The sequence below is a fragment of the Ailuropoda melanoleuca genome, chromosome 15 (genome assembly GCF_002007445.2).
Source record: "Ailuropoda melanoleuca isolate Jingjing chromosome 15, ASM200744v2, whole genome shotgun sequence".
In the NCBI taxonomy this organism is placed as follows: domain Eukaryota; kingdom Metazoa; phylum Chordata; class Mammalia; order Carnivora; family Ursidae; genus Ailuropoda; species Ailuropoda melanoleuca.
The window spans coordinates 20908364-20965613 of NC_048232.1; the positions used below are offsets into that span (position 1 = coordinate 20908364).

Sequence of the window (57250 nt, forward strand, 5' to 3'; positions counted from 1 at the left end):
CCTGATGGGGCTCGATCCCAGAACTCTGGGATCACGCCCTGAGCCGAAGGCAGACGCTTAACCGCTGTGCCACCCAGGCGCCCCGGGAGAGAGATTCTTAAGCAAGCTCCATGCCCAATGCAGAGGCTGACTCAGGACTCGATCTCCCAACCCTGAGATCAGGGCCCGAGAGGAAATCAGCAGTTGGACTCTCAGCTAACAGAGCCACCCAGGCACCCCCATGGGCTTTATTTATACATGAGGGTGAGCCTAGGGTTTTGCAGAGTGATGGCCACATTGTCCTTGAGTTTCAAGACTGTAAGTGTCATGGTCTAGTGAGATTACGAAGTACAGGGCACTGCTCTTCAGCACTGAGAGCAGGAAGAAGAAAGAAGGAATCTTAGGATTCCAGGAAGGAGGAGAAGGGAGCCCTGGGCTAGGCCTTCTCACTGAGCACAGACTGGGCGGGAACTGGGACCTGGGGTAGGAACTGGGAGCAGACGAATGGCAAGGCAAGGGAATTAGCAGACAAGGCAGCTGTATGACCAGGGGGTTCCTTCCCCACATCGGTCGGTTATTTGGAAAGCCCAGACTTACACCTGCTCCCAGTGGGAATTTCCTCAGTATTGAAGACAAAGAACCCTGCTTCCCATAGGAACTTGAAGAACTTGAATCCATCTCTCGGCAGCTACATACGACAGCCCTGTGCTCACGGCGCTCCATAAAAAACAGTTGTTATAATGAAATGTTTGTCAGGAACGGATGCTTGAATGCTTTGCAACGGCCCTGTATACACAGCTGGTTACTCACCCAAGCAGAGGTAAAAAGATGGATCTAGTTAGGTCTCATTTTGTAGAATGATAGCTCTGCCTCCGGAGCCCGAAAGCTGTCAAATGTCACATATTTTCTTTTTGTTGTCGTTGTTTATATATTTATATCCCACCTTGTTCTACCAATAATTTGATAAGGCTTATAATATGCATGCCACTTTAAAATAAGAAAAGGTGAATTACAAGTCAGGGTGAGGGGCTATATGGGTGGAATGGGAAGATGGGACCAGAAGGTCCCATGCAATTTCCAAAATTGGAGACCAGGCCAGGAATTAGACCCTGGGCTTTTCAGCAGCCAAAGAAAAATAGGAGAAATGCAAAATTCATGTTGTCTAGCAAAGGAAAATATACCAATTCATCAGAGGAAAGGCTTTCCCCAATGTTTAGGTTGGAAGAAGTTTCCTGCACATATATTCCTATGGGAGATGGCCTGGCCATGTTGGGGTCACTTCATCCTTCCACTCGAGCCCATCAGGGAAAGAATCCTGGAGTTGGAGTCACAAGACCTGTGTTTGAGTGATGGTTCCAGTTAGATAATCTTGGGTCAGTCACTTGCTTCTTAAAAGTAACAAAACAGGGGCACCTGGGTGGTTAAGTCAGTAAAGTGTCTGACTCCCAGTTTTGCCTCAGGTCATGATCTCAGGGGTCGTGAGATCAAGCCCCGTGTCAGGCTCCATGCTCAGGATGGAGTCCACTTAAGATTCTCTCTCCCTTTCTCTCTCTAAAAATAAATAAATAAAATCTTTTTTAAAAAGTAGCAAAACATACTCCACAGCTGGCTTGAAAATTAAGATGAGAGAAACAAAGATGGCAACGTGCTATTCAAAGGTAGGGCATTTTAAAATCCTGTTTTCTTTACCATGGCTTTAGGCTTCCTTGCCGTAAAGGTCACGCATGCGCTCCCACGAGTCCTCCTGATTCTCTGGGTCCACAGGTGCACGGGACATCTCTGGATTCAAAACCAGCCCATGTCCTGGAGAGCTGATTTACCTTGGGGGCTTGCTCTCAGTAATCAGTGACTGGGAACGGTCCCCAATTTATTCCGGCCCTTCTCACGTTCAGTCTCTTGATGAGCAAATCAGAGATCAATCTGAAAAATCCATTCATGTGTTCATTTGTCCCAATATCTACTTCTTGCCCAGCTCACTCCAGCATCCCGTCTCACCATCCTTTCTCTATGGTGTAGCCTGACACACATCCCGGGAAGGCTATGCACACCCAGCAAAGTCTAAGGCAGAGGTCTGGCAATGAACATAATTTTATTTTGTATACTCATTTTTAAAGAAGTCATTACACTTCGTTCCTAAAGCCACATAGAGGTGATGTCAATTGCTTATCTTAAAAGGTTCTATATAATAGAAGACTGTTTCCAATACCAAATACTAAGGATAAAATACAGATGTTCGCATGTTCATTCTTTCTTCCCCCCCCAACATGTTGGGGGGTGGAGGGAGCTGCAGGCCCCACTCCAGTCGAGCTCTGCTCTCCAGCGGGAACGCAGGGGAAGGATAAGGCAAGTACCATCGCACACAGCACTTCCTAAGTAGCAGTTGTTATGATCATGAAATGCTTTTCAGGAACCGGTGTGATTGTCTTGCGGTCACACTATATATAGCTGGACATTCAAGTGCAAGAGAACAGATGGACTTGACATGCTGTTTTATAGAGCTCAGAATGACAGCTCTCCAGCTCACCTTTGGTGTGGTCTAATAGTCGGCGACCTCGACGGAGGTGGAAGACCCCACACAGGTGCCTTGTCCCCTTGGAGGGGATGGTGTTTGGCTTCACCCCAGCATCCTCGGTCACTGAAGGCCCCTCAGAGCAAGAATCTCATCTGTCCGCTCCAGCAGTCCACACTCCCAGCCTTCTCCCGGGACGGAGCACCCATCATCTGGCTTGAGGGCCTCCTGGGAAGCCTCCCAGCTCTTAGCCTTGCTCTAGGCTCCATACTGCTTCATACGGAACCATGTGAATGACGAGGGTATCTTTCCCATCTCTCAAGGAGCACAGAGAAGTTGGTTGGGGTGGGACTGTACCCCATGTCTTCCCAGGCCACTCTCATGGTTCAAGACTCGCTGGTACAGAGCACCCCACTGGACGCTAGGCCACAAATTGGCAATAGCCCCCACGTGCTTGCACGGCCCAGCGGCAGAAGAGCCATGTCAAGTGTTGTCAAGAATTCTCTCACGGCTCTTTTTTTTTTTTTTTGAAGATTTTATTTATTTATTTGACAGAGATAGAGACAGCCAGTGAGAGAGGGAACACAAGCAGGGGGAGTGGGAGAGGAAGAAGCAGGCTCATAGCGGAGGAGCCTGATGTGGGGCTCGATCCCACAACGCCGGTATCACACCCTGAGCCGAAGGCAGACGCTCAACTGCTGTGCCACCCAGGCGCCCCGCGGCTCTTTGTTCCTACTTGTTAAGGCTCCCGTGAGGAGATCAGAGGCAAGGCTTCTGCAGGCACTGCAATTTCTAGAAGTGGTTATCTCAGAAAAAAGGGAATTACGGTAAAGAAAAGAAAAAAAAAGCAGAGTTTGCTTACGTCCAATTCTGGAACCTGACCAAGGAGTGGAGTAGAATGAAAGTCCTCGGGGAAAGAACGAGAGTGTTGTTTCAGTTCTCTCAGACAGAGTTAACTCCTAAAAAGTTCACTCGGAAGAAGAAAAGGAAACAAACACACTGGTACAGTAACCTTCCAGATTTCCATTGTTTAGGAGGGTGTAAGTGCTGTGGTTTTCTCTTGCAGTGTTTTGGAGCCGCGTTCTCTTAGCCTTACAAAAGAGAGTTCCTTATGCATCATGTCTTACAACACAGGGAAATATTACTTCATGGCTCAAAGAGAACTTTCGACCAGCTTGACTTGTCAGGCATTAGGATGTTAAGATTGATGGAATGTTCTTCAGGGAGAAATAAATGCATATGTATGCATGACTAAAGCTTTTCATTAGTGCGCTCTCTCTTCCTTTCTCTGTCTCTGTCTGTCTCTCTCTTTCTCTTTCTCTTTCTCTCTCTGTGGTGTGTTAAAAACTTCGACTTACAGAGTTTGGTCAATGACTCAAGTCTAGTTAGAAAATTAAACAGCAGAGCTTTCCATTGGAGAGACAGCCTAATACATCAGAGTTAATGTAAACATTTTATATCAGCTTTTAAATGTAAATATCAGTCTCAGCACCGTGGGGCACCCAAAAAGTGTTGTTGACCTATTATTAGTCCTGTGGATACTCTTATCTTATGCTTTCCAACAGAAAAAGTCTCCTTACTCTTGCATATAGTAAGTACTAGGAATATTTTAGTTCTATGAGTAAATATCCACAGTTTTGGTGGGGTAAAGCATTAACCAATCTATTGTCATTCAGAGACTAATTAAATACTGGTTTCTATGGTGATATCATGTGTTGAGAATCTCATTATCCTCAGATATCCCTCTGAATGTTCAGCGTTTCCACACACACACACACACATCTGCAAAACATAGGTAGACATTCAGATGTGATCACATCTCAGGGTTCATTCTTTACCATAACAGGATAAAGCCGAACAGCTGAGTCCTGCTAAAGGCACATCAGACTCGGGCTGCAAGGCATCCTGACATTTCAGCAGAAATGATTTTCAGCACATATTACCCGGGATGTAAATCTGTACATTAAACTGGAAATGTGATGCCAGCAGAGGTACTTTTCAAGCAGCAGGTGCAACCCCGGGATTTGGTGCGGGTTTTCCTTCAGACCCACAATGCCCATCACTCCTTCTAGTTGACTTCTTGAAGACCTGTTTACACGTCTCACCTCCTCTCTGCCACGGTAGTTAGAAATTCAATATGAGAAGCTTTAGCAATTGCGGCTATGATAAGAATTTACCTACAAGGAAAGAGTAATCTTAAAAGGACGTAGGTCACAGGTCTGGCTGAGGCTAGAGCCCGCAATGAGGCTGATCCGAAGAAGTCCACTTCAAGTGGAAACTGACATAGAGTATTTAGTGGGCATAAGTCTCCGAGGCCTGGCGGTCTGTAGGGCAGGGAAAAGCAGCAAGCCTAATGCTATTTACAAAACAATCCATCGCAATCAGTCCCACACTCTCACATAGTCCATAAGAGGAGATAAAAGCATTTGGCTGCGGTCATCGCTGAGCCCCGAGTAGAAGGCATATTAAATCGCAGGGGTGAGTACCCTGCCACGGAGTCAGGGATCCGCATACTAGATCCTGCCACCTCGTCCCCATCGCTATTGGCTGTGGAACATGCTGTGTGTCCCTTCCCTCTGGGAACGTGAATTTCCTTGTCTGAGACAGAGGGGCAGGAACGATATCTATGTTGGGGAAGCTAGATGAGATCACGTGTGCACAGGGATAGGTGGAGTGCCTGGATTTTGAGAAATGTCAGACATTATCAGTTATTTACTCGCTCAACCACTGTAGTCCCCACAAATAGCCTGCTCCCTCTCTTCTCTATTTCTGTTTGCTGGGCTACTCTTGCTTTGAGTGCTTTTTTTTTTCCAGCTCACAAATGCTCTCTTTCCATACGTACGTTCACGCCCACTTCTGTAACACTACCCCTAACTTACCCAGCTCATCCACCATGATGTTTCCATTCCTGCGGGTCAACATCTTGACTGCCCAGCTCGGTGAGAGGCATAATGAAGACAGTCATAATAGCATGTCCTTTATTTGATGGCATTTTACAAGCACTGACTAAATACTTGTTGAATAAAGTTCTTACATGAGGCAGCAGCTAAAAGGCTGACAGTTTAGAGATGATGTCTCTTATAATCATAATTTGAACCTATTAACTTTCTATAAAACTAGAAATAATAAGTAATTAAGAATTATTCAAGGGAAGATTATTTACAAAGGCATAAAAATAGATGATACCCTATGTGGAGAATTCTTGGGTTTCCGTGAGCTTGGCTTTCAGAGAAATGGTGTGTGATGTTCGGCTTTTTATTTTGCAATCCAGTCATCCAAAAGCCCAGGCAGATCTGGGTAAGTGAAGAGGAGTGAGGTAAAATGTCCTCAAAACAGGAGGCAATGGACTGCTTACTCAGCTGTTAGGATATGCAGTCAAACGGATACTTTTAAATAAAATGTATGCATTCGTTATCACAAAAACGAATTAATTAGAACATGGGCTCCAAAGGAGCAATGAACCAAGAATTAAGGAAGTTAGAATGCACCGGTATATTCAAGATAAACTAGATAGGATCGTTTTAGCTCTTTCTCCCTCATCCTGGCCCTCCTACAGAGTTCTCCAGTGAATAGAACATACTGAAAAACAGATCTAATAAGACAAGGGAATCAGGTTTGGGGAATCTCGCATTTGCGTTGTGAAGCACATAGACCCTCCACGAATGGTTAGAAAGTCAATCTGCTTCTGATCCTGCAGACGTGTGAAATCAGGGACAGCATCAGCCTCGCTGGACCCCACTTGGCTAAAATGCAAATGAAGAGGTTGAATGTGGGGACCTCTAAAGACCCTCCCACTCTCATGTTCAACACGTATCTTGCGCGACGTGGGCGTTATAGTGCATGCTCAAATTCTTACTTCCTAATGTGAAGTCTACTGCATTTTTAAAACATTATTTCACGAACTGTAATGGGCTGACTACTCTCTAGCTGGATGGTGGGGACTGGATACGCTTGAGGGTGGGGTTTCGCTTTGACCATGATTAAATTCAGAGGATAGACCCAAAAAGCCTTGCTAGTTGCCTGCAATCACGGCGCTTTCCTAGACTAGAATTGGAAGGCTTAGGGAAGTCAGGAAGCTTGAACTGGTGTCCCTTGGCCTTGTCTAAGAAAAAAGGTGAGGGTTTTGTGACCACTCTTGAATAGGGAGAAATCCAAGTGTGTTCATATGGACGCGAGCCTGGAAGTAGGAGGGAAATGAGGCCAGCAAGTTTCCTGCTCGCTCTGTTCCCCTGGGCTTTGTAAGCCTAGATGTGTACACGCTTCATATACACCCATCCCGCTCCGATTTCCCTTGAGTAAAATTCTGGTAGATGCAGGTTTACCGCTGTATAAGACTTTCTTGCAGCCGCCAAGTCCCGGTTTGCATATAAGCAGACCTCAAGTCAGTCCTATTAAAGAGAATTTGAAAAAGAAGGAATGGGATCTAGAGAAGAGGAAAGAAGAGAAAAAGGAAAGAGCAGTAGTAAGCTTTTCAGTGCCACCTTAGGAAGACGAATGAACAAATGCAAATATAGTATTCCTTCCCCCAAACGCGAAGGTTTATATTGCTAAAAACCCTTTCGGTTCTGGTCACGGTGAAGTAGCAAGTATCAGAGGCAGCCCCTGACATAAAAACTATAAACCTGAACAAAATACGGGAGGCAGCTGTTCCAGGCAGCGGACAACGGATACCATAAGGTTGTGATCTTTGAAAGGCAGGAAACTGCTCGCTCACCCTGCGATCCGCCCGATGGTGCTTTCCAAACTAGAGCATAGGAAATGGAGCCCCAAGGGACAGGAGTGGTCTCACTGGGCTGAGGAACCAGCAGTCAGGTTCAAGGATGGAGGTAGGAGGGTAAAATGCTATAGAGAAAGGAGCTTCACCTAGAAGGAGCTCCAGAAACCTTGGATTTTCAATGGGTCCTCCTGAATCTTTGGCGGTGGTCTAAGCTGTGCACATGAGACCCTGTGTGGCTGAGACCCTGTCTGAGCAGGACAGAGTCACCATTGGCCATGCAGGGCTGGACAATGTTGGAGTTCCAGCCACCCAGGGGGAGGAGGACTTGCTGAACCCCTCAGGTGTAGAGCTGAGAGCTTAGAAAGGTTAGATCTAGAGCAAGGACAGCCCAACACCTGCCCTAGCAAAGCCTAAAACAAGCTTCAACAGAAGCAGCCGAGCCCTCCGTAAATCAACTGAATGCCAGAAGTAAACCCAGCACTCTTTAAAGAAAGACATCAAAATTCAGCACAAAGTAGCATTTTCAAAGTATATAATAAAAAAAATTATTAGATGTGATGCACTAGAGAAAGGTGACCCATCACTGGGAGGAATAAGAAGCGAATAGGAATAGATCCAAAGATGACACACACTGGAATTATTAGAAAAGATATGATAAATTTGTTCAAGGATTTAAAGGAAAAGATGAATATGAGATATAGATATGGACTCTCAGCCCAGAAATGACAACTATAATAAAAAGAAGCCAAATGGAAATTATAGATCTACAAAATAAAATATTTAAATTTAAATATAATATAATTATCGTAAATATAAAAACATGATTTATAATATAAACTTTACTATATTGGTTTAATAGCAGATAAGACAATTCATAAGAAAAGGCCCATGACCTTGAACACAGGATAATAGAAACCTTCAAAGCAAAAGCACAGAGAGGAAGAAAGGACTTTTAAGTTAACTTTAACAGAGCCTCAGCGACCTGTGGGACTGCATCAAGTAATCTAACATACCCGTAATTAGAGTCTCAGAAGAAGAGGAAAGAGACGGATTGAGAAGGAAAAAACATTTGAAGATATAATGGCTGAAATGTTTCTGATCTTGTGGAAAAATTTCAACCCAAAGATTCAAGAATATCAACAAACCTCCAACAGAATAAACACAGTGATAAAGACATCCAGACACATCAGAGTTGAAATGCTGAAAATTGAGCCTTAAAGTCAGCTGGTGTGTATAATACCCTGTGATAAGATAGGGATGTATATGGTAATCTCTAGGGCAACCATTAAAAAATAAAACAGAGGTGGGGCACCTGGCTGACTCAGAGGAGTGTGTGACTCTTGATCTTGGGGTCATGCGTTTGAGCCTCACGTCGGATGTAGAGATTACTTAAATAAATAAATATTTAAAAAAATAAAACATAGAGGTATAACCTAAAAAGCCAACTTAAGGAGAAAAATCAGATACCAAAGAAACAACAACAACAACAAAAAAACCCTGAATTTAAAAAATCAGGGAATGAGATAGAAAGAAATGAAAAACACAGTTGGACAATTGAAAAACAAATAGCAAATAACTACACGCCCCTCCCCCAAACAAGTGTAATAGTCCTGGGGGTAGCTCAGTTCCTGTGGGAAAAGTCCTTACAGATATTATTATAGTCATGAAATCACGTAAGCATAGCAGCACACAAAATCACTAGCAATACCTATGATAATTTACATACTGGTATTAATTCTAATTAATTAATTCTAATATTAAATTAGTATGAATGCATCTTTAATAATCCCCATTGACTCTCTTGTATGCCAAAAAAATGTTAGGACCTTCTTTCCTAGCAGTTTGAATAAGAAGCTTGGGAGTCTGCCTTGCCTCAGATAAAATACATCTTAAGACTAAGAGCTGATTCCACAGTGATTGAGGTATTTCTGATTCTGTATCTGGGAGTTCCACTAAACTGCTGGCTTCATGATTCTGATGCTCTGTCTGCCTGCCCGAGGCGGTGGAAGATATTCAACTTGCAGCCATACAGACCTGCTGTTAGGGTGTCGACTAGTCCTCTGGATGAGCCAGGTGCAAATGTCCTCAGTGCACGGGGGAGAGTGACCCGAAGGTTGATAGATGGCGGGACTGCGGGACTGAGGAACAGGTCATGGGTATTGTAGACATAAGTAACCCGAGCCTCAAAGCAGGATGTTGTTTATGGTAGGAGTTACAGAGGGCACAGTGGAAGGGTAGCGGGGGAAGGAAGAGTTTGGGCACAGTGAAATCAGCTTAGGGAGGAGAAGAAGTGAAGGAAAGAGGCTTAATTCTGTTTCCTTCGATTTTCCTTTTGCATTGACTTCCGTTCTTTAGAAATTGCCATTCTGCCTGCACTGCGCTAAGGGGGAAGTCCAGTACATTCTTCCATTGTTATTGTTGTTGGCAGCACAGGGCACTGGACACCGATAGCTCTGAAGGGGCGGGCAGTGTCCAACGGGAGAGGACTGAGACCCACGTGTGGACGCTCCGTCTCCAGTTTGGAGATATCCTTCTAGAGCCCTTCTCTGCCAACACAGCGAGGGATCCGCATTTCACGTATGAAGACAAGTCCTTCCTTTACAGATAATGTCTAGGATTTAATTCCACCGCTGCCGTGGTCATGTGAACACAAGCAACTTAACCTCCATGTACTTTGTTGTCTTCTAGAAACTGTGGAAGGGGAGATTTACAATGCACCCAACTGGTGGGGAGTCTCCCGAGACAAAGTCATTACAAAGACTTTTATGTCATGTGTGATAAAATAGAATCAGGATTCCATTTCTCCAGCTTTTAAAAGCAACGTGTAATGAAGTCAATGCACCATTTTACAATGACTAATAAAATTTAATTTAAATACGAACTTTAGTAATTTATAAAATTGAAAGAAATGCCAATGACTTACTAAGGTTTTTTTTTTTTTTTGCTTTACTCAAAACATATGAACACTATTTTCTTGTTCTTTCGTAACCTCTTGATAGTCATAAAAGCCAACATATTACCCACATCAAAAATATTGTAAGTCTATTACAGTGTCTAAAGGTGGTTTTTACTCCATGATCTTGGTAGTATTTCTAAAGAGGCATTGAGCACAAGGACTAGACTCTCTTACATCCGCTTGGTGACTGATTTCCTTGATTTTCTAGCAGAATTTAGAAAGCTTCACTTTTTAAACCTCGCAATGGCCATCAAATTAAGGAAAAACATTAACTCAACTCCCAGTCTTTCCTGGGGTAGAACTTCAATCCTGGAGTCTAAATCGGGCTTTTATGGCTTGCTGAAGGTCGTGTCCAAGGCGTTGCGATTTCCATGGCCGAGTTGTCCTTATAACGAGCTCCAGAGACATCTTGACTCAGATTGCCTCAGACCAGAAGCCAATCAGCAGGCATAGGCGAGTCCAGTTACGTGATTATTTCCTAAATCCAGTGTTTTGACGCTTTTGTTTTACTTTTAAATGTGGCCAAATCCAGACGTCTCTGAGCTCATGAGCAAAATTAAAACAGATAAACGCATTGGTGCGGAACCCCAGACAACCTCTCTCACACTCAGACGTAACACAACTCAATCAGATTCAGCTGTCTGCATGGCAAGGGTCCGAAAAGAAAGGCTTCGCACAAAGCTTCTGAGGTTGAGAAACCCGGGGCTATGTGGAGTGATTTGTTCTTAGTTTTTTTCTTCCCCACGGTTCTGATTTTTTAAGTGTAGGGCATTACCCATTGCCTGTAGCTCATTAATCACAGGAGCTTTTGATTATGAAAAGTGCAATCCAAAAGATAGGACTCGGAGGACTTGGCAGAGAGGTTCTGTGCCCATCCCTTACATGTGCCAGAGCACCCTGCTCTCTGCCAACTATGATTACACTTGGCATTAATTGAAGATGCCGAGAGCTATAAGCCTTCCTGAATTTTGCCACCTGGAGCAGATTAAAATCTGGGTCTGCCGGTGAGGAGGTCTGAGGGATTGGGAATACAAGGCTGTTTTAATCTTTTCCAAGTCAGGCTGTTTAGAAATATCCATACATCAAATGTTCATGGATCTCATACAATTTCCTTCTCTGGGGAGAATTCAATTACCAGCAACATGAAGTGGGATTAGCTTGTTGTGGTGAGCCATCTGGAGAGAGGAGATGCACCATCCCTGGGAAATATGTTCAGAGATTTGCCACCATGATTTTGAAGGCGTTCCTGATGGTGCTCAAAGGTACAGTGATGTTTCCTATGAAAGCCTTGTTCAGTTGACCCAGTGAAATTAAAACGTAACAGGAGAAAAATCTAGACCTCCCTTGGTGCTGAAATAGTCCTCTACCCCAGGAGGCTGATATTTGGGTTTCAAGGACTGGCTTGAGGACTTGTAAAGCTACAATAACAACAACAACAAAAACCCACAGTGGCAACTGTCCTGAAACTGTAATGTATATAGATAAACAGAGGGGCTCATGAAAAGGAGAGGGAATGGAAGGAGGGGCTAATGGAGAAATCACTCAGAGTCAGAATTCAGCTCTCTGGATCATTCCGGAGTGTCAGGTAATGGCTGACTCCCTTGAAGAAACAATTTAGATTAAGCTAGACTCCTAGAAACAATTTAGATTAAGCTCAGAACGCAGAGGACTCAAAGGAGCACAGAAGGCAAAGAGCCTTCACATTTTAATGGAAAAAAAAAACAAATTACCATAGTCTGGGGATAGAGAAAAGATGGTGCAGGAGATCAAAGGCCAGCCCAAAGTTCCCTGGGCCAGCTCAGGTCATCTGAAATGACGTCAGTCTTCAGAGCAGTATGTCAGTCTTCTGGGGGGAGAACTGAACCTCAATGAAAAAGTAAGTGCTGGCCACACCAATCTGGCCAGGAAATGTCTGTGATATGGGGGCAGAACCAGATCGATTAGGAAAATAACAGATTATTTTAAAATTGATTTTATTAATTATTTACCATCCTCACAATTAAAATTAGTGACAAACTACACATATTGTCTTCTTCAATTTGTAAATACAGTATGATAATCCAAAAAACACTGAAGTCATTAAAATTATGATACGTAGCTACATCGATTGATTTTGAACAATAGACGTAAAAACTTCTAGACTCATTGGGCGAGACTAGCATAAGTTTGATATTAAAACCAACCAATGGCACCGTGAGAAAGGAAGATAACAAAGTAAACTCGGTTTTGACTATAAATGTGAAAATCCTAAATAAAATATTGGCAAACTGTCGGAAAAAATGTGTAAAAAAAATACATCATGACCAAGGTGGGTTGATCTCAAGATTTCAATGAGGGTTTACCACTAGTAGAAGTCTATTAATGTAATATACTACATTTACATAGTAAAAAAGAAAGGCCATATGTTCATCTCATTCGATACAAGAAAGCCAACAAATAAAAGTCAACACTCATTCATGACAAAAACTCAGTATACTAGGAATAGAAAGGAACATCTCCATCCTAGTAAAGATTACCAAAAATCTACAACAAACAACATGTGTATTGGAGAAATGTTAGAAGCATTTCTGTTATAGTCCCTATATCTGTTCAACATTTACTGTAGGTCCAAGCCAGCACAATAAGAAATTAAAGACATAGATGGGGTGCCTGAGTGGCTCAGTCCTTAAGCATCTGGCTTCGGCTCAGGGCGTGATCCCAGGGTCCTGGGATCGAGCCCCGCATTGGGCTCCATCCCAGGGTCCTGGGATCAAGCCCCGCATTGGGCTCCATCCCAGGGTTCTGGGATCGAGCCCCGCATTGGGCTCCCTGCTCTGCTGGGAAGCCTGCTTCTTCCTCTCCCACTCCCCCTGCTTGTGTTTCCTCCCTCGCTGGCTGTCTCTCTCTCTATGTCAAATAAATAAATAAAATCTTTTTAAAAAAAGGATTAAAAAATAAAATAAAAATAAAATAAAGATATAGAGACTAGAAAGAAAGATATATAACAATAAGATTGTTTTCACAGAAAATGCAAGAAACTCTTCAAGACAAACTATTGAATATAAGAAGACAGTCTGGAAAGATTACTGGATAAAATACCAATATTCCAAAATTGCATTTGAATACACAATAAATAATTAGATATTAGAATATGTAATAAAACACACAATAGCAACAAAAGTTACAGAGTTTCTATAAATAAATGTAACAAAATATGGGCAATGCTTCTATTGATAAGAACATGAAACTATGGAAAAACACAAAAGAAAACCTAAATAAAAGAAGACCTACATTACTTTTATCAATATCATCAAAAATAGCAATTGTCTACCCCTTAGTTTATAAACTCAATGCAATTCCAACCAATAGTCCAATAGAGTTATTTTCATGCAACTAAATATATGGAAGGCACTTTTATATTTTACTTGGATGAATGAAAACCCAAGAATAGCCAATACATTTTTGAAGAAGGGAGATTTATATTTGCTAAATATTTAAGCTTAATATAGAATTATAGCATTGAAACAGGGTGGTACTGGTACAGAGATAAACACAGAGGCCAATAGAACAGAATAGACTCTTGGATAAGTGGTGTAGTAAATGAACAGTTATAAGGAGTTCTGACAACTGGCTCTCCATGTAGAAAAAGACAAAAGTAGACCCTTACCTCACACTGTATACAAAAATTAATTTCACACACAAACTAATTTCAAGTGGACTGAAAATGTAAAATGTGAAAAATAAAACTATAAGCTTTAGAAGGTAACATAAAAGAATGTCATTATTACATAAGATCCATTCAAATAAATAGGAGATTTTAAAAAATCCGTACAGGTAAAATTTTAAAACAAAATGTTAAGCAAGTTGGAGAAGGATACACGCAGTGTGATGACAACAGTGTGTACTGATTGTGGAATATCATACCCATACACATATGGGAATAAATACAATAAAAGCATAAACAAACTATGAAGGTAAAGGAAGACAGATTTGACCACTTAACAGTTAAAACTTCCATACGAAAGATATAACAAGCAAAGTAAAAATCCAATTCATTATAGGAGAAAACAGTTGAAACCCATATAATCACCAAAAAATCGGTATGCGTAATAAAAAAATTCTAGCAAGCTGTAATATAAAGAGAAAGGATCTAAAAGAAAAAGAGACAAGAAGGCACACAATTCACACATGGAAAACCTTAGTAGGTAGGAAATGTCTGAAAAGATTCTCATCCCCTTTAACAATCAGGGAAATGAAAATTAAAGACCAACGAAACCCCATTTTGTATCTTGGTAAAAGTTAGTAAATCCCATAACATGAAATACTGACAAAGATGTGGGGAAACGGGGAGTCGTGCCTGTTTTTGGTACCACCACTTTGAAGAGCAATAGGAAAGGCCTGGGAAAGCGAAAGGTGCATTATTGTTTGATCCAACAGTTGTACTTCTAGAAGTCAACTCTAGAGAAATCCAGCGCGAACAAGGTTTGTACACAGTTATGCATTCATAGCATGGTAGCATGGTCTGCGAGAGCTGAAGAATGAAAACGTCCCACTGTGTCTAAGTAGAATAATGACTCTCTTCTGGCTTATCGAGCCAACATATCTCATAGAGCAGTTAAATGAACGAAATAAATCTGTATCTGTCTATCTATATATAAATACTGAATGACAAAGTCGTAAAAGCATACCAACCATGATGCCTCTTACGTCGGGTTTAAAAACACCCTAAACAATAGTTGAATGTGTTTTAAGATACAGTTATTTGTATCCCATGAACGGTGCCCAACCAAGTTTGAATTTGCCCCCAAGGGACATGCGACAGTGTCACAACTAGAGGAGGATGCTTCTGGAGTCTAGTGGGTAGAGCCCAGGAATGCTGCTTAATACCTTACAATGCATTCATTGTACAACGGTTTCCCTCCCTTCCTCCAACACACATCAAAGGATTATTTGTCCCCAAATGTCTAAAATTCTGAGGTTAAGAAACTTTAGTCTAGATCCAGCCTATTCAAATCACATAACTGAGAATGCGGCTGGGGGGTGTGGTTACCGGGGTGGGGGCGGAGTTTGTTCTTTAAAGAAAAATCAGAGTTTAGGCCAAGGAGAAGGGGAAGTATTTAAAACCTGTCAACCACACTATATATAAAAAAGATTGAAAGGATATATAGCAAAATATGATCAGTAACGATTTCTGAGACAGCGCTCAAGATTTTTTTTTTTGCATACTTCTATTTTCTAATTTGTCCAAAAGGAACATGAGCATTTGTGAAATTAAAAAGAAAATCCTTCAGGGCGCCTGGGTGGCACAGCGGTTGGGCATCTGCCTTCGGCTCAGGGCGTGATCCCGGCGTTATGGGATCGAGCCCCACATCAGGCTCCTCCACTGTGACCCTGCTTCTTCCTCTCCCACTCCCCCTGCTTGTGTTCCCTCTCTCACTGGCTGTCTCTATCTCTGCCGAATAAATAAATAAAATCTTTAAAAAAAAAAAAAAAGGGGCGCCTGGGTGGCACAGCGGTTAAGCGTCTGCCTTCAGCTCAGGGCGTGATCCTGGCGTTATGGGATCGAGCCCCACGTCAGGCTCCTCAGCTATGAGCCTGCTTCTTCCTCTCCCACTCCCCCTGCTTGTTCCCTCTCTCGCTGGCTGTCTCTATCTCTGTCTAATAAATAAATAAAAAATCTTTAAAAAAAAAAAAAAGAAAGAAAATCCTTCGAAAGTACAAAAAATGTGTCTTTTCACCAAAAAGTATTTTCTCCAAAATTTTATGCTTCAGAACAGATCAGTTTCACTGAGCACACGTTTATGTGTTATTATTCTTGGGTATTACCTATTTTGTTTTCTACCTTTCCCCTTGACGTTGTTTCATGTAGCTAATTACATAAATCCAGATAATCTTCATATCAGATGTTTTAATGGCTATATAATGTTTCACTATAGTACTATGTCAAGATTTACTTAGCCACTTCCCAGCTGTTAATGATTTTAGATTCTTCCACCATTACGAAAAGCACAGCTATAAACATCTTTGCAAAAATTTGCTATATCCCCTTATTGAGTCTTTCCTTAGGATAGGCTCTCCAAAGCAGATTTGCCAAATCGAAGGATACAATGAGTTCAGTGATCCTTTGGTACATGCTGTCAGATTTCTTTCCAGAAAAAATGATGCTACCATTTCTACAATCAATATATGAGTATACCTGTGTCCCCAAAGCACTATTAACTCTGGTTTAAAAAAATTGTTATTAATAATACATATGAAACAGTATATTGGGCTATTTTAATTTGCAATACTTTAATTATTAGGGAAGCTAAATATTTTTTCCCAGCGCTTGTTCACTAACCATCTGCTCATATCCTTTTACCATCTGTCCAGTCAGATCTGAGCTGCCCATATAGATAATATTAATTTCCCTTATATTATAATAGTAAATGTTTATAGGTTATTACAATGCTCCCCTGTTGTTTTCCTTTTTTATTTTTCCAATTTGGGACTGTGATGCTTCATTTTATGTGTCAATTTGACTGGGCCATGGGATACCCAGATAACTAAACTTTATTTCTGGGTGTGTCTGTGAGGGTGATTCTAGAAGAGATTCATGTTTGAATTGGTGGGCTGAGTAAAGCCAGTGGCCCTCCCCAGCGTGGGCCAGCATCCAATCACGGAAGGCAGAGGACGGTTGAATTGCTGTCTGCTTGACTGCTTAAGCTGGGTCATAGGTCTCCACCTGACCTCAGCACACCTGCTTCTGAACATTCCATCCCTCAGGACTTGAAACTACAGCCTGGCTTTCTGGGTCTCCAGCTTGTAGACTTCTCAATCTCCATAATCGTGTGTGCCAACCGCTTACAAAAAAATTTCTTTATATTCTATAAGTCTCCCACTGGTTCTGTGTCTCTGGACATCCCTGACTAATACAGGGACTAATCATCTTTTGTTCCGTATTTTGTGGTCAACTTGTATGCATTTTAACTCTCCTGCACCTGAAACTGTCCATCTTTGCATTGGCCCATTGGTAATTAATTCCTTTCGTTGTTTCTGTTGCCTGAAAATCCTTTTCCTTTCCAAATGGATATGTGTAGCCTTGTTTTATTTCATAGGTATATATGTATATATACATACATATGACACTAAATTTGACTAAAAAATTCCGACTTCTTTTGGTTGATGTAAGTTTTCATCCTAAGCCTTAGACTCTAAGCTTATTTTCCTGTCTTGATAGTCACCTTTCCCCAAAACACACATTGAATGATTTTTATCTCCCGTTGTTTATAATATATTAAATATATATCGATTTGGGGAATCTCTATTTGCCTCCCAGGCCTAATTTTTGGTTAGCCCATTTTGATAAATACCGTTTCCTAATAGCCAACTTTAATATATGGTATAGCCAGGATTACTTTTATTACAAAAGTATTTTTTCCACACTTTGTCAATTTTGATAAAGTAACCCACTGAAATTATAAATGATATTGCTTAAATCTGTAAGTTAACTTGAATATTATTTTAATCTTCACTGTTTCAGCTCTCTGGTCAGCAGGAGAGTATAACTTCCCATTTTTCACCAAATGTCCTACGATTACAGACTTCTGAGAGTTCAGTTATCATTCAATTTCTAGTTCGAGGCCGTCCTGCTCTGCACTTATCCTATTTTACAGATGATCGAACCAAGGCCCCTAAACCTATGTCTGGTTAGGGAATAGCTGAAAATAAGACCTATCTCATTTGGCACTTTTTCTATCACATTTATTCAAGTCTTCATTTGCTCCTTTTAATGCTTTAAAACATTTACAGATATTGGGGTGCCAGGTGGCTCAATTGGCTGAGCTTCCGTCTCTTAATTTCAGCTCAGGTCGTGATCTTAGGGTCATGGGATTGAGCCCTGGGACAGGCGCATGACAGGCCCCCTGACAGTCCATCGTTGGGCTCCAAGCACAAGTGGGGATTCTGCTTGAGATTCTTTCCCTCTGCCCTTGCCACACACTCTCTCTCTCTCTCAAAAAAATAAATCTTAAAAAAAATGTTTACAGATCTTAGTTAGATATATCCCAGTTAGTTCATTCCTAGGACTTCTCTAGATTGCCACAGAAAATATGAGCATTGATACTGAACTTTAGGCATACGGTTTCTTCAGTGGGGAGATAATGCACACAGCTTATCCTAAATGTTTTTTTGGTAGGGAAAAGCGAATCGGCTTTTGAAATGATCTCCCATTTTCCGGGTCACTCTTATCTTTTTAAGGATTTTATTATGAACAATAGTTTCTTATGCATTACAGTCTGGGGGAAGTGTGTCAGATACACAAAGAGATCAAGTTACAGAATCTTGCCTTTCCAAGAGATTCTCACAAATTCCAAACACTAGGTATAGAGTATCAGTTTCATACAATAGAAAATCCCAAATAAGAGAAAATTTATTTTCTCTCTCTTTGGTTTAGAGAAAATATGGACTTATCCATGTAATGAGAAACCTGAAGGTAGGCAATCCGTTATATTGGTTATAGTGTCATCAGAGACCCAAGCCAACTTCCTGACTTCTGCTTTGACATCAGGGTGTGGGTCTCATGATCACGTATTATCAGAAGATTGCTAGTGCTCCAGCCATCACGACTAATTACCAGGGCAAAGGAAGAGCAATAGGCCAGTCCTAACCAAGTCAGATCTTCCTTAACTGGTTTCCCTAGAAGCCTCCAGGTGATGTCTGCTTTTGTCATTGCCCAAAACTGTGTCAAATTACCACCACTAGCGACAAGGGAGCTGGTGGGTGAAACATTTTTAGCTAGGCACCCTGCTACCCTCAATAAAATCAAAGATCTGTCTGTAAATAAAGACAGGAGAATGAATATTGACCAGGCAGCTTGTAGTCGACCACTCAGCATCCGTGGTAAAACATAAACAAGGGTTTTCTTTAGACCAAGGCCATTTGCTAATGAGAGATCGGCACATGGTCTTCCCAGTTAAGTTGGACTTAGACAAGTGGTGGTGGGCAATAACCCCAGTTTAGGGATAAGGAAACTGAATATTTGACCAAGGTCATGCATCTCATAATGTAAGATACCCTGAACTGGGTCTTAGGTCAGACTCCATGTTTTTTCACAATGTTACAAGGTTAAATTTATTTCTGGGGAATAAATTTATTTATTGGGATTGGGAGGGTTGAAGATGAGTGGGATACACTTCTGCTATTTCTTGATAGTTTCTAAAATCTAAACTGTAGGGGGACTTTACATACTCTTCCACCAACTCGCAGCGTGACCATGAACAAGCTACTTAACCTGCCTGGAGCAATCAAATACAAAACCAGTCAGGCATTGCAAGCAAAGAACACTACATACCGCGATCCCTCATGAACATGGATGCAAAAGCTCTAAACGAAAGTTTTGATAAAATTAGATGAATAAAAATTTTTAAAATGCAATCTATATTTTCTGATCCAGTGTGTATATATGTGTGTGTGTATGTGTGTGTATGTGTATGTGTGTGTGTATGTGTGTGTATGTGTATGTGTGTATGTGTGTGTGTATGTGTGTGTGTGTTTATGTGTGTGTGTATGTGTGTGTGTGTGTGTGTGTAGATCTATATCTTCATCTATAAATCCTGGATTCATTCTTTTATTTATTTATTATAATATTTGAAGATCTATCTAGGAGGTTCCCAACAGTGAGCTGAACACTATACATTGTTGAAGGAGAATAAGCAAGGCAGAATCTTACAGTATTGGACTCGGGAAGATTTAAAAAAAAAAAAAGAAAAGCCTCAAATGCTGTTGTGTGGCTTGTTGGTTTTGCCACCATTTCTGAATTGAAATTGTGCAGCAAAGCTAAAAAAAGATGCATAACTTTATTGGAAGCCTCATCTATCAAAATTCAAAAGAGAGGAAGGGAGAATGGCAAGAGCAACCTCAGAGGAGGCTTCAAAAGCTGATGCATTCAGAGTAAAGCACACACTAAACAGAACACCCAAGTTCCACAGGCATAGACTGGAGGATGGGAGATGCTTGGTGCTAAACGTACCTTCTAGATGATATGTTGTATAGTACCTTTCAAGTGGAAAGTGTTAAGAATTAGGAATTTGGGGCCCTGGGAGAGGGCGGTGTGTGTGTGTGTGTGTTTTGTGTGTGTATCTATTTCAAGAAAATCTCACGAACATCCTTCTGATTTCTCTTCTTGTCTTCTGCTTGGTGACACTTCCGATCATCTCCGAAAAATATAGTGTTGCCCTGACTTCCAGAAGCCACATTTCTGTTCCTGACTCCTACATACTGGCTGGTCGTGTGATGTTGACAAACCACTAGGTACACTGGCCCCATTGTCCCCATGAACAAAATAAGGTAGATGGCCAGGTGATCTTGCAGGCACCTTCAAACAAAATGCATGGCCCAGGTGAATGATCTCTGCCACTTGGATCCCAAGCACACAGCATGTTTAAAGTAATTATATTATTTTAATATGAATTCTACAATACAACCTTATGACATAGCATGAAAAACACTGGAAAAATTACATCACTGGGATCATCCAAAACGAGGTTGATCACTTAACATTGAAGTGCTGTGACATCTTTGATAATATTATTTACCCAAAAGAAAAGGAAGCACATATGCATACAAAGATTTGTACAGGAAGGTTCCTAGCAGCTTTATTTCTAATAAGGAAAAATTGGAAATAATCTACATGTCTATCAATAGATGACTAGATAAATACATTGTGGTATATCCATAAATGGAATACTACTCGGCAGGAACAGGGATTGCATTTATATGCAACTCAAGAAAATGCAAAACAATCTACAGTCCATAATATATACAATTCTAGCAAATGCAAACACAGTAAAACAAATCAGTGTTTGGGCTGGGGGGGTGGGAAGTGGAGTGGGGAACGGCAGTGGAGGGAAGGGAGGGCGGCGGGGAGAACCATGGGGAGGCGGTGGGCATGCTGGAGCAAGTAGGTGGGCACGGGAAAGGGAGCTAGGGAGGCCAAGGGGAGGCCGGTAGGGGTAGGAGCCCGAGAGGGGTAGGAGGAGGTACCGCAGAGGGGAAGAGCTGGTTAGTGGCAGGACTTGGAAGGGTGGACGCGGGGGTCGGAGAAGCCGGGAGAAGCCACCGGAGGAGAGAAGCGGGGGTGGGGGGGATGGGGGGTGGAGGAGAGGCCGGGGTAGGCGGGGCGCGCGAGGAGGGAGGCGGGGCGCGCGAGGAGGGAGGCGGGGCGCGCGAGGAGGGAGGCGGGGCGCGCGAGGAGGGAGGCGGGGCGCGCGAGGAGGGAGGCGGGGCGCGCGAGGAGGGAGGCGGGGCGCGCGAGGAGGGAGGCGGGGCGCGCGAGGAGGGAGGCGGGGCGCGCGAGGAGGGAGGCGGGGCGCGCGAGGAGGGAGGCGGGGCGCGCGAGGAGGGAGGCGGGGCGCGCGAGGAGGGAGGCGGGGCGCGCGAGGAGGGAGGCGGGGCGCGCGAGGAGGGAGGCGGGGCGCGCGAGGAGGGAGGCGGGGCGCGCGAGGAGGGAGGCGGGGCGCGCGAGGAGGGAGGCGGGGCGCGCGAGGAGGGAGGCGGGGCGCGCGAGGAGGGAGGCGGGGCGCGCGAGGAGGGAGGCGGGGCGCGCGAGGAGGGAGGCGGGGCGCGCGAGGAGGGAGGCGGGGCGCGCGAGGAGGGAGGCGGGGCGCGCGAGGAGGGAGGCGGGGCGCGAGGAGGGAGGCGGGGCGCGCGAGGAGGGAGGCGGGGCGCGCGAGGAGGGAGGCGGGGCGCGCGAGGAGGGAGGCGGGGCGCGCGAGGAGGCATGCGTCCACTCTGCCGGGCCCCGTGCGCGGCGTCATGGCGCGCCTGCTTGGGGTGCTATGGGGTCTGCCCTTCCGAGAGATTCCTCTGCGGGCTGTAGGGGGCAGAGCGGGCAGTGGCGGCGCAGGGGCCGGTCTCGGGGACGCAGGTAGGACGCGGGCCGCGCAGGCCCCGCCGCCGCCTCCTGGGTTTCGGTTTCACTTCACCTGCCTGGACTAGGGGTCCTGAGCGCTGGTTCTGCACCTGGCGCTTCCTTCTCGAGAAATTTCTTGGGTGCGCCCGTGTCCGCCCCTCCTTGCGGTCCAGGACGGTGGGTTGTACATTTAGAGGGGTGTGGGCGGTTGTCACCGATTTCCTCCCCCAACCCTACGTAAAATGTCGGGCTCAGGAGCCCCTGGTGCTTATCCCCGGACTCCAGGCGAACAAACGCGGTGGTTGGTTGGGTCAGCGACCCGGCACTCTGCGCTCCCTCCTGTAATGGCCTGTGGTCTGTTACACTGTCCCCCTCTTAAATTCTTGTGCTTCCTTTCCCAGGTGGGAAGCAAACAGTTCAGACTTTGGATTCCTGTGGATTTGCTTCCTGCCCTGCTGTTTCTATGTGTGTGTGCCCCGGCCCCAGGGAGATGTGTGGGCTAATAACTCGTTCCCTTTTAGACTGATAATCTTTGTTCGTCAATGGCTGAGAGACAGACCAGAGAAAAGCGTGTGTGTGCGCGTGTGTGTTTCTTCGAAATGAGTTTGGCTCCTCTGTTAGATTGGGGCACATTTGCCTTTTTCGCCTTTTAGTATGGAGTCACCCGTGGAGACCTGTGTCAATTGCCCTGTATTTCAGGTATATTTCAGGGTAATTTAGCGCTCCCTGTGTTTTGGCTTCATGGGCAACTGCCCAGCTGTCCCATCTCTGAATCCGATTGTCTTATGTGTCCATTGAAGAAATGTAAAGATACCTGTTTCCTCTGAAAACGTATCCAATCACTTGGAATTCTTTTAATCCCCTGAAGTTTTCAAAATGTAGTTTTAAGTAAATAAAATCACAGGCAGTATGGAGTAGTGGCTGATCCAACATGACTTCCAGTCATGGCCCTCAGCACCCCTCGGTGTCTTAGCCAATCTGATGATATTCGTTGCATACCTACTGTGTGCCAAGCATTGGTTTTCTGAGAACCACAGGCGATGGAAATATTATGTGGGCTGGAGCTCTCCTCATCCCCCTTGATAGGATAGTGGTTTCAATGGAAATGTGTCCTTTATGTTTATGCTAGTGTTGTCAGAAATAGCCCTAATGAATTGCCTTAGGATCTAAAGTTCTTCAGCATTTAAAATTTGGCCAGTCTCCAATACATAACAGGAGCTGTGTAACTTATCAAACACCCCCTCCTGAGAATTTATTCCAAGGAAATAATTCAAAAGAAGAAGCTATGTGTAAAAAAAATGTTTCTAACAGCACTACTCTTAGAACCAGAAACTAGCTATAACCGAAATGTCCTTCAGTTAAGTAATGCTTAAATAAACCAGAAAAGTTCAATTCAGCAAACTGTTACAAGCACCCATTAAAAATTATAGACAGGTAATAGTTTGGTGGCTAAGGGCTTTGGTGTTGACAGTGCCACTTACTGGCTGTCTTTGGGCACGTCCTGAACTTGGTAAGCTTAAACCTGTTTTTTTCTTCTGTAGAATAAGGATAACGATAATAGTAGGGTTGTACAGAATAAATGAAAAAAAAGTAAAATGCTTCATCATAATGATTGGCATTTAGTAAGCACACAATAAATGATAATTATAATTACATAAATAAATGGAAAGGACAAAAGTGTAGCTACATTTAACCTATGTTATAGACTTAGGAAGGTTGAGAGAGAAACGAGAAGACGTTGATAGTGATGGAGGACAGTTCCACAGCACTGAGATTTCTGATATGCAAGAGGCACCACCCCTATGATTTTGTCGTCGAGACTGACAAGAGCAAACTGAAAGAGGAAAGTAAGAAGTATCCTGGAGAAGACTGTTGTTTCAGGAAAACATTCTAGAAATACCCTGCTAGGAAACCATCTTGAGCATTGCTTGAACCAGTCTAGTCACTGGGGTGGGAAGGGAGACTAGTCTGCAAATTAGAGTGGGCTGAGGGGTTCTTTCTATACCTGTTCATAATAGATTCCCTTAGTCTCAACAAGTATTTATTGAAACAAGGCTTGTTTGTATGTGACACTTGGCAGTATAGCAGCTACGGCCAAAAGGTTAACAAAACCAGAAGGAGGTAACCAGTAGGTGACCATAGGACCAAGAGGAGGGTGTTCTTTAAAGATGAGAAGATGTAAGCCCTCCCCAGGAAACACATGACCAAGAAGAAAGACAGCCTGTGCAACCCACAGCACAGAGAAAGGAACCCAAAGGAATCTGAGTTTATCAAAGCATAGTTCAAAGAAAAGCTGTGTAGCTAGCTAGTACAACAGCGAGAGCAACCAAGTCTTCTGGTGGTGAAGATAGCAAGAAAATGCAGAGGGAATCTGGAAGACATGCGGCCCCAAAAGGACCAACTCAAGGTGCAGATGATGTGGCTTGAGGACAGAAAACACCTCAGTCACACACAAAAGGACATGAAGACCAGTGTGGAATCATCTCTGGCCACTGGTGGCCAAGTGACCTTACTCATTCCTAAATTCTCACTTGTTGTGTGTCGTATGTACAGGCACCTAAATTGCTGTTTGGTAAAACTGTGCAGAATTTACTCCTAATGCAACATTCATTCAGAATGTAGTTGTTTCCTAAAGCATAGTATATTAGTTGGCTGGAACAGCCACAACAAAATACCACAGGCTGGAAGGTTGAAACACAATTTTATTTCGTCATCATTCTGGAGGCTGGAAGTTCAAGATCAAAGTGTCAGCAGGGTTGGTTTCTCCTTCGGTCTCTCTGGTTTGCAGATGGCCATTTCTCTGTGCTCATGCATCCCTAGAGTTTCTTCCTCTTCATATAAGGATACTGGTCAGATTGGTCCCATCCTTATGGCCTCATTTTAACATAATCACCTCTTTAAAGGCCCCATCTCCAAAATACAGCCATATAGATTACGGCCCGCCCATATGACCTCGTTTGGCCTTACTTATCTCTTTAAAGGCCGTATCACCAAATACATTGCATTCTGTGGTACTGAGGATTAGGACTTCAACATATGAATTTTGGGAGGACACAGTTCAGCCCATAACACCGTGGTTACAGAAACCTCTCTAAGTGACCCAGACCACATATGTGCTGACCTGAGAGCACCTAGCTGACCCCGGGCAGTTTGGTATCAAGGCAGAGTTCGTCTTCTCTTGACAGAGTCTTCCAGGCTGGCAGATTTTCAGTTAAATTTTGCATAATTGGTGCTCGAAGAGCAACTAGTCTGAACGTTGTTACCCACCTATGAAACCTTTCATGCACATAGTGTAAAAGGTACATAGTGATAAGATTAGTGGAGTCATGAAAAATGTACTTTCTGATTTAGATGAAGGAGTAATTCTTCCATCTAACAAATATTATTTTTAAATTTTAAGCTAAAAAAAAAAAGAAGAGGGAGAAGGGGAGTATCTGAAAACAAGTAGTCACTGTAATAGGTATAGTAAAATACAGAATGATTGGAGAGGGAGCTGGGGTCTCATCTGGGACTCAGACTTTAGGTTCAAAGCTGAAGTGTAGGAGTCCCACTGAATTTTAGCCCTTCTTGAAGTCCCACTTTCTGGTGTCAGCTGCTGTATTGTGTTGCATGTGGAAAGACACTAAGGGCAACGCTTCCAGGAGACAATCCAGGTTTTTTTCCTCTAATCCATTCCACTTCCTACCCAAAAGGAGAAGGGAAGATAATAGCGGCTTTCCAGATTATAATTCCCAATCTTAGTACCAAAAGTCAGTTTTCCTCTTAGAAATCCATAGAAATAATGCACGATCTTTGCCAAAGCCAAGAACGTAGGTGGAGCGACATGGCAGGACAGGTACTTGAAGGGTAAAGAAAGTGTTTTATCACGGTGCTCTGTTACTCCTTTCCTTAACAGAGGTCAGTGATAGGCAGGGTTCGGGTTACACACATTGCCCTCAAGACCAGCTTAGATTCTGGGAGGAGGAATCAAATCCTACTAGCAAATCCTGCTCTTGCTCTTGCCTTCCTTTTTTTCACTGTTTGAGGTGGCCCTTGTGTGACCAATCCCGCTTAGGTCATGCTGACACATTGGCACTGACCGAATTTTGAATCTTGCCCTTTGTTGAAGGTTTATGAAATACACACATCTCTCAGTCTTTTAAACTGCCTAAAATGGAATGCGTTCCACTTTCCTTATAGTTCAACACATAGTTCACATCCATTAAAACCAGTTCTAATCCTGCTTGCCGTGGAGCCCAATGCAGGGCTTGAACTCATGACCCTGAGATCGAGACCTGAGCTGAGATCAAGAGTCTGACTGACTCAGCCACCCAGGTGCCCTCCCACTTACTTGCTCTTAAAACAACAGAAACACCTTTCCCTGCTAACCCAGCCTGAAAAGATTTCACAGTGTTTCCGCCACTCAGTTGGTGGTGGAGCTGGGATTGCTTTGCAAAACTCTGCTATTGTTACCTTGACTAGTAATCTAAAGCTTATACAGTCAGTAAAATTTTCACAACTGGTCTCCCATAGTTCATCTACTCAAGGTCAAGGTCAAGAACAGCACTCCACAGCTCTCCCCTTTCTCCTAAATCATCAATTTAGCCTCTTCACTGGATCATTCCCAACAGCATACTAGAATACTGTGATCTTTCTCATCCCAAGGAATGCCTCGACCTCACTTCCCCTTCTAGCTACCTCCAGAACTCCTGAAAGGACTTACCTGTTTGCACTGTCTCCCTTTCCTTCCTCCTATTCTTTGTATCAAATCTCTTCCAGTCAGATTCACACACACACCCACTCCTTCAACTAAACTGCTTTTTCAGGGCACCGCTGACCCCCACATTGCTAAACCTAATGGTTAATTATTAGTCATCCCTGTCTAGGACACCACATTCTTGCAGTTTCCTTCCTACCTCTTTGTCACTTGTCCCCGTCTCCACAACCTGTGTATCTTGGAGTGCTCCAGGCCTTGGGCCTCTCTGTCGTCTCGACAGTCACTGACTTGGGGATCTTCCAGGCTCATGGCTTTAAATAACAGTGTAACACCGAGGAGTCCCAAATTTACGTTTCTTTTTTTTTTTTTTTTAAAGATTTTATTTATTTACTTGACAGAGATAGAGACAGCCAGCAAGAGAGAGGGAACACGAGCAGGGGGAGTGGGGGAGGAAGAAAGCAGTCTCATAGCGGAGGAGCCTGATGTGGCTCGATCCCATAACGCCGGGATCACGCCCTGAGCTGAAGGCAGACGCTTAACCGCTGTGCCACCCAGGCGCCCCCCAAATTTACATTTCTACCTTGGACTTCTCCCCAGTTTCTAAATCTACATATCCAGCTGCCTACTTGACATCTCCATTTGAATATTGAATTTTGAAAAGACTGAATTTTTATTAAGCCTCCAGACCTGTTTCTCCTGTAGGCTTCCCCAGCTTCTGCTCAGACCGAGAGACTTGGAGCAGTGCCCCTTGACCGTGTTCTTTCTCGTACTTCACATCCGCTCTGTCAGCAGACCTTCCAGCTCTGCCATCAGAATACGTCTCGTGTGTGACCCCTCTAAGCTGGCCTGCTGCTGCCACCCCGACCCAGGACTGTTCCATCTCTCAGCCAGGTTGTTCAAGTGCCCTCTGTCCCGGGTGCCCTGCTGCAGCCTTTGGCCTGCTTCAATTTCTTTTAGTATATCAGCCAGTAATCCTTTTAAATATGCTAGGTCGTGTCATGCCTCTGTTTACATCCAATGATGTCCACACTCACTCAGAATAAAAGCCATCATCCTTAGGGGAGCTTCAAGACCCTCATTGATCTGCCCCCCTCCCCATTAGCTTTCTGCTCTCCATTTCTAACTTTCCTGCTCACTCCACCCATTCCCCCTGGCCTTCTTGCTATTCATCAAACATGCCAGGCACAACCAACTAGTTTTTTGTCTTGCCTACATGCTCTTCTCCTATACATGGCATATTTTCTCATTTCAGTGTGACAACATTGAACAGTTTGGGGCAGTGAGAAAAAAGAAGTGGTGCAAATAGGGGAGGGCATACAAATTAGGAGACTTGAAATCATCTCTACTGGAGATAATGGTGCCCTGAGCCACGGTAGTGGCAGAGGAGTGAGAATGAGCAAATCCTAGAGTTAGGAATTAGAACCAACAGGGCTTGGTGCACAGAAAAGGGAAGAGTCGTGCATGATGGCCTGGCATTCTGGTTTGAAGCATGGGTCAATGAGCTAAAACACAGGAGAGGAGGGGCAGATTTGGGTTGGGGCAGGGGAGCTACATGAAGTCCTTCCGTGTATGGTGTTTGAAATGGGACATCCTCGTGGAGATATCTGGGTGTAGCTATATATGGATCTGGAACTCAGCAGAGATCTAGGATGGAGGCTAAACTAGATTTGGGAGTCTCATCATGCGGATGGTTCTGTAAGCTACTCGTTGGATGAAATCACCCAGGGGGCAGGTGTGGTGTGCTGATAGAAGCGAGCCTAGGACGGGTGGATTCATCTAAAGAACACCAGTATTCCAGGGACAGCTAGAAGTGGAAGGCAGTTAACAGGAGAAGCAAGAGTATTGGTTGCCATGGAAGCCAAGCTAAATCAAAGCTGCCACAGAAGAAATCAGGTGTCAGTACTATGGAGAAGTGAGAGAGAAGGATGACGTGTTCTAGGTTTTACCGAGAAGTCCTCAGTGGGCTCTCTGAGAATGTGTGCAGTTGGGGGGGGCGGTTATGTGTCTTCAGTGCGTCATACCCAGAGGCGCGTGATGTTGGCTTGCCCCACTCTTGGTGATGCTAACTTGGCTTACTTGGTTAAGGTGGTGACTCATACATTTTTCTGTTGTAAAGGTACATTTTCTTCCTTTGTAATTAATAATATTTTGAAAATGTGACTCTTCCATTCTTCAGCAGTCTCCCCCCCGGGGTTTTAGAATCCCCTGATGATTCTTGATTGAATCAGTTATTATTTTAGTGATTATAAAGATTTTTTTAAAGGTTTATCATTCTGGGCACCTGGGTGGGTCAGTCAGTTAAAAATCTGCCTTTAGCTCAGGTCATGATCCCAGAGTCCTGGGATCGAGTCCCGCATCAGGCTTCCTGCTCAGCGGAGAGCCTCCTTCTCCCTCTCCCTCTTGCGGTTCCCTGGCCCCCTCCCACCCCGGTTGTGTTCTCTGACTCTATCTCTCTGTCAAATAAATAAGTAAAATCTTTAAAAAAAATAAAAGGTTTATCATTCCTTGTCCATTTATTACTTGGCATTCTGCCTGGTAACTCTGAAAGCCACAGAGCAGTAATAATTGTCACATAAATACATTTTGCTTTGCTCCCCAAGAAATGTGTTCTAGAAAAATTGTGTGTACCTGAGCTATATTTTCATAGGCAATTTCAGAGATGTATTTCTAGAATAAACAAGAAATCCCCATAGCCTTGTAAAAAGCATTTAAGAAAGGACAACTTTTAATATAGTTAACAGATTAAAAACCTTTTAATAAAATGTAAACAATCATAAGCAATCAACAATATATAATACCGAACATACCATATTGTATAGTATTACGAGCTAGCAACGAAGAGAGACGTTTTTTTCTTACCTGAAAGATAATTAGGGCCTTCTTTTGGCAACCAAAAATGAATTTCAAATATGATTTTCAGACATGTTTCATATTTGGTGGGGACACCACAAAGATGTCTGACCTCATCTTTGTTGCTGTGGTCAGGTTACTACGCTTCTGGGCCTCTATTTTCTCATTTGTAAGTCGAGGTGGACAGATTATAAAATCCTCTCCAATTCTTAGTGTTGGATGATTGCAACATTGATTATAAACGTCAGGCTTCCTACTCCCCTTTGGCTAAAGAGAGTATTGTCCTCATTGCTCTATGTACCCAGTGGGCCAAAGTAGTAAGACTGAGGCATAAGAGTAGATTCTGGTAGGTCTCCGTTTCCTTTTAGGGGCATCGACTAGAGGAGTCTCTCCTTTTTTCCACACAAAAAGATTTTTTAATAAAGACCTCCGTTGACAAACAAAATCAGAGAGATTTTTATAAACCAGCCAAGGTGAAGGGTTTAATAACCCGCTAGCTCAAGGTTCCTTCCTCTGCAATCACTCAGCCACTCCCGGCTGTATCCTGACAGGAAATACTCCTCCGAACACAGTAATAGAAGGATCAGTTTCTACCCCCGGGTACCAGAGGGGAATTTATTCGGCATTATTTCGTATTTCAGCTGCTTCTTGCGCTGCTGTGCCCCCGCGGGACTGGAAAGCTGGCTGTCTGTTGCTGCTCCTTTCTTGTTAAACTAATGAGTCAGTTGAAGCATTTTGTACTGGAGCTTTCTGGTCCCTGTGAAGAGGGAAGATGCGGGAGAAGGAACGGACGGCCTTGTTCTGCTGGGTGGTCATGCAGCAGAAAAGCTAAAGGAGAAAAGCTAAAGAAAAACGTCATTGTGCCTTTCTGTTTTAATTCTTAAAAATCCCTCTTGAACACCCCAGGGTCTCTCACAAAGCATGAGCCGTCTCTCACCAAGAGCGAATGGCAAAAGCAGCTGACTCCAGAGCAATTCTATGTCACGAGAGAAAAAGGCACCGAACCGGTAAGCCGCGCGGAGGCTCATTTTGTGATCGGATGGGGNCCCCACACCCCCACCCCCCCCACAGCCCCGCCTCTTGCTTGGTGGACGGCGTGTGGCACCTCCGGCTGTTCTGGCGGCCGTTCTCTGTAAGGCTGCCAAAGAGGGGCGCCTGGGCGGCTCAGTTGGTTAAGCAGTTAAGCGGTTAAGTGTTTATCTCTGTCTCAGGTCATGATCCTGGGGTCCTGCTCATCAGGGAGCCTGCCTCTCCTTCTCGCGCTCCTCCTGCTTGTGCCTTGTGTGCTCTCACTCTTTCTCTCTCTCTCTCTCTCTTTCTGTGTCAAATAAATAAAATCTTCCAAAAAAAAAAATGGCTGCCAAATCCAACCGCATCCCTCCAGTGCTAACAGTCCCTCAGTGGCTTCCGTCTACTTCCAAGGTAAAGAGATAAGTTTACAAATGGCCCTGCAGGCTCTGCTCCCTGTCTTCTGCCCCTGTCCACATCATCTCCACACTTGGACCACACTGCCATCTCTCAGCTCTCAGACACCCTGGGCTCCCTTCACCCTGAGGCCCTTGAGCCCTGCATCCTTCTTCTCTCACCTCTTCTCGCCCTGTTCATTCAGACCTACCTCTTAGTCCTCAGCCCCAATCCCACGTGCTCAGGGGAGCCTTTTCTCAGTCCCAAGCCGGGTTGGCTTTTTCCAGCACTTGCCCTCCAAAGCATTTACCACTGTTGGGACAGCCCTGGCCCCTAACAGGGTGCCTGGCTGGAGTCTGCACTGGGAGAGTAGATTTTTGTGAATACTCAATGAGTGCAGGCTGGGAGGCACAAACAGTATTTAAACGGCATTCATCAAGCGCAGCTTCCATTCATTTCTGGAAGGAATTGTCCTCAGTGGTTCCTCATTGTAGTTCCATTTTCCCAGCACAGCGTTTCTTCACAAGTCGTGTCTTAGACCCAAATATAGCCATTGGACTAGAGCTGTTGGTCGTGGTTATTAGACGTTTTCGTTTGTGAAGCAGACCCCACGGAGTGGAGCACAGTTGTTTTGCAGAGTTGTAGAGTATTTGTATCTTTTCTTTAGCCGTCCCTGCAAAGGTCAGACCGTTGCCCATGTTGACGTGGCCTTATCATCATGGGGCACCCTCAGCTTCTCCGATGGTAAAGTCGTTAGGCCAGCAGATCCCAATAGAGTCTCGTAAAGTACTGGTATTTTTTAACAATCCTTCCTGGGGAAGGAGACACAGTCATTATTGCCGATGGCTGGGGGGCCGCGTGTGATGCTCGGTGCGCAGTTGGGTGTATATGGAATATTTAAGCCAGCCCTTTCTCAGGGACACAGCCAGGCGGGGTTTGGTACATAGACAGCGCCTGGAAATGAGCTGACAGATGTCGAGGGGAATAAATCTGTGGGATTCGCAAACAGATGGCGCAGTATACTCTGCATTTGGCCATTTTACAAAACGAGCATCATCCATTATTTTAAGTACTGTTATAAATCCCTTTCAGTTGATCCATTTCCACGTGTAACTTTTCAGAATATTGCAGAACCCACTGGAAGCCTGGCTAAGGCAAGGGAAGGAACACATCTCAGATTTCTGTTTGCTAACTCAAACTTAAGAATTCTGTTGCACGTGTTTTGCTCGGGCAGCAGTAAAAACATGCACTCTACGAGCCACAGCGAAGTTGTGCAGCAGCACAGAGCTGAGAGCGTACCAGCTGCAAGGCAGCTCTCAGTAGAAGCGGGTTTCCTGCAGGCCTTCCTCCGTGCGCCCTGCAGATCTGCTCTCCGCCTGCTTCACTCTGCTCTGAGCTCTGGGAAGAATAACATTACTCCCTTCCCTTCTGACCGGTGCTCAAGTTTGGCCAGTGGATGATGCTAGAAAGGTCAGAGGACACGAGGGGTGCCTGGGTGGCTCAGTCAGTTAAGCGTCTGCCTTCGGCTCAGGTCAGGATCCCAGGGTCCTGGGATCGAGTCCCTCATTGGGCTCCCTGCTCAGCAGGCAGCCTGCTTCTCCCTCTCCTCCCCACTCGTGCTGTCTGTCACTATCTCTGTCTCTTAAATAAAATCTTTAAAAAAAAAAAAAAAGGTCAGAGGACGCGACAGAGAAATCGGGGTCCAGGGTCCTCTGGTGCAAGCTGTAGCTCCCGCAGGCTGCCCTCACCGACAGGCTCTGGTCACTGCCCCTTCCTTTGTCCCACGGGCCTAGTAGGGGTGGGGTGTCTTCACCCTCCCTTGTTGGTTTCCATTGGCCCTGTCTCCACCTTTGTAAATCATTCTGTGTGAAATTATGTGCAAATCACCCCTTTGAGTGTGCCGTCTGTTTCTAACAGGTATGTTGTAGTAACCAGATCAAAGGAGGGAGAAGTCCCCTTGGTCCAGACAGACTGCCTTTGGGCCACGGTGGCAGAATACCACAGACTCAGGGGCTTCAACAGTGGACGTTTATTTCTCACAGTTCTGGAGGCTGGAAAGTCCAAGATCAAGGTGCTGGCTAGTTCAGTTCCTGGCTTTTCCTCCATCTCTGTAACCTTAGCACCCAGACCAGCACTGGGTACACACCAGGTTTTCGAGTGAATATGAGAACGAACAACTGAGATAGAACTCGAGTTTGGCTCTAAATAAATGATAGGACTTCTATAGACTTGAGGTAGGAGGAGGGAGACATGAGGAAACCAGTCTAGGAGGTAGTGGATAGGTGTCACTTCAGAAAATGCCTCAGCTAAGAACTCCTTTGTATTTATTTATTTTTTTTACCGTGATACCTGTTGCCTGTTACTTCCTCTGCTCACCTGTCCCCCTGCAATGACAATATTCTATTTTGACTTTCGTCAGACTGGATCCTATGGTGTAGGCTTTCCAGATCAGCTTCAGGACAGGGAGCCTTTTGGCACGGGTGTCTCGCCAGCCCAGCTGGGAGGGGTGTGAAACTTTATGCCAGATGCTGGTTTGTGCCAAGGTTGGGGGCCAGCATCCAGGGGGACGGGCCATAAAAAGACCAGCTTACCTGTTCAGGTTTCTGCAGCTCAGTTTAGAGTCTTTAAAGAGGGAAAACATCCAAGTGTGCCCAGATGGTAGGCTCAGTGGGTTATTCTGAAATTGTCCATGATGCGGCTCACTGAAAATGTGCTGTTAATACTACCACCAGGAATGTGAATGTTTGACCTGTGAAACTGTTGAGTTGGGAAATCTAGAAAGGGCAGAAGAGTCCAGCTTATTTCCTATGTCAGCTCTGTGACTTGGTGACCCGTTCTGGCCATTGGCTTCTCTTTCATCCTGTAGAACGGGACAGTGCTGGCCACCAGAGCCTGGTTATGGATCTTTCGTGGTTGCTTGTGTGAGAGCTTTGTTGGTTTTTTTTGTGTGTGTGTGTCCTTTTAATTTACTTTAACAAAAGGAATTAGGCAAGAAGGTCTTTGTTTCTTTTTTTTTAACAATGAAATCCAGTTTTCACAATAGCATTGTGAAAAGTACTGACTTGGCAGGCTCGTTCCTCAAGTCTCCTGTGTTCTTCTTCCTTTGAAAACCTACAAACTCTTTAAGCCACAGTTAATGAAGTCATTTCATCAAAGTAGTAACTTCGGTGCGGGGATAATCTAACTCATTATTTAAACATTTATTAAGCATGCCATGTCCTAAGGACCATGTGAGGCATGTTAAAGGCACAACCACGAGCCCACAGAGCTATGCTTTTTATGTATTTATATACTATCTTTAATTGGAGATTTCAGAGTTTTTAGATCATGGACTGGATTCCTATTGTATTAACTCTTTTGAGATGAAGACTGAAATCTTACACAATCCAGGGGACTGTTCTCTCACTTTTTCACAGACTTTGATGTTCTTGGATGAAAGGTGCTATATAAATACAAAGCATTATTAATGTCATAATTTGAATATTTGGCACAATGAAGGCTGGGTTGTGATAAGCCTGCAAGGCTGGCTTCATTGGGCGGGTTATAATTTCCTCCCCAGTGATATTTTCACTTTGTCAAATTAGTATAAAAGTTCCTTTATTTGGGGACTGAATCTGGGGTTTAAATCTGCTGTATCATCTCCTGCTGGTGTTATGAGAAGCCTACAGCTGATATATCTGATTCACTTTCAGCCTTTCAGTGGGGCCTATCTGAACAACAAGGACTCAGGAATGTATCACTGCGTGTGCTGTGACAGCCCGCTCTTCAGGTAAGGATCGAGAGAGGTACTGAAGGACAACAGCCCTCCAGATTTCTTACAGCTCTGTCTCATTTGAAGCCTGGGACAAATACATGCCCGTGTTGTTTTTAATTGCCCTCCTCATTTGCCATGGCTGCTATAAGGAAAGCTGTTTCTAAAAATACTTGCCCGTCTTGATTATTTCCAGCATTTAGAGCAGTTAACGAGACTTCTTAGCCTATATTCTTCTTCCTGTATCCCCGAGAAATAGCAAACAAATAAAACTTCGTAGGCACCTTAAGATAATGCTATTAGAATATTTTCCTGGGAAAGTATTTAAAGAAATCTAAACCATAATAGTATTTGCTCAGCCATGTGATTAAAACTATATCTCTCCCAGGGAAAATGGGTTTATAATTTAATTTGGGAAATGTAGAATTTTATGAGGATAGATTCCCCACAGTGCTTGACAGTAGTGAATGCCATGCCCTCTTCTATATAGCTAAAAGTAAATTTAATTGTCCCTTGATTTCAAAGCCTCTTTTAAGTCAATCAGGATCTGAAATCTCTCAACAAAGGCTTTTTTGTTTAGACATGCAGGAAACAGTCTTAAAAAAGTAGATTCGATGAAGAAGAAAGGAAAACATCTTTGAAGTCCTGTTTTCAGAACTTCAAAGATGTTTTCCTTTCTTCTGCATCAACTCTAAATTGGTTTAGAATAAAATATAAATCAAGCCAGCTCTGTGAATCTTCCATTAGGCGGTGCTCCGTTACATCCTCTGGGCTTGCAGCAGACTGGGCTTTCTTGGGCTGCTGGCTGCTAATGTGGGTGAATTTGGAAAGCCAGACCCCGCCTGCAAGGATGAGGAACAATTAGGATTGATTTCCTTTCATGCTTACGGAAGGGCAGGTCTTTGCTCAGATTCATTCACTGTGTCAGTGGCTGGTGAGGAGACGTCTAACATAGCAGTTGGCCCGGGATGGCCTGGGGAGAACTAAAAGAAGGAGGTTAATCTTAACAAAGTAAAACATGGGACGCATATTTCTGAGACATCAGTTATTCCTTGACCTTCGGTTCTGTTAAGTTGGAGAAACAGGACCTTGAGATGGCCAACCTGCTTTTAGTCAAAAAAGGTATAAAGGACCGCCTTGGTACACCGTGGTAACCAGATAGATGTTCTCTGTCTCTGGACTGTGAAGACAAGAGATGAGAAATGGTCCTTGGAAGAGCATTCTTCTACTTGGCATTCTTCATTTTTTTACTTCATTGGTATTCCGGTTTCGGCACTAGCAAAGTTGAGACCTTTTCCTACCCAGTGCCCACCATCCCCTCACCACAGCGGCCAGTCATGGACTCACAGAATGTTGGAGCAGGGAGGGACCTGAGACCAGAGCACAAAGCTCTGTCCAGTAGAAATTTCTACGATCACGGAAATGGTCAGTGTCTGCTCTGTCCGATATGGTAGCCTCGTGTGGCTCTCGAGCACTCAAAATGTTGCTTGAAGAGGAATTTTTAATTTTATTTCATTTTAACCAATTTAAACCTAAAAGCGCACATGTGACCAGTGGCTACTCTATTAGCACAATGCTTGTCCAAATTAGGGAAGTTGAGTGACCAACCACAGGTCACTGAGATAGCAAAGCAGCCAAGACTAACAGGAAAGCCAGCCGATTCTCCAAAAGCCCGTTTACCAAAGGCCAGTACACTGAGCTGCCAGTTCACCAACCTTATTTGTTTCTTTTCTAATCATTTAGTTTTAATTGGAAAGTTTCTACTTTCTTAAGGACTTTGGAGTAAGTTTCTGTTCCATTTTACTGCTGCTGCTGCTATAACTGAGACTGGGAGAAATAAGAATATATTTATAAGAATCTTTTATGTTCCAGAATACACTCTTCTTACAGATGTATTTGTTTGTAGGAGAGATGGTATAGCAGAGTGGCTAGGGTGCTTCGGTGTACATCCTGGCTCCATTGCTGTGTGGCCTCGGGCAAGTGTCTTAACCAGTCCATGCCTTGATTTCCTCACCTGTAACGTCGTAGCAGGATAGTGGCACTGACTTCAGAAGCTGTTGAGGGGATCAGCTGAGTTAGGAAGTAACACACACGAGGGCCCCTGCGTCACGCCTGGCACATGCCGAGCGCTCAGTACATGTGAGCAGCAATTCTGCTTAGAGCCAGCTCCTTCTTCAGGCTATCTCTATGGATACATCTTTGATAATGAGGAATTCTTGCGACTACGTGGTAGTTAATGGGAATCTGTAAGTGGAGATGATATTCCTGAGCATGCGTCCCATTCAAGGGGAGAGTCTGAGGATTATATTCTTGTTTTGCCTCTCATTTTCCCCCCTCTCTCTGTCCCCAGTCTCCAGCCTTAATAATAGTGAGCAGGGGTGCAGGAAAAATAAACATGCCTTCAAATGCTTGTATAGGTAGAGTCAAAATGAGGAGAAAGGTGGTCAGCCGAGAAAGAGTCAGCTAGACGTGGGACGGCTGCCTCCGGGCAACTGGGCTGCCTGCTGCCTGCACCACTGCCGTCACGCACGACCACCGTGGCGTGTGCTCCGGGAGACGCGCCTCCTCTCCAAAGCCGATCCAAGGTTCCCGGGTCAGGAACGCTCTCAGGATGTTATCGCTCCCCTGGGGACTCCAGACTGTGGCTTTATTCACCTTGGAATCATGTGACTTTGCTCCTGCTTCCCGTGTTCCCCTTTCTTCTCCTTCCCCCCTGTATACCAATTCTGGAAGTGTTTATTAAAAGCCACTGTCGGGCCACATACTTCATGCTCCTACATCTCCTTAGGATAGAGGGAGTCTGAGAGCCTGATGTGACTTGCCTTCTTACGTACATCTGGATGTCCTACATGGTATAAGGAGCTAAGTAACATTGGTGAAAAGCCTTTTATGTGTTCCATTCCTCCAAATGAATGGAAATTCTTCTAAGATGCTAGAGTTGTCAGTTCTCACCAGGTGCCTCTGCTGTTGTTTGGGGGCTGTGGAATTTCCAGAAATGAAGAAAAACCAAAGCAAATAACCATATAACAAACATGCAAACACATAACAAAAACAAAACAAAACAAAACAAAAACACACCTCCAAGTGTATATGAAAAGAGATGATCCAGTATGGCTTTAGTTTTCCAAGGGAGAACCTTATAGTCTGCTAATCATTTAAATATGTACATTGGAACTTCAAACTGGCCTTAATGTTAGATTTCCACTCCTAAATTATGTATGATGGGCCTCTCATATTACCTGGTGAAATCTCCAGATTCTGTATATTGCATCAGTAAAGATTTATTGTTTCCCATAAACATTTTAAATGACTTTTTATTAGTCTTAGATTTGTTCATTAAAAAATTTATTATATTCATAATTCTCCATCAAAATGCCTTTAATGATCACTAGTTACATGTTACGTTAAGAGTGGAAAGGCTGTGATTAAAAAATACTTAAAATGTTTTCCCCTGGGCCAGGGTGGCTCAGAAGAATAGTTTTGAACCCTTTCAAAAAGGGTTGCAAAAACAATTGGACCCACGGCTGCTCAAATTTCATGGATATCTGTCATTCACAGTAATGATTTTTAAAAAAACGTAGCTACTGACTTACGTATTATGTATGTCTGACACCATGCTAATACAGTCTACCTGGAAAGTATGTCAGGTAATCCTCTCAGCAACCTTGTGAGGTAATAAGGCCATTACTGTTCTATCCATTAGGTCACTGAGGCTTTAAAAGATTAAATAACTTGCCAAGGTCACACAGATGTATCAGAGCCTGGATTCATGCCCAAACCTTTCAGAGCTCAAGGCCCTTACTCCTCAAAGTTCTAAAATCCTGGTCTGAGGACCCCCGGAGTTCCTGGGACCTTTTTAGGGGATCTGCAAGGCCCTCTCTTTTCTAACTACATGCCCCATGAGGCCACTTCCTCTTCCAGTACTTCAACCAAAATAATAGTGCAGCAGATCGAACGCAGAAGCACATATGAAGAGTCAGTGGTCTTTCCTTGTTTAAGCTACACATGAAAGGGATTTGCAGAATTGTAAAACAATGCAGCTCTTCTCGCTAAATGTCTGTTTCGTTTCGGAAAATATAATTATCATCAGAAGAATAGGTTATTTATGTTACTAGGTAATAAATTTATAATTTTTAAAAATAACATAGAAATGTTTTTAAATTCTGTTATAATTTCTAATTTATTAAGCATTGATATACATAATTCATGTAAAGAAAAGAGATCCTCAATAATTTTTTAGTATAAAGCAGTCTCGAGATGAAAATGTTTGAGAATGACTGTGTTACACTAGACTTTCTGCTGGGGTTTGTGGTCTAAACTGAGCTTCTGTGTTCGTAGTCTAGGGGTTTGATTATTTGCCACTTTGCCTTCTCTTTGCTCAGCTTTTTGGGGGTTTTTGTTTTTTGGGGTTGGTTTTTGTTTTTGCAGAGTTTACAATGCATTTCTCTCTCCCTTCCTTAGAGAGAGAGAGGGAGAGCCGCGTCCCTGCCATTACAAAACTTTCACTCTTTTCCTAGGGCCACTTAAGGGAGCTGCCCTTCAAAGCACTTGGAGAGCTGGTCTGTGGCGAGTGGCTTCGTTTGTTGCCCTCCCACTCCTGTGGTCGGCGCCTCTGGCCCTCTCCCACCTCAGCGTCGTTAGTTCCTGTGGGACTTGCACGGCAGGGACTGGCTCAGATGCCCCGGCTTCTGGACTAATTATCACCGTTCACGTTCACAAGCACTAACCTTGTGCCCTGAGAGCATCTCCGTAAATCCTCAAGGCATCCCCCTAACATAGGTGCTTTCATCCGTGTGCTACCGATGAGGCCTGGAGCGGGTACGGAGCTGCCCGGCGTCACCCAGCTAAGAAATGGCAGAGTGGCTTTGGAATCCCTGCAGGCAGGCAGGTAACCCGAAGGTCCCGCTGCAGACAGTGGGCGTTTCATCAGGCCTCACGCTGCTGGGCCCAGACCCTCATGTCCTCCTATGACCACGACTGTCTCATTTCCGTTTCCCCCTTTACTGCATTTAGAGCCCTTGGATTTGATCTGAGTTTCCTGATATGCATCACAGGTCACAAAGCCCCTAGTGTTTTTCGGTCCCTGTCAGACATGGAGAGAGAAGCCTTCAGCATCAAAGGAACAAGAGATCCTTTGACGGTGATGAGACGTGTAAACCGTGAAAGTGCAGTGGGTGAAGTTCCCATGGAACGGATTGCTCCTGTAACTGGCCTTGAGATCTGGCAGAGGAGAGAGGGGACCAGACCCTGCTTGGTAGAAAAATGAGTTGGGGCATAAAATGCTCTTTGTATGTTAATAACGTCTCAGCAGCTGCCGGGTGCGGAATGTCTTCCACAGTTCCGAGAAGAAGTACTGCTCCGGCACTGGATGGCCTGCGTTTTCGGAGGCGCACGGGACATCCGGCTCCGATGAAAGGGACACGGGCATTCTGAGNCTTCATGCTCCTACATCTCCTTAGGATAGAGGGAGTCTGAGAGCCTGATGTGACTTGCCTTCTTACGTACATCTGGATGTCCTACATGGTATAAGGAGCTAAGTAACATTGGTGAAAAGCCTTTTATGTGTTCCATTCCTCCAAATGAATGGAAATTCTTCACTGATGCTAGAGTTGTCAGTTCTCACCAGGTGCCTCTGCTGTTGTTTGGGGGCTGTGGAATTTCCAGAAATGAAGAAAAACCAAAGCAAATAACCATATAACAAACATGCAAACACATAACAAAAACAAAACAAAACAAAACAAAAACACACCTCCAAGTGTATATGAAAAGAGATGATCCAGTATGGCTTTAGTTTTCCAAGGGAGAACCTTATAGTCTGCTAATCATTTAAATATGTACATTGGAACTTCAAACTGGCCTTAATGTTAGATTTCCACTCCTAAATTATGTATGATGGGCCTCTCATATTACCTGGTGAAATCTCCAGATTCTGTATATTGCATCAGTAAAGATTTATTGCTTCCCATAAACATTTTAAATGACTTTTTATTAGTCTTAGATTTGTTCATTAAAAAATTTATTATATTCATAATTCTCCATCAAAATGCCTTTAATGATCACTAGTTACATGTTACGTTAAGAGTGGAAAGGCTGTGATTAAAAAATACTTAAAATGTTTTCCCCTGGGCCAGGGTGGCTCAGAAGAATAGTTTTGAACCCTTTCAAAAAGGGTTGCAAAAACAATTGGACCCACGGCTGCTCAAATTTCATGGATATCTGTCATTCACAGTAATGATTTTTAAAAAAACGTAGCTACTGACTTACGTATTATGTATGTCTGACACCATGCTAATACAGTCTACCTGGAAAGTATGTCAGGTAATCCTCTCAGCAACCTTGTGAGGTAATAAGGCCATTACTGTTCTATCCATTAGGTCACTGAGGCTTTAAAAGATTAAATAACTTGCCAAGGTCACACAGATGTATCAGAGCCTGGATTCATGCCCAAACCTTTCAGAGCTCAAGGCCCTTACTCCTCAAAGTTCTAAAATCCTGGTCTGAGGACCCCCGGATTTCCTGGGACCTTTTTAGGGGATCTGCAAGGCCCTCTCTTTTCTAACTACATGCCCATGAGGCCACTTCCTCTTCCAGTACTTCAACCAAAATAATAGTGCAGCAGATCGAACGCAGAAGCACATATGAAGAGTCAGTGGTCTTTCCTTGTTTAAGCTACACATGAAAGGGATTTGCAGAATTGTAAAACAATGCAGTTCTTCTCGCTAAATGTCTGTTTCATTTTGGAAAATATAATTATCATCAGAAGAATAGGTTATTTATGTTACCAGGTAATAAATTTATAATTTTAAAAAATAATTTAGAAATGTTTTTAAATTCTGTTATAATTTCTAATTTATTAAGCATTGATATACATAATTCATGTAAAGAAAAGAGATCCTCAATAATTTTTTAGTATAAAGCAGTCTCGAGATGAAAATGTTTGAGAATGACTGCGTTACACTAGACTTTCTGCTGGGGTTTGTGGTCTAAACTGAGCTTCTGTGTTCGTAGTCTAGGGGTTTGATTATTTGCCACTTTGCCTTCTCTTTGCTCAGCTTTTTGGGGGTTTTTGTTTTTTGGGGTTGGTTTTTGTTTTTGCAGAGTTTACAATGCATTTCTCTCTCCCTTCCTTAGAGAGAGAGAGGGAGAGCCGCGTCCCTGCCATGACAAAACTTTCACTCTTTTCCTAGTGCCACTTAAGGGAGCTGCCCTTCAAAGCACTTGGAGAGCGGGTCTGTGGCGAGTGGCTTCGTTTGTTGCCCTCCCACTCCTGTGGTCGGCGCCTCTGGCCCTCTCCCACCTCAGCGTCATTAGTTCCTGTGGGACTTGCACGGCAGGGACTGGCTCAGATGCCCCGGCTTCTGGACTGATTATCACCGTGNGTAAAGAAAAGAGATCCTCAATAATTTTTTAGTATAAAGCAGTCTCGAGATGAAAATGTTTGAGAATGACTGTGTTACACTAGACTTTCTGCTGGGGTTTGTGGTCTAAACTGAGCTTCTGTGTTCGTAGTCTAGGGGTTTGATTATTTGCCACTTTGCCTTCTCTTTGCTCAGCTTTTTGGGGGTTTTTGTTTTTTGGGGTTGGTTTTTGTTTTTGCAGAGTTTACAATGCATTTCTCTCTCCCTTCCTTAGAGAGAGAGAGGGAGAGCCGCGTCCCTGCCATGACAAAACTTTCACTCTTTTCCTAGTGCCACTTAAGGGAGCTGCCCTTCAAAGCACTTGGAGAGCGGGTCTGTGGCGAGTGGCTTCGTTTGTTGCCCTCCCACTCCTGTGGTCGGCGCCTCTGGCCCTCTCCCACCTCAGCGTCATTAGTTCCTGTGGGACTTGCACGGCAGGGACTGGCTCAGATGCCCCGGCTTCTGGACTGATTATCACCGTGCACGTTCACAAGCACTAACCTTGTGCCCTGAGAGCATCTCCGTAAATCCTCAAGGCATCCCCCTAACATAGGTGCTTTCATCCGTGTGCTACCGATGAGGCCTGGAGCGGGTACGGAGCTGCCCGGCGTCACCCAGCTAAGAAATGGCAGAGTGGCTTTGGAATCCCTGCAGGCAGGCAGGTAACCCGAAGGTCCCGCTGCAGACAGTGGGCGTTTCATCAGGCCTCACGCTGCTGGGCCCAGACCCTCATGTCCTCCTATGACCACGACTGTCTCATTTCCGTTTCCCCCTTTACTGCATTTAGAGCCCTTGGATTTGATCTGAGTTTCCTGATATGCATCACAGGTCACAAAGCCCCTAGTGTTTTTCGGTCCCTGTCAGACATGGAGAGAGAAGCCTTCAGCATCAAAGGAACAAGAGATCCTTTGACGGTGATGAGACGTGTAAACCGTGAAAGTGCAGTGGGTGAAGTTCCCATGGAACGGATTGCTCCTGTAACTGGCCTTGAGATCTGGCAGAGGAGAGAGGGGACCAGACCCTGCTTGGTAGAAAAATGAGTTGGGGCATAAAATGCTCTTTGTATGTTAATAACGTCTCAGCAGCTGCCGGGTGCGGAATGTCTTCCACAGTTCCGAGAAGAAGTACTGCTCCGGCACTGGATGGCCTGCGTTTTCGGAGGCGCACGGGACATCCGGCTCCGATGAAAGGGACACGGGCATTCTGAGACGTGTGGACACCTCGTTAGGATTAACTCGCACCGAGGTTGTCTGCAAGCAGGTGGGGTGTTTTGTGTTGTTTTGTCTGTTTGGTTTTCCCCGATGCTGCCCCGGCCCAGGTGCCACAGAGAGCGTTTGTGGTGTGAAAACATGGGAGTACTTTTGTCACTGCAACACGGGGGGTTTCTACACTTGCTGCCTCTGATCCCTCCCTCCCATGATTCTGGGCTCGGAAGAGAAAGAACCTTCCTGAGCCACTCTGAAATAGCCTTTCCTGGTTCGAGCCTTCCAGAGACAGGCCAGAGTGAGGGTCTGAAAGAAGGAGTCGCCCAGCACATTGTTTTGAACGTGGACAGGCAGCAGGATGGCCCAGGGTGCTGGGCACCTCTCCGCCTCCTTCCCACTCTGCAGCGTGTCACCAGCAGTCAGAGGGACACTGCAGGTGATAGCGGCACAGGATTCCTTCTGCGGGTCTGGTAGGAGACGGTGCCTTAAATCCAGGCGACAGGTTCATTNTGGCGAGTGGCTTCGTTTGTTGCCCTCCCACTCCTGTGGTCGGCGCCTCTGGCCCTCTCCCACCTCAGCGTCGTTAGTTCCTGTGGGACTTGCACGGCAGGGACTGGCTCAGATGCCCCGGCTTCTGGACTAATTATCACCGTTCACGTTCACAAGCACTAACCTTGTGCCCTGAGAGCATCTCCGTAAATCCTCAAGGCATCCCCCTAACANGCACATTGTTTTGAACGTGGACAGGCAGCAGGATGGCCCAGGGTGCTGGGCACCTCTCCGCCTCCTTCCCACTCTGCAGCGTGTCACCAGCAGTCAGAGGGACACTGCAGGTGATAGCGGCACAGGATTCCTTCTGCGGGTCTGGTAGGAGACGGTGCCTTAAATCCAGGCGACAGGTTCATTTTTGTATCCTTGGGTGCTCACTTTTTTAGTTTTTTAGAACACCAGAGGCAAGCAGATAAACATAGCCTCGTCTTATCATCAGCAAAAAACCATATACTACAGTGGCTGCAACATTATCAAGTACTTACCTAGGAATTGTATTAATGCCCTACATGCATTGTATCAATTAATCATCACAACAGCTTTATTAAGTAGGTATAATTATTTGTCCCCATTTTATAGGTTAGTAAATCAAGGCCTAAGTTAAATAACTTGCTCACATTCTCACTGATGGCTGTTTACCGCTACTGTGCTCTCCATTCTTTCTTTTTTTTTTTAAAGACTTATTTACTTACTTGAGAGAGCAAGAACATGCCCTCATGACTGTGGGAGCTGGGGGGAGGGGCAGAGGGAGAGAATTTCAAGCAGACCCCCCCACTGAGCGTGGTTCCCAACTGCGGCTCAATCTCATTACCCATAAGATCATGACCTAAGCCAAAACCAGGAGTCAGGCGCTCGCCACCCAGGCGCCCCTGCATTCTTTCATTTCTTACGTGCATTCTGATGTGATGGACTTTTTCCCCACCCAGACGTCAAACACCAGAGTGGGGTGGCCATATGGGGTTCCCCTGTCTAATTTCACGTAAAGAGCTTTGTCTCAGTGGAGAAATGACAGAGGCTTCTCTCCTTTGCAGTGTGAAGCCCATCTTGGCCACGTGTTTCCTGATGGACCCGGGCCTAATGGTCAGAGGTTTTGCATCAACAGTGTGGCCCTGAAGTTCAAACCAAGGAAACACTGATGTCTCCAAGGATTCCTTTCCATCGCCACTGCTTCATTTACACGCTCAATTTTCAGTTTATGTGAGTGACTCGTTTTATTTACTACCAAACTAAGCTAAGTTTGCTGCTGGCAAGCAAGTCCCAGCTTCTGTAATTGACTTACCTGGAATCAGCCCAACCCGACTCCAGCTTGGATGGTGGAATTTCACAGAATGACAGAGGGGCAGCCACATTTGACTTCTGTAGGCTTTGCCTGGAACCAGAGTGCATGACTCTTTGGGGACATTAAGAAGCCAATGGACTACAAGCCAAAAAGTTCCTACAAAACTACCTTGAACTTCCCATTGCGTTAAGTCCTTTGTGGACATATATAGGTGAGGGATCAAGAGAAAAGAGGAGGGAAATACGGGATTAGAGTAATCAACAATCCCAGCATTGAAAGAAGTACCAAGGACTGGGATTATGGAAGAGCAGCATTTGGGAGGCACGCATGGCGATCAGTGGGATGCATGATTCTTTTTCAAAATTTTAAAATGTCTTGAACATTCTGGTTTCATCCTTTCTACTGGCAAATAAGTTCCAATGGGAGTTTGTTAGATTTCTGTGGTAATGCATAAAAGTGGCTACAAAGTTAAGCTTTAAATGTTCAAATAAAATATTTAGTAAAATTTTCTGTGTGCTTTTTGTCTGAGCCTATGAATTTGCTCTTTATAAAAACAACTCTGCGGGGCGCGTGGGTGGTTCAATTGGTTAATTGGTCTGCCTTTGGCTCAGGTCATGATCCCGGGGTCCTGGGATCAAGCCCCACATTGGGCTCCCTACTCAATGGGGTGTCTGCTTCTCCCTTTTCCTCTGCCCTGCTCCTGCTCTCTCTCTCAAATAAATAAATAACATATTTTAAAATCTGGAATATTTTTAAAAAATCAAAATCAAATACCCCAAAAAATTAGATTACGTGGTAGGAGCCATTTGGTTATACCAACACTAATAGGAACTCAACTGTTTTACAAATTGAGAGTCTTGAATAATTTGCTATTGAAAGTGTTTAAATTATTTGAGACATATTGGACAGAAAGAAAATTATTCCATTTTTACTCCTTATTAGCTTGTAATGCATTTTGCAGCTCTTTTAGTGGTTACCTTGGAAATAACAACATGCATTCTAAACTTGTCACAGTCTTATAAAAATTATTACTTTTTGCTATTTCTCCAAGGATGCTAACCTCAAAACACTTTAACCCCATTAACACCTTTCCATATTTTGTGTTACTATCCCTCTGTATTTAATTTTACAGGTTTTATTTTTTTAAAGATTTTACTTGAGAGAGAGAGAGAGCGGGGGCGGGGGTGGAGGGCTAGAGGAAGAAGCTGACTCCCCACTGAGCAGGGAGCCCGATGTGGGGCTCCATCCCAGGACCCTGGGATCATGACCTGAGCCGAAGGCAGACGCTTAACTGACTAAGCCACCCAGGCGCCCTTTACACGTTTTAACCCCTACAAGTTATTATTAATTTATATGTCAATTTTTACTTATATTTACCTTCATTTTTGCCCTTTCTGTTCCTCCTTATTTCTTCCTGAAATTCTATGTTTCCCTGTGGGATTATTTTTTTCTGCTTCAAGAACTCCCTTTTGTTTTAGTTCATGATTCCTAGTGATGAATCTTCTGTTTTTTTTGTTGGCAAAGAAATGTATTTATTCTTCTTTGAAATGTTTAAAGCTTTATTGAGGAAAAGTGGACATACAAAAAAGTTGCACATATTTAATGTATAAATTTTGATGAGTGGTGTCTCCTTTCATTTTGGAAATATTTTCCCTGGGTATAGAATTCTAATTTAGAGAAATTTTCTTTCAGCGTTTTTGAAGTTTTGTTCCATTGTCTTTGGCTTCCATCATTTTCTCTGAGAAATGAGTTGTAAGTGCTATTGTTGCTCCTTTGAAAGCAGTGTATTCCCCTCCCCAACCCCAGCTATTTTGATAAATTTCTCTCTTTCTTTTATTTTCAGCAGTCTCTATTGTGTTCTGGTGTGGTTGTCTTTGTATTTATTGTGCTTGGGGTTCACGGAGTTCTTTGAATCTTAGGTTGATACTTTTCAATCAAGTTTGGAAATTCGATTATTCTCTCTTCACTATTGCTTTTCCCCGACCTCACTCCTCTCCTTCTGGAACTTGAATCACACAAATTTTAGACCAGTTGTTGCATCCCACATATCTCTAAGGTTCTTTTCTCAATTTTCCTATTTTCTTAAATTTCTGTACTTCAGTTTGGATATTTTTTGTCAACATGCTCTCACACTTACCAGTGTTTTTNGTACTTCAGTTTGGATATTTTTTGTCAACATGCTCTCACACTTACCAGTCTTATCCTTTTGCTCATCTAGTCTGCTTTTATTTATTATTTATTTATTTACTTATTTATTTTTTTATTTTTTTGTTTGTTTGAAAGAGAGAGCCCATGAATGGGGCANTATTTTTTGTCAACATGCTCTCACACTTACCAGTCTTATCCTTTTGCTCATCTAGTCTGCTTTTATTTATTATTTATTTATTTACTTATTTATTTTTTTATTTTTTTGTTTGTTTGTTTGAAAGAGAGAGCCCATGAATGGGGCGGGAGGAAGTGAAGGGCAGAGGGAGAGAGAGAATTCCAAGCAGATTCCCCACTGAATGCAGAGCCTGACATGGGGCTTGATCACAGACCCTGAGATTATGACCTGGGCCAAAATCAGGAGTCAGACACTTAACTGAGCGAGCCACCCAGGTGCCCCGTCTGCTTTTAAACACATCTTATGAAGTCTTAATTTTAAGTGTTATGCCCTTTTTAGTCCTAAAATAACAATTTCTTTTTTATGCATTCCAATTCTCTGTTGAAGTTCTCCATCTTAAAAGAGAAAAAGAAGTGTATTTCCCGGGGCGCCTGGGTGGCTCAGCCGTTAAGCGTCTGCCTTCGGCTCACGGCGTGATCCCAGGATCCTGGGATCGAGGCCCGCATCAGGCTCTGCCACTGGGAGCCTCCTTCTTCTTCCCCCACTCCCCCTGCTTGTGTTCTCTGTCTCACTGGCTGTCTCTCTCTCTCTGTCAAATAAATAAATAAAATCTTTTTAAAAAAATTTTTATTAGATTAGCAATTTTATAGATTAACCTCATATGCTGTCTTTTTCTACCTCTCACCACCAAATTAGCACCCATACACACAGGGTTAAAAAAAAGCAAAACTATACTCAGAATGAAGTTGAAACCCGTGACTTGTCTGAGTAGATCATTGGATTTGTTTGAAAATCCAGTGGATCATTTGTTTGAAATGATCGTTGGATTATGTGTTGGGTTGGTTACACCTCTGTTGCTGTATTTTAGCAGCAACAACAAAAAGCCCAAAACATTCCATAAGTGACTGGTTTGGTTTATATCTTAAGGTGGAAAGAATATCAAATTACTAGAGCAAAATGATTAAATTATAGTCTTGTGTTAAAAAAATAAAATATTAAGTAATGTATTGACTAAGGGCCACAATGCAATTCTGACGCTGACCACCCAGACTCAGCACCCACGCCACAGGTGTGGGGCACAGTCCCCCACAAGACTCCTCTCGTGTCCATTGCCAGCCGCACGTCAGGGCTCCCTAAGTCACTTGCACTTCCGACCAACTGGCTACAAATTCAGAGGTGCTCCTATGACCTCCCTCAGCTTCAGTAATTCCCTAGGATGACTCACAAAACTCAGGCAAGTGCTATACTTATTATTACAGTTCTGTTCTAAAGGGTACAAATCAAGACCAGTCAGTGAAGAAACACATAGTGTGAGGTCCCAACACAGAGATTCTGTGCCCTCCCCCCTGGAATCAGGTTGCATCACCCCTGAAGCACATGGATATGCTCAGCAATGAGGAAGCTCACCAGAGTGTCACTGTTCAGTGTTTTCTGGAATTTCATTACATAGGCATTACATAGTCCTCTAGTCACATGGTTGGTCTTACCATCATGATCAGACCCCATTGGGGTCATCTTAGCATAAACTCGGGTGTGGTCCAGTGGCCCTTCGTGAATAAGAAAGATGCTCTTTCTTACCACTCAGGAATTTCCAAGGGTTTAAAAGCTCTATCTCAGGAACCCAGAACAAGGAGGAGACAAATTCTCTATTATATGACATTTAAGAAATAACACTACATATCAAATATTATAGGATATTGTTAATACTATATTCATAGCCTTAAATGCTTTTCTTTTTTGTAAAAGAAAGTAAATGAAGTAAAAATTCACTTAAAGAAGTTAGAAAAAAGAATAAGGTAATCTTAGTAGATAATAGGATAAAGAAATGACATATTAGGAGGAGACAATGAATTAGGAGAGAAATTTATTAAACATCAAATAAATGAGTCTCTGAAAAACAGCAACAACATAGAACAAACTTCCAGTAGCTTTAATCAAGAAGAAAGAATATCCATCTGAACTAGAATAGAAATAAAATGTGGGGTACAAAAACAGATACAAGACATTTTTAAATTGTTAACACATGCTCTGTAGAGCTCAACTGAGAAATAGAGACGAAATGTGTGGATTCCTTTTTTCACTGAAGTATAGTTGACATACAATATTCACATCAGTTTCAGGCGTGTAATATAGTGATTTGACAATTACATACATTACAAAACCCTCACCAGCGTTCAGTGCCGTTACCATCTGTCATGATACAAAATTACTACAGTATGATTGACTCTATTTCCCATGCTGGACTTTTCATCCCTGTGACTGACTGACTTTATAACCAGAAGTGTACAGTTCTTGATCCCCTTCACCTCTTTCGTTCATCCTCCCATCCCCCTCTGCTCTGGCAGCCACCCATTTGTTCTCTATTTTTATGAGTCTGTTTCTGTTTTTTGCTTGTTTGTTCATTTATTTTGTTTTTTAGATTCCACAGATAAGTGAGATCATATGGTGTTTGCCTTTATCTGACTCGTTTCACTTACCGTAATACCCTCTAGTTCCATGCATGTTGCTGTGAATGACAAGATGTCATTCTTTTTTATGGCTAAGTTAATATTCCTCCCTGTGTGTGTGTGTGTGTGTGTACACCACATCTTTATTCATTTACCTCTCAGTGGACACTTGGGCGGCTTCCATATCTCGGCTGTTGTAAATAATGCTGCAGTAGACATAGGGGTGCCTGTATCTTTTTAAATTAGTGTTTTCATTTTCTTCAGGTAAATACCCATTTACCTGGAATTACTGGATTGTATGACATTTCCATTTTTAACTTTTGAGGAACTTCCATACTGTTTTCCATAGTGGCTGCACCAGTTTACATTCCTTCCAACAGTGAACAAAGGTTCCTTTTTCTCCACATCCTTCCCAACACTTGTCTTTTTGATACCAGCCATTCTGACTGGTGGGAGGTGATGTATCATTGTGGTTTTGATTTGCATTTCCCTGAGGATTAGTGACGTTGAGCATCTTTTCATGTGTCTGATGGCCATCTGTATGTCTTCTTTGGAAAAATGTTTAGGTCCTCTGCCCATTTTTAATTAGGTTATTTATTTTTTGGCATTGAGTTGTGAGTTATTTGTATATATTGGATATTAACCCCTTATTGGATATATGATTTGCAAATATCTTCTCCAATGCAGTAAGCTGCCTTTTTGTTGAAATGTATGATTTCTGTAGAAAATATTAAATTATCAAATTGCTGTGAGATCTTTTAAAAAAAAAGAATTTATTTTTAAAAGTAATCTCCACACCCAACATAGGGCTCAAACTTAAAACTCTGAGATCAAGAGTTGCATGCTGTACTGACTGAGCCAGCCAGGCACCCCAAGAAGATCTTAATATCTGAATAGACTAATATGCATAGAGAAAACTTTAGAAATTATTCATAGTTGCCTCTCAAAAATAACTCTGAACCTGGAGAGTTTCATGAGTGACTTCCTTCAAACCTCCAATAATGCATAGGCCATATACATAGTAGATTGAATATTTGCAAAACTAACACAAGGATGACATTAAATCCTGTCAAAAGTAGAGGATAACATAAAGGAAGGAGATATATAAGCCAGTTTTACCTACGAAAATAGATGTGGGAACAATAAGCAAATTACTAACAGAATGAATTTAATAGGATATTAAAAGAATAACATTGCTTTCCCTTTGATCAGTATGAAAACTTAGATTCTTGGAAGGGCCCTCCAGTTCAAGATAAAACAGAACCTGCCTGAAACATACTGATTTTTTGAATTACACTGCTAACCTACAAGACATAAGAGAAAACTTCAAGACATGTTGGGGGTGGTGAGGGCAGGACTCTAACAGGAACTGAGGGCCCTACACGTTCAGAGAAGGCTGGGCTGTGCGGCTGTGGGGAGCAGTTAAGCCAACATCACTCGTCCATTCAAGTACTGATTCAACAAATATTTAAGGGGTACTTGCTGTTTGCTGGGCTCTTTTCTAGTTACCACAGACACAGATGAAATCTCTGAGCTCCCGCCCTCCTTTGGAACCACTCGAGTCTGCAGTGAGGAGACCAGTGTGGCTGAAGAAGAGTGAGTGAGGAAAAGAATAATATACAATGACCTCTCTGTTTTTTTCCAATACGATGAATTAAATGGAGATGTATTGGGGACACCAAAATTTGGAACAAATAATAATAATTAGAATCATGGAATAAAAATTAGAATAATAATTAGAATTGGAAATTGCAGTGAAGCCGGGGAAGCAGGGCTGCTTTTTGTAGGGAGAGCTCCTCCTTGCTGTTCTCCAATTTTCTCCTTAGTTTGTGTGTATTCCTCTGAAGCATGTCTTCCTTCATGCTGATCAAAGGGTCTGAGTGGTTGGGTTGGCTGTAATTGCATTTAGGAAAGGAAAGGGGCGCCTGGGTGGCCCAGTCAGTTGAGCGTCTCAGATCATGAACCCGGGGTCCTGGGATCGAGCCCCTCATTGGGCGCCCTGCTCAGGGGGGAGTCTGCTTCTCCCTCCATGCCTCCTCCCTGCTCGTGCATGCATGCTCGCTCTCTTTTTCTCATTCTCTCTCTCTCAAATAAATAAAAATTAAAAAGGAAAGGATGGAGCAGACACATGTCAAATCGCCACCAGCGCATACATCCTGTCCTGAATCGTGAAGTTAGGGTTAGCTTAAAAACTGAGTTGAAAACGCGCCCTGGTAGGCACTCACACTCTCACAAAGGTGTAAACCTCAGTCTGAAGGCTGGCCAATGACTCTGAAGGTGTCTTTCCTGTCGTCACGGGCGTGTTGGACACACCATTGGTCTGAGGGGTTTTAGAGGCCTGTTCCTTATAGATTTGTTGAATCATACTGTATATAACACTTTATGTTAACTATACATGGATTAAAAAAAGAAAGAAAGCCCAAGGACGTTTCTCAAAAGTTATCGGCTGTGGCTTGATCCTGCCCTGGTATAAGCCATAAACAGCATTATCCATCCCCCTGGACGCAAGGGTGACTTGAACACAACATCTTGCCAGTGACCTTCAGAGTCCCAGGTCTACTGACCCGCTAGCATGGTGAGGTGGCCCAAGAGCCACCACTGGCGTTTGCAGACGCCAGCCAAAGGTCATTTTCTCAAGGCACCGGCAAGTGAGGAAACCTTCAGAGAATGGGTCCGTCCACAGGCTTGCTTTCTCCATCCCCATACTCCTCTCCCCGTACTCTCTGACCTGTCTCCCATCTTAGAAGGCACTAGCACAGGGTCCCCCGAGTCTAGCTCCAGGGAGCAGGGCTGCGGGGTGGCCTTTGTGGCCGGCTGAGAGGCTTCTGCTCACTTCAGGGGTGAAAAGGGGGCATCCCCCAGGGCCGCATCCCTGCCTGTGTGAGGGAGGGAGGTTTGTACCTGTGAAGTTATCCAAGACAAGGTCCTGGAGGGTTGGAACAGGATGACCTGAAGTGTGACTCTTTACCCTCCTCCCAGAGAGTTCTGAACAAAAGAATAATTCCTGTTACATTTAGATGCCAATTATCAGGGAGGGGGTAGTAAGAGAAGAGGGTGGAGGGAACATTCGGAGTAATCGGAGTATTTGGCTGATTGGTAACTGTTTACAGCTTGTTTCTTTCTAGTGCATACCCCTTGAAATCATTTTCTTTGTAAATGTTAAAAGCTTATGAAAAAAAAAACCTATCTTGATTACTCTTCTTTGTATTTCAATCAGCAGTATGTCAGCCTCTGAATAAACTATAATTCCTTCACCGTGCCTATTGAGGGGAACATTTAGACCACATTTTAAAAAAAAAATACCTTGGTAGGGGTCTCAAGAACAATTAGCAATTAAAATAATCTATTTTCTGCGCTTCCCTATCAACACGGCCCGCTTGATTGAATTTACAGTCTCAGGCACGGCTTTGCTCAGGGGCCTTGTCTTGCCCGATTCCCAGCTGCTGGAATCCCCAGAGGCATCTGAAGTCTGGGGAGGCAGCGCCCGGTGGTCCCGAATCTATTAGCGCGTCCTTCATTTTAGAACCGAACTTGATACTTCTTCCAGAAAATATGCGTCTCGGGGTCACCCCTCAAATCTCTACCAGACGGGACTAAAGAAGGCGCCTGGCCAGGGCGGGAGCCCGCAGGAGGCCTGCTGCTCCTGTGTCCTCCCGCCCGCACCCCCAGCCACAGCCTGCGCTTCCCCCAAAGACACTATTCCCAGCACCAACCATGCTACGGAGAGAAGAGAATGAAAAGTCCCCGGGGCCAACCCCAGTGGCTTTTACCGATAAACAACCTGAATCCTAGACAGACTAAACTAGCTAGTGATGGCCGTGGCACCCCAAGGTTCCTGAACCCCATGCCAGTCTCCCCCCCGCCCCCACCACCCCTGTGGTCTTGATGGGTGGAAATTGGCTTGGGTGGTTTCTCTCGTGGAAAAAGCAAGATGTTCACCTAGCACAACTGTTCAGATGTGATCCTGATTTCAGGCAGAGGAAGAGACTTGAGGACTTCTCAAGGTCAAGGTCAGGCCCAAGAGTCTGAGAGCTCCAGGAAATGTGGTAGGGCTCCGTATAAGTGGGTGGCCATCCTGCACGGCCTCGTTGCCCGCCCTCCGCAACCTTCCCGATNTGCAACCTTCCCGGAGCTGGGACACCCAGGCCTGCAGCAGGGCCAGCCCTTTCTGAGGGGGGAAAGGCACCACCTCACTGGTCAGGAGGCACCGGCTCTCTCACACCCCCACAGGCAGTTGATGCCGAGATTTTGCAGCCCGAGTGCCTCTCTTGCCTCACCCTTGTCCCTGCAAGTACGCCAACGGGTGTAGGAGCAGGGGATGCCAATGGCAAGGGGCAGGGTGGCCTGGGCAGGGGACTGACACTGAGAAGAGTCAGCAAGACAAGGCGCAGCAGAGAAGAAACATCTCCAACAGGAACTAAGCCATGGCACCTGGGTCCTGAGTCTGGGTCGGGAATGGAAGGGAGGGTCCCCTTGTAGAGCCCCTTGGGTGACCACTTCCGCCTTGCCTAAGACATTCGTCATCCCTGGAGCCTAAGCTCAGCTGTCATTCAGGGATCAGAACAATGACTGCATGGACAGAACCCTCCCTGGGGCCTCCTCCCTTGGGCAATCCAGAAGCAGGCGGGACTGGGAGGAACAGACGGAGGGTCCGCCATTGCCAACACACATGGAGACATGGTTACCACAAGACCCTCTACAAACTGTCTTCAGTGGGCCGGTGAGGCCTAGACTAAACTCAGTTCAGCAACACTTCCAGAATGTCCAAGCTAAGCATCGCAGGGCTTTGCCATGAACAGCAAGCCCCCAGGGCCCAGGGACCCCCCAACCACCACCTATCAGGACACGCTTAACAAAAGTGCCTCGGGCTCATTCTAAAACAATCAGGTTGATAGTTTATGATTCAGAATAATCAATTAATGAAAATGATAGTAAAAAAGCAATAAATATTTAAAAATGTCAACCTTTTATAAGCCTTTAAGCATTTTTTTCGCTTCTATGATTTTTTTTTTGAAATGTAGGAGTGCTTGCATGAGAATTGCGGTATTTATGAATCCTAGGACTATTTTCTGAATATATGTATTTTCTTTTTAGAAAATTGTTCCCAAAGTGGGGCATTTTTTCCTAATTCATTTCAATCAGTATGCTTACTCTGCTTAACAATGCTTTCTGTGAATTTAAAATTTCCTCTTTGGTTCTAAGTAAATCTCTGAAAGAATATTGATCAACACTAATCTTTCATATCACTGTTATTTGTATTGCTAATGTGTGTGCACTCCAGGATTATTGGTGTTTAAATGCATCTTGTAATATTGTCTACTGCCTCAGTTATTTTCCTTTCCAAGCGGATACAAGTTCATTTCCAGTGAGGAATTCCTGCTTCCCTGTTACAAATTGCGTGCTCTGCCCGAGTGCCAGCGAGATGGGAGGCCGTGCCCAGGGAGGGGACATGGGGGCCAAGCAGATGCCGGCGGGGTAACCCATGTTCCCGCACCGGCCTGCCCACCATGGTATTTGTTTCATGGAGCAGAGGACGGCCTCCGCTCTGCTTCTGGCCNGGAGGCCGTGCCCAGGGAGGGGACATGGGGGCCAAGCAGATGCCGGCGGGGTAACCCATGTTCCCGCACCGGCCTGCCCACCATGGTATTTGTTTCATGGAGCAGAGGACGGCCTCCGCTCCGCTTCTGGCCCCTAGCAGGGGGTTTCAACCATCCAAGGAAGGAACCCTTTTCATGAACATCTCTGTAGGATTCTAGAGAAGCACGCTGAGCTCTTCGGGACATTCTTGAGGAGAATGGCCCAAGATGAGGGGCAGAGGGAGGGAGACGGGAGAGCGCAGTGGTGGGGGCAGCCATTTTTCTGGCCTCTTCGGATATCCTAGCCGTGTCCTGCTGCCTCCAGGGCCGGTGGCCAGGCTGTGGTCAGCGTGGATGTGCTCAGAGCCCGCATGCACCCAGCCCCAGCCCCAGCCCCAGCCCCAGTGATGCGTCATGGCTGCCAGCAGGGCCCTCGAGCCGCAGAGTTGCCCGGAGACAGGGGCCGGCAATCAGCTGTGCTGACTACCGCTGATGCCTGCTTGGTGCTGCCCCCAAGGACCCTTTGCAGACTCCCCCAAATAACTGGAGACATAAGGATCGCTATGTCCCTTTTAAAGTATGTTTAGGGAGCCTCAAACTATTGTATTCTGGGCATTAAAAATGAATAGGGGGTGCCTGGGTGGCTCGGTCGGGTAAGTGTCTGACTCTTGGTTTCAGCTCAGGTCATGATCTCAGGGTTGGGAGATCAAGCCCCACATGAGGCTCCATGCCAGGTGTGAAGCCTGCTGAAGATTCTTTCTCTCCCTCTCCCTCTAAAAAAAAAAACAAACAAACAAACAAACAAAAAAAACACCTGGGACTTCATATTGTAGCCACAGGCTAGTGAAGCCTGGATGTACCCTGTAGACCTATGATGGTTATAAAGCTAAATTAAAGAGAAGGTTAGCCAGGCAAAACATTTCTTCCCTCTTTATTCTAATTTTGATAGTAAAAAACTGACATTAAAAATTAATTCAATTATGGGTTCCCGGGTGGCTTAGTCGGTTGAGCAGCTGCCTTTGACTCAGGTCATGATCCTGGGGTCCTGGGATGGAACCCCGAGTCGGGCTCCCTGCTCAGCAGGAGTCTGCCTCTCCCTGTCCTTCTGTGCTCACTCTCTCTCTCTCAAGTAAATAAATAAAATCTTTAAAAAAATTAATTCAATTAAAACTTCCCTAAGATATTGCTCACCTATGAAATTGGCAAAAGTCCAAAAATTTGCTGACATTCTCTGCTGACAAGACTGTGGAGAAACAGGTCTCATGATACAGAATGGCACAGCCAATTTCACGGCACTTGGACGTTATCTACCAGAAAACCGACAGCCGCCCTTTGACCCTGCAATGTCATTCCTAGGAATTGATCCCGAAGATACATCGGCAAGACGGCGCACGGGTATTCACTGCAGCGCTGTTAGTGAAAGCAAGACTGGAAGCGATCCAAATGCTTTTCAGCAGGGTGATGGTTGAGTAAACTGTCCTCGGGCACACAGGGGAGGATTGCCCAATTATAAAAAGAAATGAAGAGTCTATATGCTATTCTGGGATGATCTTCAGGATATATTGTTAAGTGAAAAAAAGCACAGTGGAGAAAAATGTGGGTAGTATCCTACTATTCATCTAATGAAGAGGGAGACTTCCCCAAATACACCTTCCTTTGTAAATTTGCTTTGGAAACCATGATAATATTTTACATAATTCTAAAACAAAATTTAAAAAGCAATCCCCCGGGATGCCTCAGTGG

At 44.2% G+C, this 57250-nt stretch overlaps 1 protein-coding gene across 4 annotated transcripts; it reads left to right on the forward strand.

Moving 5' to 3' along the window:
• Positions 1–21868: 21868 nt before the first annotated feature.
• MSRB2 (methionine sulfoxide reductase B2) lies at positions 21869–45666 on the forward strand. 4 transcript variants are annotated; one of them, XM_034644055.1, is made up of 6 exons: positions 21869–22045; positions 30483–30583; positions 34673–34749; positions 40040–40147; positions 43319–43388; positions 44914–45666. In XM_034644055.1, the coding sequence occupies exons 1-6, from the start codon at positions 21934–21936 to the stop codon at positions 45016–45018; spliced, it is 573 nt and encodes a 190-aa protein (XP_034499946.1). In that variant the 5' UTR covers positions 21869–21933; the 3' UTR covers positions 45019–45666. The 4 variants fall into 4 exon arrangements, with proteins under 4 accessions (XP_034499946.1, XP_034499947.1, XP_034499948.1 ...); XM_034644056.1 differs by having other exon boundaries at positions 40043–40147; XM_034644057.1 differs by having other exon boundaries at positions 40070–40147.
• The last annotated feature ends 11584 nt before the right edge of the window (positions 45667–57250 follow it).

Bases quoted from the DNA above. Each gene is read 5' to 3' on its own strand.
- MSRB2 (XM_034644055.1), top strand. From the start codon at position 21,934: ATGGCGCGCCTGCTTGGGGTGCTATGGGGTCTGCCCTTCCGAGAGATT. The intron at 22,046-30,482 runs GTAGGACGCGGG...TGAACACCCCAG, and splicing joins GGCCGGTCTCGGGGACGCAG to GGTCTCTCACAAAGCATGAG. The intron at 40,148-43,318 runs GGACACGGGCAT...CTCCGATGAAAG, and splicing joins ACATCCGGCTCCGATGAAAG to GGACACGGGCATTCTGAGAC.